Genomic DNA, 69888 nt, shown 5'->3' with positions numbered 1-69888 from the left:
CCTTGGGGGACTGGGAGGGGCTTTTGTGTCTCTTGAGGGCATTGGTGGTGCTTGGAGGGGCCTTTTGGGGTGGTCTCTGAGAGAGTTTTGGTGATCTTGGCTGGGCTGTGTGGCTTGGAGAGAATTTTGTGGTTCTTGGGGTCATTTATGATGCAGGGAGTGGTTGGGGGAGTTCCTGGCCAGGAGCTGTGGGGTGGTTTGAGGGGTCTGGGAGTGGCTGTGGGGCTGGGAGGGGGTTTTAGGGCAGTTGTGCTCTCTCCCCCAGACCCCCAAAGCTGCCACCAGACCCCACCCCCAAGATGCTGCTGGGGGTCGGGGGCTTCATGTTGGGGTTCATCTTCCTGGTGCTGCGGGAGAAGGTGGGGGAGCGTCCCCAGGGGCCGTGTGTGTCCCCCCAGAGCAGGTGTGACCCCCCCATCCCGGTGTCATCCCCGTTTCCCTGCCCACAGGGCTCCTGAGCCAGCCCCTGCTGCCCCGGGAGGGAATTTGGGGAGGGAGCAGAGGAGGTGCGCAGCCCCCGCCGGGGGATGACCCCGGCCCAGCGCCCTTCGTTCAGCACCGAGCTGGGCTTGGGGCCGCAGGAGGAAGAGGCCGATGGGAAGCAGATCCTGCAGGGGGGACAGGGCTTGGGCTCAGGGCAAGGTCCTGCCCTGCACACCTGGCTCAGGTGTGAGCCTGCCCCGGGAAGGGAGCGGGACATTGCCATCCCCAGGGATCAGGGCTGGGAGCAGCGCTGGGAGCACGGACATGGAAATCCTGGGAGCCACTGGGACCGCCCTGGGGGGTGAATGATCCCCCCCAGCACCTTTCCAGGCCGCCCTGCGAGCTGAGAAATGCTCGCTGGGCCTCGGCCTTGGCCAAGAGCCCCCGGGCTCAGCTGCTCTGAGCTCAGGCGCTGCCGGCTCCCGCAGCCCGCCCAGGGCCGCCCTGCCCGTGCCGGGGCTGTGCTGGAATTCTCTGCTGCTGCTGGGCCACTCGGGGGCTCTGGCCCAGCAGGAAAGGTGACCCTGAGCCAGGAGCTTTCCTTGGCCGCAGCAAAGCCTCGGCACGGAAAGACCTTCCCAGCGCTGGGCCCTGGGCCGGGAGGGATTGTGCCACCAGAGCTGTCCCTCCATTTCTTCTGCCAGGCAGCTTTAGCACAGGAAAAGTGGAGAAGCCAGAGCTGCCTCTCAGCTTTCCGCAGTCCTGCAGAGGAATCCTGTGTGGGAAGCAGCCTGGGAACAGGGTTGAGGTGCCAGGGCAGGGGAATTGAGAGCCCTTTCCTCCGCCGTGGGCCCAGGCTCTGGCCCTTGCCCTTTGCAATGGCCCTGCAGCTGCCAGAGGGGCCTTTTTGGCTCAGCTGAGAGCAGTCCTGCTGCAAGGCTGTCCTCGAGCTGCTTGGGCTGCACATGTGCCCAGGGAATGCTCATTGCTTGCAGTCTCAGGCGCTGTGGGTGTGCAGGTGTAACTACTGCAGGAGGGAACAGCTCTGCTGGGGGCAGTTCTCTTTTTCTTGGTGGTTTTTCTGTTGAAGGAACGTTCCCTGCCAGCTGTGGGCAGAGCTGTGTAGCTGTATGTGCCACTTGTGTGTGGCACTGTGGCTCAGGAGGTGGCCAAGGGGAGCTTGGCCGAGGTGTGGGCAGAGGAATGGCCATCAGGCCAGGCTGGGGGGTCAGCGGCCGGTCAGTTGCGTTGCGTGGCCGCGGCTCTGGAGGCTTGTGTGGGAGCGTGTGCAGGGCTGGAAGGCTGGGGCTGCCGCCGCTGTGTCCCAGAGCCGGGAAGGCCGGGGCTGGCCCGGCCCTGGCCCGGCCCCGCCAGCTCTGGCAGCTGCCGGCGGGGACACAAAGGGCAGCTCCGAGCTGCGGCCGCTGCGCTGCGGCCGCACAAAGGCAGCGCCCGCAGAGCTCCAGGGCAAGGTCCTGGCCCTGGCTCGGGGCTGGGCCGGGGCCAGCGGCAGAAAATCAACTTGCAGCTCGGGCCCCGCAGCAGGGAGGAGCAGCAATTGCTGGCTGAGAGAGACTCTTGCCAAGGGCCTGCGGGGCCGGGCCCCAGGGAACGGCTTCCCGCTGCCCGAGGGCAGGCTGAGATGGGATGTGGGGCAGCAATGGTTCCCTGGCAGGGCGCTCAGGGCCTGGCCCAGGCTGGCCCCAGAAGCTGCGGCTGCCCCCGCATCCCTGCAAGTGTCCCAGGCCGGCTCGGCCATTGGGGCTTCCTGCCCAGGAGGGCTGGGCTGGGCTGGGCTGGGGCTGCTGAGGGCGGGATGGGCTCTGCCTGAGACAGCTGAAGGCTGCGCATGATGAGGCCGGGGGGACCCCGTTCCTCAGTGGGTTCTGGGGTATCCCACATTCCTGAAGGGATGTCAGGGTATGTCCCGTTCCTGAGGCAGTTTTGGGGTCCCCCCAATGCTTCGGGAGAGGTTCTGAGAGGGGGGCTCTGGTGCTTGGAAGGGGGACCTATTGTCAGGGATGTGGGGAGCCCATTTTGGGAAGGATGCTGCTGTTTCTGGCAATGTTGAGAGGTTCTGAATGGGCTGTGGGGCCCTGGCTCTCATTTTGGGACTTGAGGTGAGCCCATGGACACAGCAAGGCCTGAGGAGAGGTTCCAAGCTCCCATTTGGGATGGAGGGATTGAGCAGGAGCCTCCAATCAACTCAATGCCAGCCCCAGTGTGTCGATGGCAGCCCCAAATGGCTCGATCCGTCAGCCCCAAGGCCCGGCTGTGGGGAGTCAGGAAGCACAGAAGGGGAATTGGTGTCCAGGAGGGGTGGGATGGGATGGGATGGGATGGGATGGGATGGGATGGGATGGGATGGGATGGGATGGGATGGGATGGGGTGGGATGGGGATGGGATGGGATGGGATGGGATGGGATGGGATGGGATGGGATGGGATGGGATGGGATGGGATGGGATGGGGTGGGATGGGGATGGGATGGGATGGGATGGGGTGGGATGGGGATGGGATGGGGATGGGATGGGATGGGATGGGATGGGATGGGATGGGGTGGGATGGGGATGGGATTGGATGGGATGGGATGGGATGGGATGGGATGGGATGGGATGGGATGGGATGGGATGGGATGGGGTGGGATGGGGATGGGATGGGGTGGGATGGGGTGGGATGGGGATGGGATGGGGATGGGATGGGATGGGATGGGATGGGATGGGATGGGATGGGATGGGGTGGGATGGGGATGGGATGGGATGGGATGGGATGGGATGGGATGGGATGGGATGGGATGGGATGGGATGGGATGGGATGGGATGGGATGGGGGTGGCATTGTGGGGGTGGGATGAAGTTTGGGATTGATGGGGTGGTTTGGGCACTTGGAGTGGGGCATTTCAGGAAGGGAAAGAAGGAGCTGCTTTTGGGGAGGCTCCTGCTGCTTTTTGACAATTTTGGGGCCTCTAGGTGGCTTCTGGGAGGTTGCAGTGAATTTGGGGAAGGTGCCAAAACCCCCTGCAATTTGGGGGGCTGAGGTGAAGTCCCCACATTTTGGGAGGGTGAGGGGATCCCAATTGGGAGGGGGTCCTGCTGCTTTGCACCCCTTAAGTGGGGTGAGAATTGGGCAAGGAAGGAAGGAAGGAAGGAACAAGGAAAGGAAGGAAGAAAAGAAAAATAGAAGAAAGAAAAAAAGAAAGAAGGAAAGAGAGCAACAAGAAATAATAAAAAAGAAAAAAAAAGAAAAAAATTAAAAATGAAGGAAGGAAGCAAGAAAGATATAATAAAAATGAAAAAAAAGAAAAGAAGAAAGGAAGAAGATCAAAAGACATATAAAAAAGGAAATGAAAGTGATTAAAAATGAAAAGAATTAGAAAGAAAGCAAGACTAAATAACATGAAACCAACAAGGAAAAATTATTTAAAAAGAAAAGAAAAATCATTAAAAAGATGAAGCAAGGAAGCAAAAAGATAATAAAAATGAAAGAAAGGAAGAAAAGAGGAAAGAAAGAAAGTGAAAGAAAAGAAAAATTAACAAGAAAATGAAAAAAAGTGAAGAAATTAGAAAAGAAGAAAGAAACAAAGAAATAAACAAAGAAAGCAAGAGTACATAACATGAAACCAACAGAAAAATAAAAGGAAAAGAAAAAAAAAGAAGAAAGAAAGAAGCAAGGAAGAAAGAAAAAAAGAACAGAAAGACACAAGAAAAAAACAAAAGAAGAACAGAAAGAAAGCCAAAAGAGAATGAAGGAAAACACAAAGCAACAAAAAAAATTTAAAAGAAAGAAAAAAAGATAAAAGAGTGAAGTATGAAGAAAGCAAGCTAAAAGAAATCAACACGAAAATTTAAAAAGCAAAGGAAAGTAAAAGATAAAGGAAAGACTCAATAATGTGAGACCAAGAAGAAAAATGAAAAAATAAAATGAAGAAAGCAGCAAGAAACAATTAAAGAACCAAGAGAAATATTGAAAAATGAAGAAATAAAGAAAAAAGCAAGAAGGTAATAAAAATGAAAGAAGGAAAGGAAGAAAAAAAGAAAGACTGAAAACATGAAACCAACAAGAAAATAAATGTTAAGAAAAGTCAAAAAAAGAAGAAAGAAACAAGGAAGAAAGAAAATGACAGAAAGAAAGACATGAGAAAAAATAAAAGAACAAGAGAACCAAAGAAAGCAGAAAAAGAAAGAAAGATGAAAAACAGAAAGCAACAAAGACAAGAAAAAGAAAAAAGGTAAAAAAATGAAGGAAAGAAAAAAGAAGGAAAGAAAACGAAAAGAAATCCACAAGAAAATTTAAAAAGTGAAGAAAAAGAGAAGAAGAAAGAAAGACTAAGTAATGTGAAACAAAAAAACTTTAAAAAAAAAAGAGGAAAGAACCAAAAAAGAAGGAGAAAAGAAAAAAAAGAAAGACACAAGAAAAAATAAAAGAAAGAAGAAAGAAAGAAAGAAGAAAGCAACGAAAAAATAGGAAAAAGAAAGAAAAAAGAGGAAAGAATGAAGAAAGAAAGCAAGCTAAAAGAAATCCAGGAGAAAATGAAACCCTTGTGCCACTGCGGGACCTTGTGCAGCCAAGGAGAGCATTGTGAGAGTGCGGGGCCACGGAACCAAGGGACCATTGGGACCTTGTGGGGCCTCCTGGACTCAAGGGACCATTGCCACACTGTGGGGCCTCATGGAATGAAGGGTCCATTGTGCCACTGCAGAGCCAAGGACACCATGGTTACACTGCGGGGCCATGGAACCAAGGCACCATTGGGACACCCCGTGGCCTCATCCTCTGGAATTCCAACACATCTGAGGGATGGCAGCACCTGCAGGCAGCACGGAAGGATTCTGGGGAGAGCCTTTGATCCCTGCTCCAAAGGACATCAGAGAAAGAGCCCTGCTCAGATCAAGGCACCTTTTCCTTTTCCTTTTCCTTTTCCTTTTCCTTTTCCTTTTCCTTTTCCTTTTCCTTTTCCTTTTCCTTTTCCTTTTCCTTTTCCTTTCCCTTTCCCTTTCCCTTTCCCTTTCCCTTTCCCTTTTCCTTTTCCTTTCAAGGTGTAAACTGTTGACCTGCCTGTAAGGTGCAGCAAAAGCTTTGCAGGGTTTGGTTCAAGGTCCCCAAGGCTGGAACAGGGAAGTGTTGGAGTCCCTTCTAAGAGAAGGCTTGGAGTCTTTGTGCCATGACTGCCTGGGATGCATGGAACAAGTGTGTTCTGGCAGACTCTGGGACCTCGAGAGCAATCCCATGCAGGAGCCAGCACTGGCCCTGCACCCTGGTGGGAGCAGCGTGGTGCGGATGGGAAACGGGCAGCTGGGTGTGCAGTGGCAACCTCGAGCCAGGTCCTAGAAGGCCAGGCTTTAGCTTTGAACAGAGCAGCACAAAAAGAATGAATGACCTTGCCTAGAAATCCCTGAAGGACAAAGGGTGACCATATGGACTGATTTGAACTCTGGGTTTGCAATAATACACGCCCAGGGAGCCACATGGAAGGAAAGGGCACAGAGGTCTCCAGTGAGCACAAAAAGAAATCAGTCCCCTACTGCAGAGTGTGCCAAAGCCAAAAGAAGTGGCCCTGCTGCCCTTGTAAAGCCCATGGGTTTGGAGACTCCCCAGGTAATCCAGGGAATCCATTGGCTGACCAAACAGCTCAAGAGGGTGCTGCAAAAGCTCTCCTTGCACTAATACCTAGCAAAAACTGGAATGTTCTGCAACAACAACCAGATTCCAGTGATCAGGACAGGCAGTCAGCCCCAGCAGCAGCAGCAGCTACGGAAAATCCCAGCAGGTGATTGGTAACCCCGTGTGGGCAGGTAATTGTAGCTCCACAATTAATGTAGAACGGAACTAAAACATCAGGAACCACATGAGGAAATGGAGAATCTGGTGGCCAGTTTACAAAGGCATCTAGTAAGCACCAAAATGGCAAAAAATGATAGATCAGTTGTTGAGAAAGATGGGATTGGTTTTGAAGGAAGAAGGCTGCCTCCAGGGCTGGTTAAATGGGAATCACCAGGTGATTTTGGCCAACTGATTTTGCAGAAGTGCCCAGGCAGAAGGGGACTGACACATTTTGGCATTGATGGATCCTTTTTCTGGATGGCCAGAAGCTTTCCCATGTGGCACCAACAAGCCAAGGGAAGGCTCAGAAGTTTTGCTGAAATGAATATTTAATAGCACTGGGACTAACTCTTGTAAGCCTTAAAAGGTGCATGGTTCTCAACAGATCATTGGGGCTGGACTCGCCTGTGCATCCTTTCCAACCAGGAGATGCGGTGTGCACCAGAACCTGGAATTCTGGAACAATCCAGCCAAAGTGGAAGGGACCATCTCAAGTCCTCCTGGTAACCTACCCTGCACTCAAGGTAGAAGGAATCCAACTCGGGCTTCATCACATGTGGGTAAAACCAGCGAGCACACATTAAACACAGCAGAAACAAGACTGACTGACACCGTGGGGTTTGGGGTTTTACATAAATCCTATTGTTTTAGGTATTGAATATGATTTTCTAAGGGGATACTATTTATTGGATCTGGATAAAGATATCAATAATTGTGTATTTATAATAATAATAGAAACAATGTTCCTGACTTCTGGGAAGGGAAATGCGGTTTTCAAAGTCAGTTCAAGGTGTTGGCAGATGACAGAATGTAACCCCTGTAACAGCTTGTTTGCCAACACCAGCCTCTGCAGAAAATCCAGTGCCATGGGGAGCTTCAGTCAACAATTTGACAAAAATCTGGGAACACGTGTGGGAAGGAAATAGCACCCAGGGCACCTGGACAGGGATGGAAGGAGAATATTCCTTACCATGGACACATCAGACCAATAGTGCTGAAAATTGTAACATCTCCAAAGCGGATCTGGAAATTACATCAGGAAATATTGATCAGCTGACAGATTGCACTGATACCCCCTGGGGCTGTCAAATTCCAGCAGTCTGGAATGGCCCTCAGACAGGACACTGGGAATGTTTGCAGCCAGTTCAGGGGTGTCTGGGCTGGGCAGGGAGCCCAGGCCTCCCACAGGACCCCTTAGAGGTGGGTATAAAATATCCAGATTTAACAAGGTCAAGGCCAAAGGATCCCAGGACCAAGGAAAAGTGGGATTGCCCTGGGACAGACACTTGAGCTGTTTGGAATGCTGAGGTCCAGCGGCTCCTGGCTGTGGCCCAGGCTCTGAGGCTGGGCTGTGTTTGTAGAAATGATTCTGCCTTTCTCAGGGACACGTGGGCTGAGCCAACAAACAAGGAGCCTTGGAGAGGCACAGAGTGTCAGCAGGACACGGTCAGATCCTTAGGAGCCCCAGGATGGGTGGGAAGGGATGGAATTTGGAGCACACGTTTGCCCCTGGGAGAATCAGGAGCACCACGGACACTGGGGGTATGAACGTTCCGTCCCTCGTGCAAGGAGTCACCACTGGGAACCCGACTGTGGGGAAAGGTTGAAGGGGATGGAACTGGGAAACATCCCAGTGCGGGAACTCCAGCGGGATGGATTTTAGAATCCATCTCTGCTCCGCAAAGATCTGCCTTTAGGAACAGACCAGCCCCACACCATTGGGCTCTGCAAATGGGAACTTCAGTGAATGCAGCTCCTTTGGGGTTTGCTGAAATAAAGGAACAATTGCCAGCCCCAGCTAAAATGACCTTCCAGAGCAGATTGGCTTTAGCCCTATTGCTGCTACATGGACAGGGAGTGTGTGGATTCTTGAACTGAAACAGCAACACTTGTTGTGTGCACATTCCAAATGTGATGCTGGATTGGATGATTGGGTAGAGAGGATAAAATTGGTTGCTGCATCCAGCAGGGAATTAAGGGGAGGGTTAGACAGTAACTGTTTGGATAAAATATTTAGAGGACTTGGATTTTCCCTGACTGATGGTTGGCCTCACTTTTGCAAAGTCTAACTGGGATCACAGCACTACTTGTGCTTATGACACTTGCTTTGAGCTGTGTAAAGAACATGGCTGTGAAAGCAGCTGAGAAACTCGTGGGGTGTGAGTAAAGGAGCAGAGTGAGTCTTCTGAAGGCTTGAAGGGAAGAGAAGCTTCACAGCCCTCCAAGGGGGGGAAATTTGCCAGATGAAAAACCGTTTGCACCTGGTGGGTTCATACAATGCCTCTTCTCCAAAAGCCACTGGCCATGGACCCGCCCAAGGCTGATTCTGTAGGCAGCAACCAGCCCAGGTGTGCCAACTTTCACCAGTTCACCGGGCAGTCAGGGCTGGCTTTGGGGTCAGCGACCACCAGGGACCCCCAAGGAGACCCCCAGGGCAGAAGAAGGGATGTGCAAAGGGGTGGGGGAAATCTGCAATGATTTTGGGGCAATGATGATCGTGTGTGTGTTTCTGGTGGGACAATCTGGGAATGTGTCTGTGAAGCACAGTCTGCAAACAGGAACATTCCTGAACTCGGCACCCACGGCTTTGGGAGGGGCTCTCCCCTCGTGCATCCGGCCCAATAAAGAATGCTGCTGCTTCGTGCTGCGCTGGTGCTGAGGAGGTTTTGTTTCACTGAAGTTTTGGGAACACCTCTGTGCCTGTGTCACAGACCCACAGAGCAGCTGTGATGTCAGGAAGGGGCTGTGTGACATCACAGAGTGGGCTGTGACATCACAGGGTATTGGTGTGACGTCACAGAGAGGGCTGGGCCATCCCAGAACAGGCTGTGACATCACAGAGTGGCTGTATGACATCATGGAGTCAGCTGTGTGATGTCACAGAAAGGCCTGTGACATCACAGGTGGTGTGTGACATCACAGAGTGGCAATGACATCGCATAGTGAGCTATGTGACCTCACAGAGTGAGCTGTGACAGCACAGACATGGCTGTGATATCACAGAGCAGAAGTCTGACATCATAGAGTGGACTATGACATCACTGAGTGGTTGTGACATCACAGAATGGGTTGTGACATCCCAGGGTGGCTGTGTGACATCCCAGGGGGTTGGATGCCATGGCAACCCTCAGCAGTTCCAGTTCCCTTGGAAACCCCCCCAGGCCCCATTGCTGCAGTCAGGCTCCGTGGCCACTTGCCCGCAGAGCTGTGGCTGCCCTCGGCTGCCATGGCAGCCCTCAGGACAGAGCGGTGCCGGGCTGGTGCCAGCTACAATTGCAGTGACACTCGCTGATGCCCTCAGGTGCCACGGCAGCGGCCACAGGGACCCGTTCCTCACTTTGGTGCCACGGACACCAACGCTTGGCCCCGCTGCCATGGGCATTGGCACGGTCACCTGCACTCAGGGCCCGTGGCCGGGCACTGCTGCCATGGACACGGGCACGTAGCCCTGGGCCACAGGCGGCTGCCGTGGCCACCAGCCCAAGGTCCCGTGGCCAGGGCCGGGGCCATGGAAAGGAACCCGTGGAGCCGTGGTGATGCTGGGTGGCCATGGGGTGCTGCTGTGGGCTGGGCCAGAGGGAATTTCCTTGCCAGCCCTTTCTCTGGGGCTGTGTTGGGCTCTGTGCTGAGCACAGCGTTGCTCACACTGAGATGGTTTTGTTCTTGCTCAGCTTGCACAGAGCCAAGGCCTTTCCTGCCCCTCGTCCGGCCACGCTGGCGAGGGGCTGGGGGTGCGGGGCAGCTTGGCAGGGGTCACAGCCAGGACAGCTGACCCCAACTGACCCCAGGCATATCCCAGGCCACAGGACATCATGGCCAGTGCATAAAGTGGGGGGAACAAGGAGGAAGGGGGGACATTTGGAGTGAGGGTTTTTGTCTTCCCAGGTAACACTCAGGCAGGATGGGGCCCTGTTTTGCTGGTGGGCAGGGTCAGCACCAAAGACACAGACACCAACTGAAGGGGTTGTGCCATTTATAAAATGCAAATCTGCAAAAAGTCACAAAAGCATAAGCTCAGCAAAGCACATAATCATTAGCAAAGAATCACAGCAGGAGCAGCTCAGCAATGCCCCCAATCATCCCTGCCAAAGATTGCCTGCAGTGATTAACCAAGATGCAGCCCCAGTTCCCCTCAGACTTTAGCATCACCCAGAGCCACCCATCAGCTGGGGGAAGCTGTCCCAGCCAAGGACTGGAGAGCCACTCGCGGACACTGGGAATTCCTGCAGCTGCCTCCAGCCACAGCTGAGGCTCCAACCCCGCTGGGAGAGGGCCCAGCTTTGACAGTGCTGGAGAAACAAACTGACAGCACTTCTAGTGCAGGAACATCTGCTTTCATCCTCCTCTTGCCTTCCTCCTAAGCCTGGCCAGGGCTCAAGGAGGAGCCAAGGCAGCTGCCTTTGACCATACAGCCCCAGACAAGGCCAGATGTGGCCTTGTCCGGTTTCTAAATACAGAAAGGTAAATCTGTGTTTCACCAATGCCTGGTTACATAGAACATATTGTTAAAAGTACTTTGTTAATGAGTTAATGAGTGGGATACAAATATAACATTTGGTTCGAATGTTCATCAGGAGGTCAGCTGTGGCCCAGGGCCTGTTGTTCAGGCCTCACTCAGGGCCTGGTGTTCAGGCCTTGGAATTTCAATCAGTGCTTTGACCTAGACATGAACTGCAACCTTCATAACAATTCTTCTAATAATGGAGTCTTAGATTTAGGTATCAGGCATAAAGGCATCACCTCTTGTTCTCCAATTAAGTGCTGCTCAAGGTCATCACTCAGAGCTATAATTCACATTCCTTTTAAAACATGCCTCATTAGTTGCTATTCTCTGTTCTTTATCAAATCCCCCTTTTTCGTGAGACTGTGTCTCTTTTTAGACAAGTCTCAGTGCTCCATTTCCCAGCACAAAGTGTCACAACAGCTCTAACATGGAATCATAACACACCAAGTGCTCACACTGCAGTGATTACAGTGACTGCCACAAATGCATTTCGCAGCAGCCTCCAGTTTGGCAGCCCCAAAGCCAATCCCAGCAAGGAGAATTTTCTTCTTTCTGCCACTCTTCCACTGCTCTTCCCATCAAGGTGATTCCTGACTGTTGGACTTCAAACCCATCACTGATACCAGTGCAGCATTCCTGTCCTAGAATAGCCCAGGCTCCTCCTTGGCCAGCAGGCAGATAATCCAAGGCCATGCGGGTCTGCAGAGCCCCCGTTCGTGTTTGTGGGAGCTCACAGGATGTGCTGTTGGATATTTTAACAGTATCATTTGCTGCTTCTTCTAATAATCGATTCAGCTCGTTAATGTGAACTCCACAGGACGAGGCAGCGCATGTGGGGCACAGGGTGAACCAGAATCTTTGGCTTTCTGAAATCCAAGGCACTCTTTGGGTGGAAAATGTTCTCTTAACATATAACTCTTCCTTGCAGTTGTTGCTGAAGCACCCTAAAGGGAGGCATCACTCTTTTTCCTCAGTCTCACTGGGGTTAGGAACAATAATTCCATTGTCCATGGAGCTGGCACCTTTTTAATTCCAGAATAATGCCCCCAAGGTCCTTTGCTGTTCAGCTTTACCGCCGTGTCGGGGGTAACAAGGCTTGGTGGGGTCCTTTCCCCTTCGGCTGGAGAGGTGCCGGGTCCCAGTCCCTGAGGGGCACCCAGGCTCCTGGCTGGAATCCGTGTGGAAGTCACTCAGAGTCACATCAGCCTTCACATGGAGCCCCGTGGATCAGAGCATTTTCCAGAGGGGCCGTGGGGGCAAACAGGGAGATTGGGTCTGGCAGGATCTGTGAAACAATATCCTGTAACATCTCCTTGTTCTCACACAGAACACTTGGCTGCAGGGACACATTCCCATCGTTCCTGCCCGGGTTCCAGGGTTCAAACAGTGCTGTCTTTCCCCGGAGCTGTTCCTTCAGCTGCCTCGGGAGGGCCATTGGGCCTCTGGACCCACACTCGGGCTCCATTATTAGGACTGCTGGATCCAAACCCTTTCTCTCCACCGACAGTGGTCATTTGAGGTGGATCTCCTTTTTTCACAATTGTTTATAAACCTGCAGTATCAGTAATTGTGCCGGCCTGTCATGGAGTTAAATAATCCAATCTTGTTCACTATTGTTTACCAGAATTCCTTTGATTTCTCCTTGATAATCTGCATCAATTCCTCCTCCCATGACATGAACACTTTGCAAGGCCAAGCTCCAGCAAGCAGTTATCAAACCAAAGTGTCCCGGAGGAATCTGAATTCCTATTCCTGCATTGATAACTCTCCCTTGCTCCTGATTTATCCCAATTAATCCTAATGCAGGAAGGCCCAGCCCTGCAGCCTCTGGGGTGGCCCTGTCAGGGCCCATCGCACCCAGAACGATTTCCCAGGAAGTCCAAGTCTCCCTGTCCATGGGTGGATTTGCAGACTGGGTGCAGCCGGGCACACCCAGGGGTTTCCATTTCCCCAGCGGGCCCATTGTTAAGGCTATGGAGCACATCTGGGAGATGGGTTCTCCATCAGGACGGGTTCCCATCTCCGCATTTTTTCAGCTGCTCTTTTAACAACCCCTTCATCTGCTCAACCAATCCTGCAGCTTGTGCATAGCCTGGGATATGAAAAACCCAGCAGTCTTCATCACTCTCTTTTTCACAGGAACAGACAAAGCATTCCAGATCACAGTATCAGCAAACCCTATAAAAACAGCCAATTCCATCCCTTCCTCCTTTATTCATTGTATGCAATCTCACAGAGTTTACCAGTAACCTTTGGGTCCTGGCCAACCATTTTCTGGAGGGTATTTAGTGTTACATCTAATTATATAGTAGTATTATATAATAATAATAGTGTTACATCTAAAGAATTCGTATTGTCAGCACTATTTCACATTATTATTTATATACAATATAAATATTCTTTTATATATATATCAACTAGGATATTATTATTAGTTCACTTGCACAAAGACATTTGAGCTCAAGATTAAAAACTTCTTCTATTGCTCCATGTGGGAGCATTCCAACAACAATTGTTCCTTCTGTTGGTGCTGCTTCCAATACGCTGTTAACAAAATCCATCCTCCTCTTCCCAAACCCACAAGCTCTTTTCCTTTTTCCATATCCAATTTTGGGATGCATTTTAAGACATCCAGCGCTTCAGCTCCTTTTAACCAACTGCCCCACTGCTCGCACGGTGCTCCGACCGCAGCCCACTCCAGAGCCAGCGAACTCCAGGGAAGCTCTTCCCATCTGGGATTTCGGACAGGACTGATTCCTTACATTTACATTTAAAAAGTGACATTTTGGTGCAATCCGGCCAGACTACGCCAGTTTTGTTGTACCAGTGGGCAGGGCCAGCACCAAAGACACAGACACCAACTGAAGGAACTGTGTCATTTGCTACAGCTCAAAGCAGCAAAGAATCAGAGCAGGAGCAGCTCAGCAATGCCCCCAGTCATCCCTGCCAAAGATTGCCTGCAGTGATTAACCAAGATGCAGCCCCAGTTCCCCTCAGACTTTAGCATCACCCAGAGCCACCCATCAGCTGGGGGAAGCTGTCCCAGCCAAGGACTGGAGAGCCACTCGCGGACACTGGGAATTCCTGCAGCTGCCTCCAGCCACAGCTGAGGCTCCAACCCCGCTGGGAGAGGGCCCAGCTTTGACAGTGCTGGAGAAACAAACTGACAGCACTTCTAGTGCGGGAACATCTGCTTTCATCCTCCTCTTGGCTTCCTCCTAAGCCTGGCCAGGGCTCAAGGAGGAGCCAAGGCAGCTGCCTTTGACCATACAGCCCCAAACAAGGCCAGATGTGGGATTTCATGGCCTTGTCTGGTGTCTAAACACAGAAAGGTCAATACATGTTTCACTAATGAGAGGATACATCAATCACAACGCTAATGATCATGCATATTTCGGTAATGAGCAGATACAAAGATAACCTTTGGTTGGAAGGTTCATCCAGAGGTCACCTTTGGCTCAGGGCCTCTTGTCCAGGCCTCAGTCAGGCCTCTTGTCCAGGCCTTGGCACTTCAGGGATGTGGTTTAGTGCTGGGCTTGACAGTGCTGGGTTAATGGTTGGACTCGATGAGCTCAGAGGTCTTTTCCAACAGGAAGGATTCTGTCATTCCAGGATTCTGTCTGCTGCATTCAGCCAGGTCCATGGCACCAGCATTACTTTGGTCAAAAGTCTCCTCTTGCTCAGCTCTTGTGGCCTAAGGCTTCAGCTCCTTCAGCTCCTGGTGCTGAGCTGCTCATGCTGAACGAGATGACTCGGAGAGAAGAATACAGTTCATCCAATTCCTTCTGGCACACGGAGAGGGGAGGCTGTGAAAACAGGAGCATTGTTTGCTGTGGCCTCCTCTGTGCCCTTCACGCCTTTCAGCGCTTTGAAACAGCCAAGAGCTTTCTCCAAGAGTGCAATGAAGCAGCTGTTCCTGCTCCCAGCTCTCGCCCTTCCCAGTCTCTGCCCTTGGCTGCTTTTGTCCCTCTTGCTGTGCCCTCTGTGCCCCCGGGGCTCGGTGGCTGCTGCCCAGGGCTGTGGCACTGGCACAGATCCAGTGCTCGAGACCCTCCTTTCTCTGCCCTCGGAGCTGCCTGCTCACAGCAGCCTTTTCCATCTGCAAGCTCCACATGGACAGGGAGTGCCCACCTCTGCTCCTTGCACACCCTCCAGGAGCCCAGGGCTGCCATCTGCAGTCCCTGCTGGCACTGAGGGCTCCCAGGTGCCCCAGGCTGCTGTGACACCGCTGCCAACGGGAGGGAACAGTGGCAGGGGCTGTGCTGAAAGTCAGCTCCATTTGCTGCTGCTGCTGCTGCTGTGGGGGTCATTTGTCCAGCCCTGCCCCAGAGCCAGGGATCAGATCCAGGCCCTGCTGCTGCTCCCTCGGGATCAGGCACAGTTTGGGTGTTGCTGTCAGTGCCAGCAGGAGCGGGCGCTGGAGCAGCGGGTGCTGACAGTGCCCCGAGCCCCGGGGCCCGAGGGGTGCCTGGGCTGCGGGGCTGGCAGGGAGCTGCCCCTTGTTCTCCCTGTGCCTCACGCAGAGCTGGGCCGCTCACAAGTGGGGCAGCACAGCAAACAGGGAGCCTGCGAGTCTCTGCCAGCCCTGTCTGCTCAGAGATTGGGCCTTGGAGCTGCAGGGGGACAAAGGCAGCTGCTTCTGCTCCCTCTGCATGTCCCCATGTTCAGCAGTGCTGCTCCATCATTTAGGATATGTTTTCTGTTTAAATAATTAGAAAAACAAAAAAGAAAAAACCCAGAAAATATTATGAAACATAAAACCAAAACCCAAATGTGGAGTGAAAAGTCTTTTGTAACTCTAGATTAAGAGGTAACTGATCTTTTCAAAAAGACAACTCAGGTATTTGTAAATATGCTGAGGGCATTGATCCATCTTACTGACCTCAGCAGTCCTTTGTTAAAGATTTTGGGCTTTGTTTCCAACATTGTTATTTTAAATTGTGGTTGAAGCAATAGGAAATTGCTTGTGCCCTGCCAGCTCTGAGCAGGACTGGCAATCTAAACTCTGTCCCACCCCAACTCATGGAGAAGATGCCCTTCCTTCTCACCCTGCAATGAGCTGCACATTCCCTTGGAAATTGTCAGGGGGTTCTTAAAGACACCAAGTCCCACTCAGGGCTTTTTGCTCTGCTTTGGCACTGGAGAAGGGCGATTCTTCATCCATCAGCTCCAGACTGCACTGCCTCAGGAACACGGCCCACTCGCCAGGTTGGGCCCACTCGTGGCACTTCCAGAGGAGGAAGAAAGTGCAATGGCACAATTCCAGCCCAAAAGGAAGGAAGAGTGGGACAGACAGAACACCCTGTGCAGATCCAGGCGTTCAGCTGGGACTGTGCAGAGTTTGGGTTCTTGCCAGTGGGATGTGTGTCCCTGACTGCAATCTCTTGGCCTGCACCAGAGTCTCACTCACCTGCAAAAGCAGAAAGCTCCGTCGCTGTGCTCGCAAGGGGCCCGTCTGATGCAAAGCTGTCAGAGCCCTGTGAGGGGAGAGCGGGCCCAGCCGTGCCCGGGGCTGAGCCCCAGCAGAGCCCTGGCAGAGCCCGGAGCAGCCTCAGCATCGGCAGAGCCCGGCTGTGAGGAGAGAAAGCAGAACCCACCCGTCAGCTGAAGCCTCCTGTCCCCTTGTCCCAGCCGCCCGCAGTGCCCAGGCCGTGCTGGCCGTGCTCAGAGCTGGGCCCAAAGCTGCCCAGCATTGCTGCCTTTGGGAGCAGAGCAGCAGGGCAGGACATGTGCCCAGCCTGCAGCCAGCCATGGCACAGCCACCTCCTCAGCAGCTGCCCAGAGCCCAAAAGCAGCTTGGCAGCCACTGAAGAATTCCCTGCAGCCGCCCCAGCAAAGGGGGAACCTTTGGTGCCCGGCCAGGCCGTGCCATGCCCAGCTCTGGCAGCATCCCCCTGGCTCTGGACTCACCTGCACACTGGCCGTGGAGCGTGTCTTTGGAGAAGGTGCCACAATCAAAGGCCATCATCTTCAGCTGCCGCTGGCCAGCTCCAGGAAGAGGTTGTCGGCCTTGAGCTCGGCCTTGGTGGCTCCAGCAGCAGCAGCCCCACCTGCTACAGCTTCTCCAGGGGCTCCTTCTCCTTCCCCGGGGCCACACCAGGCTCTCAGCGTTCTGCCCAGGGCCCCAGCCATCAGTGAACCAGACAAGCAAAACCAGGGGGGATGGTGGCCACCAGGGCTTGCCAGAGCAGGCCTCCAGCTCAGCTGCAGCCCAAGAGCTGCGTGTTCCCTTCTGATGCTCCCTGCTCAGAGCTATAGGCAGGACAAAAGAGTCTGCTTTGCTTTGCCACTGATTGCCAAGAGATGGGTGGGGCTGTTCCCTGCCAGGCCCCTGGATCACACTGTGCCCGTGGCTCTCTGCCATCCTCTAGGGCACATGAACACCCTGCAGCCAAGGGTCACTGAAGAGCTCTTCCAAGGACGGCCTGGCCAAGGGCTGCATGGACAAGCACCTCTTCAGAACATCCTGGCACTCTGGGCACAGAAAGCAGAAACCACCAGTCAGCTGCAGAAGGATCCCGCCCGCTTTGCCCCCCGTTCCCATGCCCAGGCCATGCTGGCTGTGCCCAGAGCTGTGCCTAAACTTGCCCATGCATTCTGTGCTTTGGAGGCAGCAGGAGAGCAGGACATGTGCCACCTGCTCAGAGCTGCCAGAGCGGGATGCTCCTGAGCCCGCTGCTGCCTCCCAGCACTGCTATTCCCCCCGTGCCGCAGAGATGAGGTAGCCACCTGGAGAGAGCCGTCGTGGGAACAGGATCCGCCCCCAGATGATCTCCTGGCCCCTCCTGAACGGGTGCTTCCCCACCACCAGGTGGTACAGCAGGAGGCCCAGGGACCAGATCGTCGCTGCCTCGCCGTGGTAGCGTTGGTGGTGGATCCACTCGGGTGGGCTGTACAACAGGGTTCCTGTGGAACACAGACCGAGTCCATCAGGGGATGCTGCTGCTCCCAGAGCCTCGCCCCAGCATCCCTGGGCACGCAGGGGCTGCACCAGTGGCACATGGGGTGACCCGCTGCCCTCCTGCCAGCACCTGTGACTTGTGTACAAACTTGGGGTTGGAAAAGAGGCCACTGGTGTTGGAAAAGGGCAGTGGAAGCCCTGGGGAGGCCCAACCATGACATGCAAATGAAAAACCCACCCAGTGGTGGCGAAACCCCACTCTCCTCCCTGCCTCCAGCGCCCCAAGAAACATCAAGAAGCCAAGGCAAACCAGGGCAGCAGAACAGTCCAGGCCCTTCCTCACCTGCACACCAAACCGGCCGGTGCACGGGGTCTGACCCCCCTCTCTGCTACCCCCACGGGAGATTTTGTTGGGCTGGCTGCCCCCGTTCCAGCCCCAGCCCAGGGCAGAGTGGGTGCTGAAGGCTGGCAGCAGGGCTGGGAACTGCCCCCTCCCAGCCCCACCCCAAAGCAACTTGGCTTAAGAATTAATCCCATCCCGGCAACAATGAGGGGAAGCCCCGGTGCCACACCCAGGCTGGGCCATGAGATGCCCAGGAGCATCCCCTGGGAGGGCTCACCTGCAAACTGAGTGTAGGCTGTGTCCTGGAGGAAGGCGCCGCAGCCAAAGTCGATCAGTTTCAGCTGCCCGGTGGCCAGGTCGAGCACGATGTTCTCGGGCTTGATGTCCCGGTGCAGGACCCCGCAGCTGGTGCAGTGCCGCACGGCCTCCAGCACCTGGCCGAACAGCCCCCGCGCCTCCTCCTCGGGCAGGAACCTCCGCTCCGCCAGCAAACCCGACAGGTCCTGACACCGCTCCGGACGCTCCAGCACCAGCAAGAAGCTGCTGGGCAGCTCAACCCACTCCAGGAGCCGGATGACACCACGGAACCCAGTGGACACCTTGTCCAGCAGCACGATCTCCAGGGGCGCACGGGCGCCGTCGGGCTGCGGGAGGAGCACGGTGCCGTCAGCGGGGCTGAGGCCGTGCCAGGGCTCTGGGACCCCTCACCCAGCCCGGGACGCTCTGCGCCCCCCGCTCAGCCCCCGCCCGCTCTCCCTCCGGGGCTCCCGGCGGCTCCCACCCCGCCGGGCCCCGGCTCCTCGCCGCCCGGCACGCCCCGGCTCTGCCGCTGGCCCCGCTCACTCACCAGCTCGCCCCAGTGCCGGACGCGGTCCCGCGGCACGCATTTGATGGCCACCTGCGAGCAAGGGGCAGCAGCGGGCTGAGCTCACCGCCCGCCCCGCTGCGCCCCGGCCTTCTCCTCCTCCGCCCTCCTCCTGCACCCTCCTTCTCCTCCTCCTCCGCCCTTCTCCTCCTGCACCCTCCTCCTCCTCCGCCGGCCCCGCCACTCACCGGGGCGCCGTCCGCGAGCCGCGTGCCCGAGAAGACGCTGCCGAAGCCGCCGCTGCCCAGCAGCGAACCCACCCGGTACCGCTCCTGCAGGGCCTCCTGCGCCTTCCCTGCGGGCGACACGCGGCCGTCAGCGCTCGGCCCGGGGCCAGACATGGCTCCCGACCGCCCTCCGACCGCCCCGGCCCGGGCATCCCCATCCGAACGGAACACCGGCGGCTCGGGGCCGGCGGCCGCGCTGCCGAGCGGCGGAGCTCGGGCCGGGGAAGCCGCAGCGGAGGCGGCGGGAGCGGCCGCGCCCCGTGTGTCCTCCGCGGGCCCCGGGAGGAGCCGGGGCCGGCGCCGAGGGCGGAGCCGAGGGCGGAGCCGGACTCCGCGTCGGGGCCGGGGCCGGGGCCGGAGCCGGGACAGGCGGAGCCAAAGGGTGGCGATGCCGCCCCAGCCCCGGGCACCGATGCCCGCCCGGCAGCGCCACAGCCACAGCGAGAGCCGGGCGGAGGCGAGACCGCGGCGGGACGCCCGGGGCCGGGGAGGGGGCGGCCCCGCCCGGGGCCTGGGGCGGGCCTGGGCCATGGCCCGGCCCGGCAGGGGGAGGGGGAGAGACCGGGAGAGGAGGGGGACACCGGGAAAGGGACACCGAGAGAGGAGGGGGACACCGGGAACGGGAGGCGCGGGGAAGGTGCGGAACAGAGGGAGAGGAGGAGCAAGAGCAAGAAACGGAGAGAGTCTGTAGAGTCCCTTGTGATCGCTGCTGCCGCTGCTGCCGCTGCTGCCGCTGCTGCCGCTGCTGCCGCTGCTGCCGCTGCTGCCGCTGCAACTGAAGCGCCGGGGCCGTTTGTCCGAGTGTCCGCGTGTCCGAGTGTCCGCGTGTCCGAGTGTCCGCGTGTCCGTTCCCCGCTCGCCCCACGCTCCCCACGGCCGAGCCCCGCTCGCCCCGGGGGCAGCCCCTGAGTCTGTGCAAACACGGGAACTTTGCCGTGTCCAGCCCGGATCCAGAGTCCTGGCTCCTGCACGGTGGCAGAGGAATCCCCTCGGCTGCTGCTGTGCCTTGTCCCTGCTGAGGGTCAGACACTGCCGGGCCACATTCCCTGCCTGTAGAATTCGTGCCCCACCCAAGCTCTGCACTTTTGTCTCCAGCATTGCTTTCCAATAAAAACAGGGGAAGGCAAACTGTGTGCAGCTCACGGTACTTCAGAGTGTCTAAAACTTGCTAAGGCACAGATCTTAGAGGTGAGATCCATTTGGAATGCATGGGATGGAGAAGCAGTGCAACATGAAAAAGGGGAGCACAGAAATAGAGAGGAAAACACCTCGGATTGTTTCTTTCCATTTTCATTTCACTTCTGGAAAGCTGTTTCAGTTTTCTGGGAATCTTCTCTGCAGTCCTGTCTGCTCTTTTCAAGAATCTTTCTGGGAGAATGAGGTGCAGCCCCTGTCACAAGATGTGCCACCAACTGCAGCTTCTCTTGGCTTCCCACACTGTGAGTGCAGCACGAGTGCTGCAGCAAAGCAGGACAAATGTTGGGAGAAGTTTACAAATTGTCCTTTCTTTTCCCTGTGGGCTGGGCAGTTGTGCCATTGGTGAGGTTTTCATTGTGGCTGTTCTAACCTAAGAAATCAGGAGGTGGAACCAGGAATTGTTAGGCACTGCAACCCTGGCTGAACTCAGAGAAAGAATCCCCAGAGCCTGCAGCCAGAAATGGAGAGCTGTGTGATAATCATTCCCACATCTCCGTGGACATCTGGAAAGTGATCTAGAACATGAAAATGGGCTGACAGAGGTACTTTGTTTCTGTGTTCAGTTTAGATCAGTCTACATCTCTTGCACTGCTATAAATCAAGAGCACAATCAGTTCATGCAAGCTGGACCTCTCAGACACTGAAATAATCTGAAAAGGAGAAATGCAGGGAATGATTTTGTGAACTTTGTCTGGAAGAAGGGTGATTTTTTCTAATAATTTCTAATCCATTTCCTCTGCTTTTATCCTTCCTAACAAGGCCATTTGCATCCCAGATCAAATGAGAACCCTGAGCTTGTGGAAGTGCCTGAAAGATGCCCTGTTCTTCTGCAGGGACACTCAGGCTGTAACAGGAGCCGAGCCCTTTCTTGGGAAGCCTCCTCCCAGCTGGAATTTGTGCCGTGCTGGGAGAGCAGGAGGGGGAGAGCGATGGGATGGGCGCTGTGTGGGAGGAGCAGGAGGTTTGGGCCGCAGGACGTTCCCTCTGCGCCGCTGCCCCGCAATTGGCGGCCGTGCCCAGGGCTCCAGGCTTCTGAGCATTTCAATCTCTGCTAATCATGATGCCTGTGACAAAAATACTGAGTTCACTGTCACGAAAGCACCGTGGGTAGTGCTGATCGAAAGAGGCAATTGCGGTTTTCTGATAAAGTTCAGGTGGCAACCAGAAGAGGGGCAAGAGCAGCCGCGATCTCCAGTTCCCATGGCAAAGGCAACAACAGCCCCGTGCTGTCAGCTCAGGGGGAGTAAAACCGTGCTGAGAGCAGCGCTGGAAGCCGATCCTTCCTTTTTTCTCTGAAGGCTGGCTCAGGGCAGCACAGCCGGGCCCTGAGGAATCGGGGCTGTTTGGGGGTGATGGTTGCTCTGCTCCAGAACTCCCCTGGAAAAAGCCCTTGGGAAGCCGAGGCGGGAGCGGGCGGGAAGGGCCGGCGCTGCTGCTGCTCGTGCCCGGCAGCCCCGGCCGGGCCGGGCCGGCGCCCGCTGCGCTGCGGCTCCTGCTGCTGCCAGAGCCGGGCGGGACTCGGGGACAGGGAACGGGCCCGGGGGACAGCAAAGGCTCGGGGGCTGCAGGGATGTTCGCGCTCGGGCCAGCGCCGGCACAGAGCTTCGGCCTCGGCATTAACCCCGAGGGAAACGCTGGGGAAAGGCTCCGGTTCAGCCTTTCTGTGCTCGTTGCTGTGAAGTGCCCGAAATAAAAGGAGAACAAGCAGGGCCTGACCCCTTCTCCTTGGGAGGAGCCCCGTGCCTGGGGCTGTGAGGGGCTGTGAGGGGCCATGAGGGGCTGTGAGGGGCCGTGAGGGGCTGAGAGGGGCTGAGAGGGGCTGTGAGGGGCCGAGAGGGGCCGAGAGGGGCTGAGAGGAGCGTCAGCCCTGGCAGGAGGATGTCCTGCCATGTCCCTCCCTCCTTCCTTTTCTCTTGTTGCCTTTTTTTTTTTCTTTTCTCTTTCTCTCTCTTTTTCTCTTGTTGGAGAGGATCAAAGTTTGGTAAGAAAGTTTCACAGGTATGTAGGCTTGGCAGAAGGATCTCCAAATGTAGAAATGAAAGCAAGTTTTGATATAGAGTAAAAGATGTTTTGCTGAACCAGTGATCACTGAATAGCTGAGAAGGCAAAGGTTGGAGATGAGTTGGAAGGAGATTTTTAGAAATAGGACAAAGGCATGTGACTACGAACAAAGATGTGTTTTTCACCAAGTAAATGAGTCTCAAGAAGAGCATAAGTAAATAGAAAACAGGTTTTTACCAAAAAGAAAGATATGGCAGGCAAACAAGAAATGTTGATGTAGCAAGAAGAAGAGAGGTCTGAGAATTTTCCACTGTAAGCTTAAATTGTAACTTACTTACTCTTGTGATTGGATAATAATGACTATAATATGGTGTCGTGGGTTCGGTTTGTAACCGGGCAGAAACACCAATTTAGTGTAGTGGTTTGGTCCAAAATACTCATTACTGTTTATCTGCTGTGAGATAAGAATTAGGAGAAATGCAAAGCAGGCACCAAACTTGGAAGAATATAAAGAAGTTTATTAACAAATCTAAAAGAGGGAAGAAGGAAAAAAAAAAATTATACCACTTTCAGAACTCTCCTCCTCCTCCCACCTTCCTCCCTTCTCCCACTGACAATGTGAAAAGACAACCCTTGAGATGTTCAGTCTGTTACCACTTCCATAATAACCTTGTTCAGTCCATTTAGAAAGAGAAGTCTCTTCTTGCTCATGCTATGAATGAAAACATTATCACAACGAGCCAGCCGCCCACTTCCAAATATTGTTCAGTCCATTTAGGAAGAGGAGTCTCTCTGCTCGCATGTGAGTCCCTTCCCCCGACTTGCAGCTTTTCCTGCAACTGCTTTCGGGGGTCCACTCTTGAAGTTTTTTGGGGTACAATTTTAAGGTTGAGCCGTTCAGAAACAAAAACAGAGGCCCTTCTCCTTCCCTGGGAGCAAAGGGTCTTCCTCATCTTCATCGTTAAGACTATCTCTGGGAGCATCTCTAGGTACTGAGGTTTTCTCCTTTCCCGTTTGGAGCAAAAGTCCTCATCTGGTTCATCTCTAGGAACTGAGGTTTTCTCCTTTCCCGTTTGGAGCAAAAGTCCTCATCTGGTTCATCTCTCCCTGTCCAAACTTCTCATGAAATTACAGCTGCGTCAGCATCTGCCTATCTCGGCGCAGGTGCTTTTGCTTACGAGTTGAACACTCCACCCCCCATATCTTCATGAAATTACAACAGGATACACTGATATATCATAGCTTCACAACAGAATTTCAGCTTTAAGCATCTCCTCTCTCTCTTCCCTCAGGTTTCCAGCTCTTCACAGCAATAAAAAGGGTTAATCTCACCTCGGCCTTGCAGCTTTGCAGCTGGAATGTTGAATTTTTTCTTATCGCAGTGGAGAGGGGGGAGAGCCGAGCCGCTCAGGCTGCCCACGGCAAGGCAGTGGGGGGGGTTCCACGGCTGGAACAGGTCCATGGCTCCAGGATGGCCGTGGCCCGGCCCAGCCTGGCCCAAGCAGGGCCTGGCCGGGCCTGCTGGCCCCCACACGGGGCCCGCAGCCACCTGTCCCAGCGCCGGAAACAAGAGAGAGCTTGGAGGGGGAGTTTGCCTATTCTTAAATGTGGATCACAGAGGTGTTCACAACTTTAAGTGGTTTAGAGAATTGTCCATATTCAAACTGGCCGCTGATAGGTTCTGTCAGTTCCCAGAGGAAACTGTAAGCACCCCTTAGCAAGGACGTCCCTTCCGGGACTATGCTTGCTAACCTATGACATATGGTGATGGTAGTAGCTATGATAGGCTATAGGCAAATGTAAAGGTACTGTGTGTGGTGCTTATGGGTTGTTATGTATTAAGATACTCAGCAAAGAAAAGTATCTGATGCTTTGTAACTTGAACAGCAAGCGGCTTCAGGTATGCCTACAGCTGGAGCTGGCAGCTGTAGGGCTGGCTCTGGATACCCACTCCCTGAGCTGCTGTAACTTCGCCTATGCAATAAACAGCTTTCAAGAGAGCCGCCTGAAGTCCAGACATCCTTTGTGAACCCTTCTCCTATAGGACAGATTTATTGTAGCACTGTGATTAAGCCTGCAAGCTGTAGCTAAAATTAGCCTTTAGGTTTAGAGGTATATACACTGAGTGCTTCCGAATAAAATCCTAGATTAACCCGCATTTTTGTTGGTGGTGTCCCTGATCTCTTCATGTGTCACAACGAGCAGCCAGCCTGAACAGGTCAGCTGGAGGACAGAATGACAAAGATGAAGATAATGAAGAAGTGAAGAGACTCCCTACACAGAATTACCTGAAAAGGACAGCCCTGCTCCATGAAAGAGTAGCGCTGTGAAGCAAGATATCGACTTCAGAGACGTGACATGTAGGACAGGCTGTTGGGGGGATATGAGAAATTTCTGGATGTTGAAGTGTATATAAACTGTTCCGGTTTGGCCAAATTTAGAAATATATCCTCTGAGAGAATGCACAACCACTCCTCCCCCACCAGGTTCAGGAAAAAATAAATTTTCCTCAAAGAAAAGTGAAGAACATAAAACTATTTATTTAACAAACACATGGGAAAGGAAAATAATGTTAACTGGTAAAATCTTTCGCTGTAGAGGAAAAACCTGGGAAAGTGTTCGAGTCCTCCCTTTGGTCTCCTCGGAGCTGGGGCTTGGGCCGGGGCCAGGCCCTCTGTGCTCGGTGGAAAGTCCTCCTGATGTGCTCTGATGTTAAAGCAATCAAGCAGTCCAGTAGAAAAGGGAGAAAATCCAAAATTCCAGGGTGTTGAGAGTCTTTCTGAAGAATGGCTAAAAAGCAAAGGTCATGATAACACAGGAGGCTTAGAAAAGATGCAGACACTGAGTCCTTGAGCAAGAAGTTGCATAGATAACAGAATGTGCATTCAGATAAGAAAGAAGACAGAAACCATATGGAAGAGAAGGATAAGACCACCGTGTTTGCAGATCCCACGGAATAGCTCCCACCAATGAGGAGCTCAACTTTTGCAATATGTATGAGCTAATTAAAGGTACTATAAGTAAGTGTAGTTTTGAAAAATAAATCGAGACTTGCTGAACATCATGCCTTGAGTGCTTGTCTCCCGCGACTCCACCCAACATCTGGCACCCGAACAGGAGAAGTTGCCCTTGCCTTATGCGATGGGGGAGTTGCGTTGGGGTCGGGTCCCGCAGCTAGACGGACGGCGAAAGAGGTCTCGTATACTGCAACGATTTCCTCCGCGCCCGAGCGACCGCACAGGCGGGCTCGCCGATACGTGCTGCCGAAGCCTGGAGGGGCTAGCAACGGTACCGACGTAAGTATGGAAAGGCAAGCAGCACAGGAACTTTTCAAGGCTTTTTTGCTTAAGCGTAATTTTAAAGGGATTGATCTTGATAAAGACCTCCCCGCTCTTTTAACGCATGCGCGCTCTTACGGTTTTTTCGCTGACCCCCACTCCATTCATGAATTAAGTCAGTGGCGCGCGTATAGTGACAAACTCTGGGATCTTGTCTTAGATGACGATAAGCCAGCTAAAAAGATAGCTAAACTATGGAGAGTTGTTTATAATGAACTTTTAATGGTACAGGCAGAAAAGAAAGCCGCAGAAAAGATTAAAGTTGCACAGGACCGTAATCGTCTTTACGGGGAACATGGTCCCTCTCCCTTCTCTGGTCCGCCTAATCCCCCCACCTTTGCTACGGTTCACGTACCCCCTGAGGCTCTTGCCTCTGAGTTGCCTTCCGCGCCTCCCCCCCCCCCCCCTCCTGCTCCTCCCACGCCTTCCTTGCCGCAGCCTGCTCCTCCGCCCTTGCCTCACCCGTCTCCGCCGGACTGTTCTCGCTCGCGAAACCCCTTTGTTAGCCCTGAGCCTGTCCCTGGGGCAGAGTCTGACCTCGCGGAGGCCATGGCTAGGGGCCATCGAGAACTTTGGGCTGCGGTTGCTCGTGAGGGCTTACAAAAGGGTGATTCTGACATGCTGGCGGCTGCTCAGGACAGCATAGCGTTCCCTGTCTTATTTGTCCCTAATCCGCAAGGGGGCGGCAATATCGCGCAGGTGACTAATCTGGATTGGAAGCTGTTAGCTCAGCTACGAGCAACGGTGGGGAATTACGGTGTCACCAGTGAACCAGTTAAACAGATGCTTGATTATATTTTTAACGCTTTTACCCTTCTTCCTGCTGACATTAAAGGCATTACTAAGCTCATGTATACCCCGCATCAGCGACTGCTTTTTGAGGCTCGCTGGAGGGAGGAGGCAGCTGTTAGTGCAGATCTCGCTAGACCCCAGGGAGATCCGTTAGCAGATATCACTGTAGATGAACTTCTAGGACAAGGTCAACATATGAGGGTTGAGGCTCAGGCTGCACTAGGCCCTGCTAAATTGCGGGAAGCTATGGCAGTTGCTAAGAAAGCTATGGATAAAGTCCGAGCCCCGGGTGGGATCCCTATGTATATGAACATTAAGCAAGGCAGAGAGGAATCTTTAGGCTCTTTTGTTGACAAAGTTATGGAAGCCATCTCAAAAGCTGGGGTTCAAGAGCATATGCATGACCCGTTACTTAAGCAATGCCTTTTACAAAATGGCAACCAAGCCACCCGTGCTCTTATTACTTCCACCCCAGGGGATTGGACTGTCCAGCAACTTTTAGAGAAAGCTGCGACCATGCCCACTGGCTCGCAACTATTCTTAGCACAAGCCTTAGCAAAATTAGATGAAGGGTTTAAAGAACAGGCTATTAGCTCTCAAAATCAGGTTATGGCAGCCCTTGCTCCTCTCCAAGCGGCAGCAGCACGTCCCCGCCCAGCTCCAGGTGGCCGCATGAAGTGTTACCGCTGTGGGACACCCAGTCATATTCGTCAGGAATGTACAGCCGCAAGAATTTAGCGACCCAGCGCGAACAGCGGCCGCGCGACGACACAAGTAACCGCTCCAGCACCTCTACCTGTCCCCGCCCAGCGACAAGCGGAAGTCTCGGCCTGGACCTGGCAGCCTCAGTAGATACTGAGTTGCTAACATCAGAAATCCATCGCATTCCCACTGGTGTCATCGGACCTGTGTACATTAATGGCCAAGCTATGGGAGAACTTATTGTAAGTCGTTCATCTGCAATTACAATGGGACTCCTAGTAGAGACTGGTCTTGTTGATGCTGACTCCGCTGGAGAAATTTTTATTTTAGCACATACCGATTATCCTCCTGTTAAGATCCCGGCAGGACAAAAGTTAGCACAACTAGTACCATTACCACATCTGGCTTCAAGCATTCCGCCTGTTTGTGATGCACCTAGGTGTCAGCCAAGTCCTGGCTCTACTGGATCTCTGACCTTACTCACTATTGATCTCACCTCCCGCCCACGGAAGCGTTGTCTCCTGCTGCATCAGGCAGAGTCCATCACCTTGGAACCTATCCTCAACCCCCGACGCCCATGCCTTGGGTGCGCTACAAAGACCCCAAGACGGGACTTTGGCAGGATCCTGTAAAAACCTTGTACTGGGGAAGAGGTTACTTATGTGTGTCCACTCCGACAGGTCCCCTATGGGTTCCGGCCAAATGGACTAAGCCTGTTGTCACTGATGAGCAACCCACAACAGAGGAAGAAAAGAAGGGTACAGAGGAAAATATCACAGATCCTGCAGGAAGTTGAGCAGCGGTTTTGCATTACCTTCCTTGTGGACTCTGAACAGGAGATAGAGGGTTATCTCCTCCCACATTTGCAGAGACACTTTTTGCGCTTTTGCCAGTCTAGTTGCTTTGCATGTAATTGTAATAATCATAAGGCGTGGGTAAAATTGCTTTGCGGAGGCTGTAATTTACAGTGGTGGGTCCACCAGCAACATCTATCAGAAGGGTTTTAGTGTCAGTCTTGCAGTTTTCACTGGCACCGTGAGACAGCTCAAGGAGCATTAGTACAACTCACAGGCAAAAATATCATTGACAGTTTGCAATTAGTTGAAAATCTTGAAGATCTGCGGCTAAGAGAATTAGCGTGGTCAGTACAGCATTTAGCAAAAAAGATCTTAGCCGATAGCTACTCTGTAGTTTTGCAATCCTCGTGCCAACCAAATATCGGGGTTCCCATTCAGTGGCAAGTTGACCCAAGAAAGTGGGATCATGTTTGCCGGCGGTTTAAGCATCGTGCTGCTAATCGCAGGCTCAGTAATGGGTCACCCCCTTTCCTATCCTCCTAAAGTGTTTGACCCTAGAGATAATATCTGGGTCTCCTTGGCACGTGAATTGAACACCACAACATTCTGTGCCTCCTTAGCCACACCCAGGACCCCATTTTTGACATGCTTAGTTGGAGTACCACTAACAGATAATACATGGCGTAACTTCGTAATCGAGACCCAGAACCAGTTCAAAATTATTAGACCATTAAAATCCACAATGAATATTACCACTGGCCTACAAGAGTATGATAGCTGGGATGATAAACTCCCGGTGGGCCCTGAGCCACAAGAGATAGAACTAGTTGATTCTCTTAACGCTACAGCCTGTATTTATATTAATAGTTCACGTGATTTATGCCAAGAGGGCAGCCTTAATGGCTGTCGACTGAATGAATCCAACCCCACCTTGATTTATCCTATTGGCAATGCTTCACAGTGGGATTTAGAATGGTGCAACGTTACCGTGAGAAATCGATCTCTTGCAGCCCCTGGAACGTTTTTCCCTCGAAAGTTACCCAGAGGGTTTTTCCTAATTTGTGGGAATCGTGCCTGGTCAGGTATTCCATCCAGGCCTGTAGGTGGGCCCTGTACCTTTGGCCAACTGAGTCTTGCACTTCCACAGCACCATCCTAATGCTACACACCGAACACGATGGCGGAGGTCTTTAACAGAAACTATAACACCTGAATGTCAGGATGACCTCACGCTATGGAGCAAATCAGAAGTGCTTTTTACCTCCCTTTTTGTTCCTGGTGCAGCTGCGGCACGAGCCCATCGTCACTTAGAAAAACTGGCATGTTGGGTAGTTAAACAGGCAAACGGTACCAGCCGAGTGTTGTCTGAACTTGCAGAAGATCTGAGTTCAGTCCAACACGCCCTGCTTCAGAATAGAGCAGCTATAGATTTTCTACTCTTAGCCCACGGCCATGGCTGTGAAGACTTTGAAGGAATGTGCTGTATGGATCTTGAGGATCATTCTAAGTCCATCCACGCCGAAATTAAGAATTTGATTGAACACTCCCAAAAAATAAAAAAGGACTCCGGATTTTTCGGATTAGAAGGACTTACAGAGTGGATGGGCTTAGAAGGATGGATGAAAAGTGTGATTAAATCCTTAATGCTGTTGCTAATAATTGTTTTGCTTGGTTTACTTATGCTTAGCTGTATAATGTCATGTGTAAAAAATTTAATTTCGAAGTCAGTCAATATGACTATGATCATGCAAAAAGAAAACAGGGGAAGTGTTGAGAGTCTTTCTGAAGAATGGCTAAAAAGCAAAGGTCATGATAACACAGGAGGCTTAGAAAAGATGCAGACACTGAGTCCTTGAGCAAGAAGTTGCATAGATAACAGAATGTGCATTCAGATAAGAAAGAAGACAGAAACCATATGGAAGAGAAAGATAAGACCACCGTGTTTGCAGATCCCACGGAATAGCTCCCACCAATGAGGAGCTCGACTTTTGCAATATGTATGAGCTAATTAAAGGTACTATAAGTAAGTGTAGTTTTGAAAAATAAATCGAGACTTGCTGAACATCATGCCTTGAGTGCTTGTCTCCCGCGACTCCACCCGACATCCCGAATATTCCCCTGAACCCCAAATTCACCCCCAAATTCTGGTAAAATGGCACCGCTTTAGACCTCTTTGTTTAATTTATTTTTATGCCAATTTTTACTGTTTCAATGGGATTAACACAGAAATTACTTAGGCTGCAGAAGATCTCCAAGATCATCCAGGGTTGCTTGATACCACCAGAAGAAACAATTGTACAGAGTAGATGAAAAATTTAGGGTGTAAAGGTAAAAAATCAGCTCTTCCCATTGAATCTCCAATGTTGATCTGAGTCCCGATGGATGTTCCTGCCCCTGCGTTCACCCAGGTGCCTACGGGGATCCAGGAGAACGTGGAGAGCACCAGCCAGGGCTCTTCCCAACCTGGATCACAGGGAATGTGGGTCACCAGGGCTCTGCCAAACGTGGCTCCTCTGATGGGAGATGGAGTTGGAGCAGAGGACAAAGCTCTTGCCACAGTCGGGGCACTCGCAGGGCTTCCCTTAGCGGTGCCTCCGTTGGTGTTTGGCCAAGGTAGAGCTCTGTGAGAAGCTCTTCCCGCACTGGGGACACTCGTAGGGCCTCTCCCCGGTGTGGATGCGCTGGTGCCTGATGAGGTGGGAGTTTCGTTTGAAGCCCTCCCTGCAGTCGGGGCAGCGGAAGGGCCTCTCATCCGTGTGAATCCGCTGGTGCTGGAGGAGAGTGGAGCTGGTCTGAAACCCCTTCTCACACTGGAGACACTCGTAGGGCCTCTCCCCGGTGTGGATGCGCCGGTGGGTGATGAGGTGGGAGTTTCGTTTGAAGCCCTCCCTGCATTCGGGGCAGCGGAAGGGCCTCTCATCCGTGTGAATCCGCTGGTGCCGGAGGAGATGGGAGCTGGTGTGAAACCTCTTCCCACATTCCCCACACTCGTAGGGCCTCTCCCCTGTGTGGATCATCTGGTGGCGGATCAGGTGGGAGCTCTGGCTGAAGCTCTTCCCACATTCCCCACACGTGTGGAGCTTCTCCCCATTGTGAAGCTGCTCATGAACCACCAGCTCTGACCTCTGGCTGCATCTCTGGCCGCCTTCCCGGCACAGGGTGGGTCTTTCCTCCTCAGAGCACCCTGGGCTGCGTTTGCAGCCCCTCCTCCTGCAGAATCTCCGGGGCTTTTCCTCCCCATTGGATTCCAGCGCCGTGGAGCCGCTCAAAACGGCCTCTTCCACCAGGTTCTGCCGCGGGGATTTGTCCTCCCTGGGCTCCGTGCTCAGCTCCTTGTCTGGGGAGGAAGGACAAGGAGAGGATGGGATTTGCCTCCGTGCCACAGGGAAGGGCAAGGAGATCCCCCCAGTCCGTCCCCGGCAGGACGGCGTCGGCAGCGGGGTTGTCCTGCAGCCGGGGGCGATGCTGGGCTGGGAGATGGAGCAGGAGAGAGGGGAAAGGGGCACTGACTTCCTCCTCACCTGCCTGGGGCTCCCGGGGCATTTTCCTCTTCCTCACAGCCTCCTCCTTCATCTGGCCAAGGGCTGGGAATGGGAAATCCTGGTTTGGGGAAAACAAGGGATGAGCACATTGAGTTTAAGGTCCCTCTGCCCAAGTCCATCTCTAGAAGTCACTGGGCACAGTGTGTCCATAAAAATCTGCTCTGAAAAAGCCTCTCAGGAGTTCCCTCTCTCTGGTCTCTCCCCTTTGTCTTTGGGGGTCCCCTCTGTCCCAGCTGCTGGGGTCCCTCTTTCATTGGGAGTCCTCCTCTCTCCTTGGTCTCCCCCCTCCCCAGGCTGCTGGGAGTCCAGGAATCCAAAAGCTCCCCCCTTTGGTCTCCCCACTTAGGGACGCTGGGGGTTATGGGGTCCCCAGGTCCCTTCTCCCCTTATTCTCTGCTTCGGGGTGCAGGGGGTCCAAGGAGTCCCCCCTGCCCCTCTCCAGGCTGTTGAGGGTCCCGCGAATGGCGGCGCTCCCCCCTCTCTGGGCTCCCCACTTTGGGGCCCTGGGGGTCACAGGGGTTCGCTCCTCCAGACTGCCGGGGCTCCCCTGCTCCCGGTACTGCCCCTCTCTGCTCGTCCCACTCTGGGGCTCCCGAGGTTCCCCCTCCGGCTCTCCCAAGGGGTCCCGCAGCCCCCTGGCTCCGGGCTGGAGGTGGCCGTGCCTGACCCGGGCAGACCCAACCCCCACCACGGGGCGTACCCCACATCCCCCTGCCCGCTGCCAGGGCTCTGCTGGCACCGCCACCGGGACCCCCAGAAACACCTCCTGGGGACCCCCAATGTCCTCACAAGGGGCATTTTCTGCTCAGCTTTGGAGTTCTTCATTCTCCAAACATCCCCCCAAAAAACCCAACCCAGGGAACCCCCCAGGATATCTGGGCCGAGCTCCCCCTCCCCGGGCACCTGCGGGATGGGGGGCGATGATCCCATGGGTGGGGGGCTGTGAATTCAGGGAGCGCTCAACCTCATGTGGGGAGTGACTGGGTCTGAACTGGGGGCAACTGGGTTCAACTGGAACCACACTGGAAGATAATGGGAGCAGCTGTGCCCATGCTGGGGTCATACTGGGATCCTACTGGAACTGACTGGGATGATACTGGGAGTATCTGAGAGGGACTGTGATCATACTGGAATCAGACTGCAAGGGACTGGAAAGGTGCTGGACATGACTGGAACCATACTGGAGGTGACTGGGAGCAACAGAGACCATGCTGGGAGCAAATGGGATCGTATTTGGAGGAACTTGGAGTGACTGGATTCATACTGGGAGCAACTGGGCCCACACTGGGAGTGACAGGGAGGCACTCTGGGCATGACTGGAATAATACTGGGAGTACCTGGAGTGACTGGGATCATACTGGGGGTGATTGGGTGCAACTGGGATCATACTGGCATTGAGAGGGAGCAGCTGGGATCACATTTGGGGACACTGGGACCATACTGGAAGTGACTGGAACCATACTGGCAGTGACTACGGGTCCTACTGGGATCATGCTGGGAGCCACTGGGATTACAGTGGGTGTGAATGGAACCTGACTGGGGGTTACTGGGAGCTGCTGGGCCCATGCTGGGAGGAAAATGTGGACACATTGGGAGTAACTGGGATCAACTGGAAGGTACTGGAACCACGCTGAGGGGACTGAGACCACAACTGGCATCATACTGGGAGCAACTGGGACCACACTTTGGGCAACTGCAAGAAACTGGGATCATGCTGGAAGACCCTGGAAGTAACTGGGAAAGACTGGGATCATTCTGCGGTAACTGGAACCTTACTGGAGCAACTGGGAGTGCCTGGGTATGACTACAAGCATGCTGAGGGCAACTGGGATATACTGGGAGTGTCTGTAACCATACTGGGGGTGACTGGAACCACACTGGGAACAGCTGGGATCATGCTGGGGGGAAATGAGACCACGCTGGATGCACCTGGGAGCAACTGGATCTATGCTGGGGGCAACTGGGCATATCTGGGACTATTCAAGGGGCAACTGGGATCATACTGGGAGGAACTGGGAACAACTGGAACTATGCTGGGGGCAACTGGGATCATACCGGTATCACAGTGGGTCCATGCTGGGTGAGACTGGCATCATACTGAGGGTGACTGGAATCATACTGGGATTGACTGGGAGTGGCTGTGAGCAACTGGAATCGTGCTGAAAGCAGCTGGGAAGAATTGGGAAGGAGTGGGAGCATGCTGGGGGTGACTGGGATATACTGGGAGAGACAGGGAGTCACGAGGATCATAATGGAGGCTACTGGGCTCATGCTGGCATTGACAGGGAGCAACTGGGATCACAGTGGGGGCCACTGGCATCATACTGGGGGTGACTGGGATCATCCTGGGATTATAGTGGGTGTCAATGGGGGTTACTGGGAGCGACCAGGCCCATGCTGAGAGCCTACTGGGGATGCACTGGGAGGAACTGGGAATGATAGGATGCATGCTGGTGACAACTGGGATGTACTGGCAGTGACTGGGATAAATCTGGGGGCAACTGATCCATGCTGAGGTAACTGGGAGTGCCTGGGAATGACCACAAGAATATTCAGGGCAACTGGGATATACTGGGAGTGCCTGAGACCATGCGGGTGGTGACTGGGACCACACTGGGTGTGACTGGGAATGTGCTGGGGAAAACTGGGACCATGCTGGGGGCAACTGGGAGCAATTGTGAGTGACTGGGGCCCTGCTGGGAGAGACTGGCATCATACTGGGAGTGACTGGGACTATCCTGGGGCAACTGCGAGAACTGGGAACACACTGGACAAAAGTGGGAAGAACTGGGAGCAACTGAGACTGTGCTGGGGGCAAATTGCATCATAATGGGGAGTGACTGGGAGTGACTGGGTTCATACTGGGAGTAACAGGGATTCTGCAGGGAGTGAGGGGAAGTGACCAGGATCATACTGGGCCTGACTGGGCTCATACTGGGACTGATGAGGAAACTGAAACCACTCGGGGAGGGAACTGCGCTCATACTGGGAGCAGCCATTTCCCAGCCCCGGGACCCCCGAGCCCCTTTCCAGCCCCGGCACCCCCGAGCCCCTTTCCCAGCCCCGGGACCCCCGAGCCCCTTTCCCAGCCCCGGGACCCCTGAGCCCCTTTCCAGCCCCGGGACCCCCGAGCCCCTTTCCCAGCCCCGGCACCCCCGAGCCCCTTTCCAGCCCCGGCACCCCCGAGCCCCTTTCCAGCCCCGGCACCCCCGAGCCCCTTTCCCGGCCCCGGGACCCCCGAGCCCCTTTCCAGCCCCGGCACCCCCGAGCCCCTTTCCCAGCCCCGGCACCCCCGAGCCCCTTTCCCGGCCGTGCCGCCCCTGCAGCCCCCAGACCCCCCCGCCGGGGTCCCGCCAATCCCAGGGGTCCCCCCTCTCGGGCTCCCCGCTTTGGCCTTCTGGGGCTCTCCTCTCTCCGGGGTCCCGCTTAGGGAAGCCGCGGCTCTCCCGGGGCTCCCCAAAACCGGTGTCCCCCCGCCCCCGCCGGCCCCGCGCCGTCCCCACGGGGCCCCGGCAGAGCTCGGAGGGCCCGGCCCGGGAAGCCCAACCCCCACCGCGGGGGGACCCGCATCCCCCCGCCCCCGCCGGGCCTCTGCCGCCACCGCCACCCCCAAAAACACCTCCCGGGACCCCCCGATATCCGCCCCCGCCGGGGCATCTGCGGCTCGCCTTTGGAGCCCCGCAAGCTCCAAACATCGCGCCGCCCGCCCCGACAGACAGCATGAAACAGCGAGCCCCAAATCGATTCCCTGCGAGCTCCAAATATCCCTCCCCCCTCCAAAAACACCGCCCGGCATGTTTGGGCCGAGCTCCCCCTCCCCGGGCACCTGCGGGATGCGGGGCGGGCGATGCTCCCGGCCCGAGCGGCTGCGGATCCAGAGAGCGCTGCCCGCACCTGGAGCCTCCTCCGCCTGCTCCGGCTCCTCCTTCTTCCCCCCGTGCCTCCTCTTCCTCCTCCTCTGGCCCGCCTCCTCCTCCTCCTGCCCTTCCTCCGTGCCTGCGGCCGCGGCCCGGGAGCTCTCGGGGCAGCGGGGCCGGGCCGGGCCACGATGGGAAAGGGCTGGGTCACCCCAGAGCGAGCTGGGGCAGCGGAGCTTTGGGGCAACAGCGGCAAAGGGGTGCGAGAGGGGGGATCCGGGCAGGTGGGACAGCGGCAAAGGGCTTCCAGTGGGGTCCCCCAGTTAAGCCCAGCACCCCAAAGCCCGTCCCAGCCCTCCCCGTTCCCTCCCCAGCCCCGGCTGAGTGCGGGGCTCAGCCCAGGAGCCGTCGCCGTTCGGGGCTCCCCCGAGTGCAGCAAACGGGAGAGTGCCCCCCGGGTGAAATTTTGGGGTTCGCTCTACCATCGGCGCTTTAAGATGCCCCGGTAAAGTCGGTGCCCACTGTAACTCCCGTTAAAAGGGCAACACCACTCCCGTTGATTCCGGCAGCGGAGCCCCGGGGGGAGTTGGGGGTCCCGGCAGGGTTTGGGGGTACCTGGGTGGTGCCGATGATGGCGATGGGGACCCCGTGCTGGGTCTGAACATTCGCGAGGGGCTCCTGGGGGGGTTTTGTGGGTCCCGGGGGTTTTTTGGCGTCCCGGTGTTTTTTGGGGTTCCCGAGGGGAGTTTTCAGGGGTCTCAAAGTGGGGGTTTGGGCGATCACAAGGGGAATATTTGGGTGTCCCAAGGCTGTTTTGGGGTCCCTGCCGGTGATGGAGATGGGGACCCCGTGCCAGGTATAAACTTTCTCAAGAGGGTCCGGGGGGTGTTGGGAGGTCCTGTGGGAATTTTGGTGTCCTGAGAGGGTTTTGGGGGGTCTGTATGGGGCTTTGCGGTCCTGGGGAGTTTTTGGAGGGTCCCGGGGATATTTTCGGGGTCCCAGGAGAGGTTGGGGTTCCCCGGGGGGGTGTTGGGGATTCCCGGGAGGTTTTGGGGTACCTGGGCGATGCCGGTGACAGAGCTGGGGACCCCGTGCCGGGTATGAACCTTCTCGCTGCGCACGGGCAGCGTCAGCGTGTTCAGGGAGATCCTGGGGGGCCCGGGGGGTTCACCCCAAATCCCAGGGGACCCCAAATGCTGAGGGACCCCTGAACTCCCCTCACCGCTGGATCTGCTGCAGGCAGGGGGGCACCAGCACTCGGCCCCCACCCCCCACTCTGACGGGGGGGCTGCAGAAGAAATCTGGGGGGCACAGACGGGTGAATGGGAACACCTGGGACCATGGTGGGATCATAGTGGGATCATCCTGGGAGTGACTGGGATCATACTGAGTGTAACTGAAAGTGACTGGGATCATACTGGGGGTGACTGGGAGCCCCAGGGCCCATGCTGGGAGTGACCTGGGCCCCACCCCGGGTGGAACTGGGGGAACTGGCCCAGCCGGGGCTCAGGGTTGTTCTCCCCCAGGGCTGCTGCCACCCCCGGCCCCAGAGAGCCGAGGGACAGGGGACAGCCGAGGGACAGGGGACAGCCAGGGAACACGGCCTGGCGCAGGGACACTGTGCTCCAGCACTCTGGGCTGTTGTGCCCGGGGCGTTGCCCTTGGGCTCCCAGGACAGGCAGAGGGGGCAGAATCCCCTCCAGGAGCTGCTGTTGGCTCGAAGCTTTGGTGTTGGACATTCTCAACCACTCAGTGATTTCATAGTCTCCTCTATGATGTCAGACCTCTGCCCAGTGATATCACCGCCTTATCTGCGATGTCACCGCTCACTCTATGATGTCACATAGCAACCCTGTGATGTCATAGCCACTCTGTGATGTCACACCACCTGTGATGTCACAGTCCTCTCTGTGATATCACACAGCTGCTCTGTGATGTCACAGCTGACTCTATGATGTCATACAGCCACCCTGTGATGTCACAGCCTGTTCTGGGATGTCACACGACCACTCTGTGATGTCACACCAGCACCCTGTGATGTCACAACCTGCTTTCTGATGTCACAAGTGCTCTGTGATGTCAGTCTGCTAGATGATATCTGACCTCTGCCCTGTGATGTCATAGCCCAATCTGTGATGCCACAGAACCACTCTGTGATGTCACAAAGGTGCTCCATGATGTCACAGTAGACTCTATGATGTCATACAGCCACCCTGTGATGTCGCAGCCAACTCTGTGATGTCACACAGCCCCTTCCTGACATCACAGCTGCTCTGGGGGTCTGTGACACAGGCACAGAGGTGTTCCCAAAACTTCAGTGAAACAAAACCTCCTCAGCACCAGCGCAGCACGAAGCAGCAGCATTCTTTATTGGGCCGGATGCACGAGGGGAGAGCCCCTCCCAAAGCCGTGTGTGCCGAGTTCAGGAATGTTCCTGTTTGCAGACTGTGCTTCACAGACACATTCCCAGATTGTCCCACCAGAAACACACACACGATCATCATTGCCCCAAAATCATTGCAGATTTCCCCCACCCCTTTGCACATCCCTTCTTCTGCCCTGGGGGTCTCTTTGGGGGTCCCTGGTGGTCGCTGACCCCAAAGCCAGCCCTGACTGCCCGGTGAACTGGTGAAAGTTGGCACACCTGGGCTGGTTGCTGCCCACAGAATCAGCCTTGGGCGGGTCCATGGCCAGTGGCTTTTGGAGAAGAAGCATTGTATGAACCCACCAGGTGCAAACGGTTTTTCATCTGGCAAATCTCCCCCCCTTGGAGGGCTGTGAAGCTTCTCTTCCCTTCAAGCCTTCAGAAGCCTCACTCTGCTCCTTTACTCACATCCCACGAGTTCCTCAGCTGCTTTCACAACCATGTTCTTTACACAGCTCAAAGCAAGTGTCATAAGCACAAGTAGTGCTGTGATCCCAGTTAGACTTTGCAAAAGTGAGGCCAACCATCAGTCAGGGAAAATCCAAGTCCTCTAAATATTTTATCCAAACAGTTACAGTCTAACCCTCCCCTTAATTCCCTGCTGGATGCAGCAGCCGATTTTATCCTCTCTACCTGATCATCCAATCCAGCATCACATTTGGAATGTGCACACAACAAGTGTTGCTGTTTCAGTTCAAGAATCCACACACTCCCTGTCCATGTAGCAGCAATGGGGCTAAAGCCAATCTGCTCTGGAAGGTCATTTTAGCTGGGGCTGGCAATTGTTCCTTTATTTCAGCAAACCCCAAAGGAGCTGCATTCACTGAAGTTTCCATTGGCAGAGCCCAATGGTGTGGGGCTGGTCTGTTCCTAAAGGCAGATCTTTGCGGAGCAGAGATGGATTCTAAAATCCATCCCGCTGGAGTTCCCGCACTGGGATGTTTCCCAGTTCCATCCCCTTTAACCTTTCCCCACAGTCGGGTTCCCGGTGGTGACTCCTTGCACGAGGGACGGAACGTTCATACCCCCAGTGTCCGTGGTGCTCCTGATTCTCCCAGGGGCAAACGTGTGCTCCAAATTCCATCCCTTCCCACCCATCCTGGGGCTCCTAAGGATCTGACCGTGTCCTGCTGACACTCTGTGCCTCTCCAAGGCTCCTTGTTTGTTGGCTCAGCCCAGGTGTCCCTGAGAAAGGCAGAATCATTTCTACAAACACAGCCCAGCCTCAGAGCCTGGGCCACAGCCAGGAGCCGCTGGACCTCAGCATTCCAAACAGCTCAAGTGTCTGTCCCAGGGCAATCCCACTTTTCCTTGGTCCTGGCATCCTTTGGCCTTGACCTTGTTAAATCTGGATATTTTATACCCACCTCTAAGGGGTCCTGTGGGAGGCCTGGGCTCCCTGCCCAGCCCAGACACCCCTGAACTGGCTGAAAACATTCCCAGTGTCCTGTCTGAGGGCCATTCCATACTGCTGGAATTTGACAGCCCCAGGGGGTATCAGTGCAATCTGTCAGCTGATCAATATTTCCTGAGGTAATTTCCAGATCCGCTTTGGAGATGTTACAATTCTCAGCAGTATTGTTCTGATGTGTCCATGGTAAGGAATATTCTCCTTCCATCCCTGTCCAGGTGCCCTGGGTGCTATTTCCTTCCCACACGTGTTCCCAGATTTTTGTCAAATTGTTGACTGAAGCTCCCCATGGCACTGGATTTTCTGCAGAGGTTGGTGTTGGCAAACAAGCTGTTACAGGGGTTACATTCTGTCATCTGCCGCTGCCGGGGCTGACAGCGAGGCCAGGGACACACAGGGAATTTCTGGGCATTGCCTGCGCTGGGCAGGGCTGAGTGTGGGGAAGGCAGAGCTCAGCTGGCCTCGGTGGCTGCAGGAAAAGCCGAGAGCCCGAAGAGCCCCCGTGGCTGTGCTGGAGAGCAAGGCTGGAGGAGGGAAATGCGGGGCTGCTGCGGGATGGGGAGGGGGATTGAATTCCAGCAGGCACCGACGGGGGGCTGAGAGACTCAAGGGCTCCTTGGCCTGAGCCTGTCCTGGAAAGGTCTCTCAGCCCTCTGTGCCCATGAAGGGCTCCAAGGAGGAGCAGAGCTCATCTTGGCAGGACCCTCATGGAATCCCTGAGGGACAAATGCCAGTGCCTGCCCAGCCTTCCCAACGTCCCTGACACCAGAGGCCTTTTCCACATCCCTCGGTTCCAGGTCAGTGCCCAGAACACAGCACAGGCCTGTCCAGGTCCTGGGGGCGATTCCCAAGGGAGGCAGCTGTGATTTCTCCCCACAGACCCACCACTCCGGTGTCTCTCTGTGCAGCCCTTGGCTGTACTGAGCACTTTCCCTGGAGCCTCCCTGCCCTGGACATTTCTCTCCATGCAGTTCTCAGCACAGCAAAGAATTCAGGTGCTTTCCCAGAGGACATTACTCTGGCAGTGAAGTGGCCTCAGGGCACAGTTTGTGCCCCTGGAATTGTGCCAGCCCCGAGTGCTGCTGATGGTGTTTGTGCTCACTCGGGTTCATCTCCCCACACCCACTGGATGCACTGCTGAAGGCTCCTCAGGACACAGCAAACACGGACTGCTGGCCTGGTCACTTGGTGTCCCTCCGTGCAGGGACAAACAACCTCCTGCAGGGGAGGGCAGAGGCCAGTGCTGGGATTGCTGGTGGCAGGGGCTGGTGTGGGACACTTGCCCTGGGCACCTTCCCAGGCTGTGCCCGGAACAAAGGCACAGCCCAGGTCCTGCTCTGCTGCTCCCTCAGGTCCATCCCAGGAGCTCTGGCAGTGCCAGGACACTGCTGCCTGCCCCCCCTGCACACTCCCCCCTGCCCCTGGGCACTGGGGTTTGCTTTGCCAGGGCATTCCTGGGGCACATTCCTGACAGCAGCTCTGGAGGAGAGCGAAGCCTTCCTGCCCTGCCCCCAGGAGATGCCCTTTGCTGATGGAGCTGCTGTGCTGGAGCCCGGCTGTGTCCCAGCAGTGCCCGTGGCCTGTCCCTGCCTGTGCTCACAGCACGGACACGCAGCAGGACAGTGACCGAGCTGCCCGAGCACTCCGGCCTTGCACCCTCAGAAGGGCTGGGAAAGGGAGTGTGGAGCTGGGAAGAGCAGAGGTGGGAAGAGGCTGGGCCATTGTCCCTGGCCGTGCTGCTGTGCTGGGAGTCTCTTCCCTCCAGCTCTGCCCACAGGCACTGCCCCTGCAGAGCCAGAGAAGGGCTGAGGAACAAACCTTGGACACAAAGGTCAGGACAGCCCCTTGTTTTGATTCAAATGCACAGGGAAGAAGCCTCCTGAAAGTCTTTGTGTTTCAAAAGAAAGGTAGATGTTCATGCAGAAATGCAAGGAGTAGTACTACAGTACTTTATAAAAAGCAGAATAACACCAGAAAAAGAATAAGAAAAAGCACCAATGAAAATATGGACAAAGAGGAAAAAGAGGCCAAGATTGTAAAGAGTTAAATTCTGAAGGTTCTGGAGCAGAAAAGAGAGAGTTTATTGCTTCTGAGAAGCATCCTAGTCATAATTTTCCTCGCATGGCAGAAGGAAATAGAAAGATTTTAACTTGTGAAAAGTATCCAGTCCTCACTTTCCTCAGGGCATCCCTGAGCTCCTGGTTCCTCAGGCTGTAGATGAGGGGGTTCAGGGCTGGAGGCACCACCGAGTACAGAACTGACAGTGCCACATCCAGGGATGGGAGGAGATGGAGGGGGGCTTCAGGTGGGCAAACATAACAGTGCTGAGGAACAGAGAGAGCACGGCCAGGTGAGGGAGGCACGTGGAAAAGGCTTTGTGCCGGCCCTGCTCAGAGGGGATCCTCAGCACAGCCCTGAAGATCTGCACATAGGAGAAAACAATGAACACAAAACAGCCAAAGAGCAAACAGCCACTGACAGCGATGAGCCCAAGTTCCCTGAGGTGGGATTTGGAGCAGGAGAGCTTGAGGATGTGTGGGATTTCACAGAAGAACTGGTCCAGGGCATTGCCCTGGCCCAGGGGCAGGGAAAATGTATTGGCCGTGTGCAGGAGAGCGTAGAGAAAGGCACTGGCCCAGGCAGCTGCTGCCATGTGGGCACAAGCTCTGCTGCCCAGGAGGGTCCTGTAGTGCAGGGCTTTGCAGATGGACACGTAGCGCTCGTAGCACATGATGGTGAGGAGGAAATCCTCTGCTGAGAGGAAGAAGAGAAAGAAAAACACGTGAGCAGCACATGCTGAGTAGGAGATGTGGCTGGTGCCCCAGAGGGAATTGTGCATGGCCTTGGGGACAGTGGTGCAGATGGAGCCCAGGTCGGTGAGGGCCAGGCTGAGCAGGAAGAAGAACATGGGGCTGTGCAGGTGCTGGCCGCAGGCTCCGGCGCTGATGATGAGGCCGCTGCCCAGGAGGGCAGCCAGGGAGATGCCCAGGAAGAGGCAGAAGTGCAGGAGCTGCAGCTGCCGCGTGTCTGCCAATGCCAGCAGGAGGAAGGGGCTGATGGAGCTGCTGTTGCACATTTTGAGCCTCTGGCCATGGAGTGCTGTTGAAGGACGAGACAGTGAGGAGTCAGGGGAGACTTTGCTGAGCAATGTCCAAGCCCTTTCTCCTGGCCCTGCCCCCCAGTTTTCCTTTTCTCAGAGCCCTTCCCTCAGCCCCGTGCCTGGAGCTCTGCTGGGATCTGGCCCCGTTGCTGTGACGAGCAGGGGCTGTGCCCATGGACAGCGAGGAGTCAGCTCTGCTCTGCTTCAGCGGGGACATGGGAATGGGGACAGGGGCCGGTCCTGGGGCTGGACTCCATCAGCCCAAAGTGCTCCTGAGGCAGAGGAGCTGGGCAGCATCTCCTGTGCCAGGGCTAAGGAACGGTGACGGCCAAAGGCACTTTGAGAGGGTTTCCTGCTGTGCCCAGGGAGAGCAGAGAGAGCTGTGCAAGGCAAGAGCATTGGCTGTAACTCAGAGAAGGGTGAGGGGAGCTGCTCTGTCGCTCCATCTGTCCCCAGCTGCCCCTCCTGAGATCGAGGGCAGTCACTGTGTTCCCCTGAAAATCAGCCTGGCACAGCTGAGAGCAGAGGGACCCACAGCAGAGCAAAGTGGCTCAGCCTTTCTCAGAGTCTCAGCCCCACTGCTGGCCAAGGACACTCCCGGCCCCAGTGTCCCCTGGAAGGCAGCTCACAGCTGGGATGGCATCCCGAGGGCACAGCGAGGGTCCTGTCCATGGCCCTGCTGGAGGAGAGCCGGCTCATTGCCAGCCTCCCAGCCCGGCGTGCCCAGAGCTCCCGGGGCACAGGGAGCTGGGACACCCCATTGCTGTGCTCAGCCTGCACAGGAGGAGCCCCAGGGCTGGGCCTGAGCCTGCAGCTGGAGCTGCCATTCCCAGAGAGCCCCTGAGCAGCGCCAGGAGCAGCTGAGCAGGGCAAGGAGAGAGAGCCGGGCCCTGAGGAAAAGCCTTTCCCTGCGCAGCGCTGCCCAGCCCCTCCCGGGCAGCACCAGGGCAGGACAGTCGCCCTCAGGCCCCGGGCAGCAGGAACGGGCCCGCGGCCGCAGAGATGCCCTTCATCTCTGGTGCTGCTCTGCCGGCCCAGGAGGGCACCGAGGGCCCCGAGCCCCCGGGCTGAGGGCCCCGAGCCCCCGGGCTGAGGGCTGTGCTGGCTGCGAGGGGACACCGGGGCTGCGCTGCTCAGGGCGGTGTCTGCACTGCAGGGCAGGCCCGGCAGCTGCCACAGCTCCCCTCAGCAGGGCTGCCCTCAGCGCTGCCTCCCTCCCTCCCTGCCCACGGCTCTGCTGCTGGAGCTGTCCCAGCCGGGAGCTGCTCCTGCGGCCCGGGCTCCGTCCCTGCCGCTGCTGCCGGAGCCCAGCCCAGCCCCTGGGCCAGCCCTGCCCGGCAGCCGCTCGGGGCTGCGGGGATTAAAGAGCAGCTCCCCCGGGCCTGGGCACCATGGAAAGGTGATGCTGGCTGGATCTGGAGGCCGCGGAGGTGCAGGCACTTGCTGAGGCTCCCAGGAATCCTCAGTGGGATGGTTTAAGAGCCTCAGCCCCTGCTCCACCTGCACAGCTGAGTTTCCATTCCCACCAAGCTGAGCCTGGGAAAAGTGGGAGCACAAACTGAGGAAAGCAGAGACTCAAGCAGGAATCTCCTGCCCTGAATGTGCTCATGAAAATCCCCTCAGGAATGAGCTGGAGCTCTGAGCAGCCCTGGCCCCCACAGCAGCCTCTCCACAGCAGCAGGACCTGCCCTGCAGGAGTCACTCCTTGCAGCCACAGCTCCCCTGCACCGCCCATGGGGAGCTGCCAGGCAGGCTGAGAGCTGCCCCTGGCAGGTGGCAGATGCCCTGGCCTGGCAAAGAGCCCTCAGGGCTGCAGGAGCTGCTCTGCAGGACAGCCCTGGGCACCCCTGGCTGCTGCCCACCTTCACAGCCTGCAGCCGGCCCTGGCAGCAGGAGCCATCCTGCCCTGTCCCTCTGACGGTGCCCAGGGCAGCCCCGCTCTGCAGCACATCCTCCCCCAAGGCAGGAACGGCAGCAGAGCCATCCTCACAGCCATGGCAGCCGTGCCATGGGCCAGCTCTAGAGGATCCCTGCAGCCAGAGACTCACTGTGTCCCACGCTGGGAAGGTTTCTCCAGGAATGAGTTCAGAGCTGCCCTCCCAGCTGCTTTAGCCAGCTCTCTGCTCACTCCTCCCAGGTACCTGCAGGCAGTGCCCTCAGCCCTGCTGGGCTGGCAGAGGAGCTGCTCCTCAGCAGAGCTGCCTCTTTGAAGCTCTCCTTGGTTGCCAGGAGCTTGAGAGTTCCCTCTGTGCCAGGAGCCCAGCCCAGCTCAGCAGCACAGCAGCAGCACAAGGATTTTAATGACCCTCTCGGGGCTTTGGTGTTGTTCACATCAGACTCAGTCCCTCAGAGTGTCTTCAAAAAACTTCCCAAGAACTCAAAGTCAGATTCGAAGTCCAAAGTTTCTTTAACTTTTAATGGGTCCCAGTGAGGGACACGACTCACGTGAAAGTGTCCCCAGGTTCCAGTGAGAGCAGAACTCTGGAGGCAGCGATGGCAGGGGGGGACAAGCAAGGGAAAGGTGTCTCTGGTGCTGAGCAAAGCTGGCTGTGTTCCATGAGTGCAAAGGGCCAAGGCCTGAGCCCCAGCCCCTGGCAAGGCAGATCCTGTCCCTCCCTCAGTGCTCAGGGCTCTTGCCGGGGCACTGGGATGTGGGGATGGGCAGTGCCCAGGGCAGCACCATGGGGCGGCCCCTGCCAGGCTGCTGGGCAGGGACAAGGAGGCCCTGAGGCCCCAGGGCTGCAGGGGTCACTTGTCCCCTCCTGGCCTCAGGGCCAGGGCCAGCAGCCGTGGCCAAATGGCTGCACAAGTTGGCTCTGTCAGGGCCTTGCAGCTGCTGCCCATCCCTCTGCCCTCTGCAGCCCAGGCTGTCCCACGGTGTCCCTGCCCTGCGCCTCTGTCCCTGCAGGCTGTCCTCATCCCCCCGGCTGCCCCACCTGGCTGGCCCCTTCCTTTGCTGGCAGCTCTGCGTCCTGCCTGCCTCTGCCTGGGCACACAAAGCCTTGGGCTGCTCCAGACTCCTTCTGGGGGACGTGTTGCAGCCCAGCCCTGCCTGGGAGGGAAATTCCTTTCTCCTGGTGTCCACTCTGGGCCTCCCCAGCTGCCCTGTCACAAAGGCCCCTCGGTTCCTTGGGGCCAGCAGTGCCACAGTGGCCCCTTGGTTCCATGGAACGCCACAGGGTCACAATGGTCCCCTTGGTGCCACCAGCCCTGCAGGGTCACAACGGCCCCTGGGTTCCACGAGGCCACGCAGGGTCACAGTGGTCTCCAGAGGAAGGGCAGCACCGAGCCCCAGGGTTTCAGGGGCAGATGAGACACAGCCACCAGAGGCCAAGGCCAGCCACATCTGTCTGTCCTGGCAGGTTTGTCTGGGAGCAGCCCTTGGATATCGGGAATTTGGGAGGTGGAATCCCAATTTTGGCCATGGGCACCTTGTTGAGAAGGATGGGTTTATTCCACATGAAAGAAAAGCACAAAGTCCAAGAGTTTTGGAAGAAGATGAGAGGTGGCCACCATGGGCGAGGGCAGCCAGACCTGTCTCTCATGGCAGCTTTTGTCTGGGAGCAATCCTTGGATAGACAGAATTTGGGAGGTAGAATCTCAGTTTTGGCCATGGGAGCCTGGATGGGAAGGATGGTTCTTTTCCTTAGGAAGGAAAGCATGGAGCCCCAGGAGCCCCAGGGCTCCTGAGGCAGCCCCTGCTGCCCCGGGAGGGAATTTGGGGAGGGGGCAGAGGGGGTGCGCAGCCCCCGCCGGGGGATGACCCCGGCCCAGCGCCCTTCGTTCAGCACCGAGCTGGGCTTGGGGCCGCAGGAGGAAGAGGCCGATGGGAAGCAGATCCTGCAGGGGGGACAGGGCTTGGGCTCAGGGCAAGGTCCTGCCCTGCACACCTGGCTCAGGTGTGAGCCTGCCCCGGGAAGGGAGCGGGACATTGCCATCCCCACGGATCAGGGCTGGGAGCAGCGCTGGGAGCACGGACATGGAAATCCTGGGAGCCACTGGGACCGCCCTGGGGGGTGAATGATCCCCCCCAGCACCTTTCCAGGCCGCCCTGCGAGCTGAGAAATGCTCGCTGGGCCTCGGCCTTGGCCAAGAGCCCCCGGGCTCAGCTGCTCTGAGCTCAGGCGCTGCCGGCTCCCGCAGCCCGCCCAGGGCCGCCCTGCCCGTGCCGGGGCTGTGCTGGAATTCTCTGCTGCTGCTGGGCCACTTGGGGGCTCTGGCCCAGCAGGAAAGGTGACCCTGAGCCAGGAGCTTTCCTTGGCCGCAGCAAAGCCTCGGCACGGAAAGACCTTCCCAGCGCTGGGCCCTGGGCCGGGAGGGATTGTGCCACCACAGCTGTCCCTCCATTTCTTCTGCCAGGCAGCTTTAGCACAGGAGAAGTGGAGAAGCCAGAGCTGCCTCTCAGCTTTCCGCAGTCCTGCAGAGCAATCCTGTGTGGGAAGCAGCCTGGGAACAGGGTTGAGGTGCCAGGGCAGGGGAATTGAGAGCCCTTTCCTCCGCCGTGGGCCCAGGCTCTGGCCCTTGCCCTTTGCAATGGCCCTGCAGCTGCCAGAGGGGCCTTTTTGGCTCAGCTGAGAGCAGTCCTGCTGCAAGGCTGTCCTCGAGCTGCTTGGGCTGCACATGTGCCCAGGGAATGCTCATTGCTTGCAGTCTCAGGCGCTGTGGGTGTGCAGGTGTAACTACTGCAGGAGGGAACAGCTCTGCTGGGGGCAGTTCTCTTTTTCTTGGTGGTTTTTCTGTTGAAGGAACGTTCCCTGCCAGCTCTGGGCAGAGCTGTGTAGCTGTATGTGCCACTTGTGTGTGGCACTGTGGCTCAGGAGGTGGCCAAGGGGAGCTTGGCCGAGGTGTGGGCAGAGGAATGGCCATCAGGCCAGGCTGGGGGGTCAGCGGCCGGTCAGTTGCGTTGCGTGGCCGCGGCTCTGGAGGCTTGTGTGGGAGCGTGTGCAGGGCTGGAAGGCTGGGGCTGCCGCCGCTGTGTCCCAGAGCCGGGAAGGCCGGGGCTGGCCCGGCCCTGGCCCAGCCCCGCCAGCTCTGGCAGCTGCCGGCGGGGACACAAAGGGCAGCTCCGAGCTGCGGCCGCTGCGCTGCGGCCGCACAAAGGCAGCGCCCGCAGAGCTCCAGGGCAAGGTCCTGGCCCTGGCTCGGGGCTGGGCCGGGGCCAGCGGCAGAAAATCAACTTGCAGCTTGGGCCCCGCAGCAGGGAGGAGCAGCAATTGCTGGCTGAGAGAGACTCTTGCCAAGGGCCTGCGGGGCCGGGCCCCAGGGAACGGCTTCCCGCTGCCCGAGGGCAGGCTGAGATGGGATGTGGGGCAGCAATGGTTCCCTGGCAGGGCGCTCAGGGCCTGGCCCAGGCTGGCCCCAGAAGCTGCGGCTGCCCCCGCATCCCTGCAAGTGTCCCAGGCCGGCTCGGCCATTGGGGCTTCCTGCCCAGGAGGGCTGGGCTGGGCTGGGGCTGCTGAGGGCGGGATGGGCTCTGCCTGAGACAGCTGAAGGCTGCGCATGATGAGGCCGGGGGGACCCCGTTCCTCAGTGGGTTCTGGGGTATCCCACATTCCTGAAGGGATCTCAGGGTATGTCCCGTTCCTGAGGCAGTTTTGGGGTGCCCCCAATGCTTTGGGAGGGGTTGTGAGAGGGGGTCTCTGGTGCTTGGAAGGGGGACCTATTGTCAGGGATGTGGGGAGCCCATTTTGGGAAGGATGCTGCTGTTTCTGGCAATGTTGAGAGGTTCTGAATGGGCTGTGGGGCCCTGGCTCTCATTTTGGGACTTGAGGTGAGCCCATGGGCACAGCAAGGCCTGAGGAGAGGTTCCAAGCTCCCATTTGGGATGGAGGGATTGAGCGGGTGCCTGCAATCAACTCAAAGCCAGCCCCAGTGTGTCGATGGCAGCCCCAAATGGCTCGATCCGTCAGCCCCAAGGCCCGGCTGTGGGGAGTCAGGAAGCACAGAAGGGGAATTGGTGTCCAGGAGGGGTGGGATGGGATGGGATGGGATGGGATGGGATGGGGTGGGATGGGATGGGATGGGATGGGATGGGATGGGATGGGATGGGATGGGATGGGATGGGATGGGATGGGGTGGGATGGGGTGGGATGGGGTGGGGATGGGATGGGATGGGATGGGATGGGATGGGATGGGATGGGATGGGATGGGGTGGGGATGGGGTGGGGATGGGATGGGATGGGATGGGATGGGATGGGGGTGGCATTGTGGGGGTGGGATGAAGTTTGGGATTGATGGGGTGGTTTGGGCACTTGGAGTGGGGCATTTCAGGAAGGGAAAGAAGGAGCTGCTTTTGGGGAGGCTCCTGCTGCTTTTTGACAATTTTGGGGCCTCTAGGTGGCTTCTGGGAGGTTGCAGTGAATTTGGGGAAGGTGCCGAAACCCCCTGCAATTTGGGGGGCTGAGGTGAAGTCCCCACATTTTGGGAGGGTGAGGGGATCCCAATTGGGAGGGGGTCCTGCTGCTTTGCACCCCTTAAGTGGGGTGAGAATTGGGCAAGGAAGGAAGGAAGGAAGGAACAAGGAAAGGAAGGAAGAAAAGAAAAATAGAAGAAAGAAAAAAAAGAAAGAAGGAAAGAGAGCAAGAAGAAATAATAAAAAAGAAAAAAAAAAGAAAAAAATTAAAAATGAAGGAAGGAAGCAAGAAAGATATAATAAAAATGAAAAAAAAGAAAAGAAGAAAGGAAGAAGATCAAAAGACATATAAAAAAGGAAATGAAAGTGATTAAAAATGAAAAGAATTAGAAAGAAAGCAAGACTAAATAACATGAAACCAACAAGGAAAAATTATTTAAAAAGAAAAGAAAAATCATTAAAAAAATGAAGCAAGGAAGCAAAAAGATAATAAAAATGAAAGAAAGGAAGAAAAGAGGAAAGAAAGAAAGTGAAAGAAAAGAAAAATTAACAAGAAAATGAAAAAAGTGAAGAAATTAGAAAAGAAGAAAGAAACAAAGAAATGAACAAAGAAAGCAAGAGTACATAACATGAAACCAACAGAAAAATAAAAGGAAAAGAAAAAAAAAGAAGAAAGAAAGAAGCAAGGAAGAAAGAAAAAAAGAACAGAAAGACACAAGAAAAAACCAAAAGAAGAACAGAAAGAAAGCCAAAAGAGAATGAAGGAAAACACAAAGCAACAAAAAAAATTTAAAAGAAAGAAAAAAAGATAAAAGAGTGAAGTATGAAGAAAGCAAGCTAAAAGAAATGAACACGAAAATTTAAAAAGCAAAGGAAAGTAAAAGATAAAGGAAAGACTCAATAATGTGAGACCAAGAAGAAAAATGAAAAAATAAAATGAAGAAAGCAGCAAGAAACAATTAAAGAACCAAGAGAAATATTGAAAAATGAAGAAATAAAGAAAAAAGCAAGAAGGTAATAAAAATGAATGAAGGAAAGGAAGAAAAAAAGAAAGACTGAAAACATGAAACCAACAAGAAAATAAATGTTAAGAAAAGTCAAAAAAAGAAGAAAGAAACAAGGAAGAAAGAAAATGACAGAAAGAAAGACATGAGAAAAAATAAAAGAACAAGAGAACCAAAGAAAGCAGAAAAAGAAAGAAAGATGAAAAACAGAAAGCAACAAAGACAAGAAAAAGAAAAAAGGTAAAAAAATGAAGGAAAGAAAAAAGAAGGAAAGAAAACGAAAAGAAATCCACAAGAAAATTTAAAAAGTGAAGAAAAAGAGAAGAAGAAAGAAAGACTAAGTAATGTGAAACAAAAAAACTTTAAAAAAAAAAGAGGAAAGAACCAAAAAAGAAGGAGAAAAGAAAAGAAAGAAAGACACAAGAAAAAATAAAAGAAAGAAGAAAGAAAGAAAGAAGAAAGCAACGAAAAAATAGGAAAAAGAAAGAAAAAAGATGAAAGAATGAAGAAAGAAAGCAAGCTAAAAGAAATCCAGGAGAAAATGAAACCCTTGTGCCACTGCGGGACCTTGTGCAGCCAAGGAGAGCATTGTGAGAGTGCGGGGCCACGGAACCAAGGGACCATTGGGACCTTGTGGGGCCTCCTGGACTCAAGGGACCATTGCCACACTGTGGGGCCTCATGGAATGAAGGGTCCATGGTGCCACTGCAGAGCCAAGGACACCATGGTTACACTGCGGGGCCATGGAACCAAGGCACCATTGGGACACCCCGTGGCCTCATCCTCTGGAATTCCAACACATCTGAGGGATGGCAGCACCTGCAGGCAGCACGGAAGGATTCTGGGGAGAGCCTTTGATCCCTGCTCCAAAGGAAATCAGAGAAAGAGCCCTGCTCAGATCAAGGCACCTTTTCCTTTTCCTTTTCCTTTTCCTTTTCCTTTTCCTTTTCCTTTTCCTTTTCCTTTTCCTTTTCCTTTTCCCTTTCCCTTTCCCTTTCACTTTTCCTTTTCCATTTCCTTTTCCTTTTCCTTTTCCTTTTCCTTTTCCTTTTCCTTTTCCTTTTCCTTTTCCTTTTCCTTTTCCTTTTCCTTTTCCTTTTCCTTTTCCTTTCCTGGTGTAAACTGTTGACCTGCCTGTAAGGTGCAGCAAAAGCTTTGCAGGGTTTGGTTCAAGGTCCCCAAGGTGGGAAGAGGGAAGTGTTGGAGTCCCTTCTAAGAGAAGGCTTGGAGTCTTTGTGCCATGACTGCCTGGGATGCATGGAACAAGTGTGTTCTGGCAGACTCTGGGACCTCGAGAGCAATCCCATGCAGGAGCCAGCACTGGCCCTGCACCCTGGTGGGAGCAGCGTGGTGCGGATGGGAAACGGGCAGCTGGGTGTGCAGTGGCAACCTCGAGCCAGGTCCTAGAAGGCCAGGCTTTAGCTTTGAACAGAGCAGCACAAAAAGCAGAATGAATGACCTTGCCTAGAAATCCCTGAAGGACAAAGGGTGACCATATGGACTGATTTGAACTCTGGGTTTGCAATAATACACGCCCAGGGAGCCACATGGAAGGAAAGGGCACAGAGGTCTCCAGTGAGCACAAAAAGAAATCAGTCCCCTACTGCAGAGTGTGCCAAAGCCAAAAGAAGTGGCCCTGCTGCCCTTGTAAAGCCCATGGGTTTGGAGACTCCCCAGGTAATCCAGGGAATCCATTGGCTGACCAAACAGCTCAAGAGGGTGCTGCAAAAGCTCTCCTTGCACTAATATCTAGCAAAAACTGGAATGTTCTGCAACAACAACCAGATTCCAGTGATCAGGACAGGCAGTCAGCCCCAGCAGCAGCAGCAGCTACGGAAAATCCCAGCAGGTGATTGGTAACCCCGTGTGGGCAGGTAATTGTAGCTCCACAATTAATGTAGAACGGAACTAAAACATCAGCAAACACAGGAGGAAATGGAGAATCTGGTGGCCAGTTTACAAAGGCATCTAGTAAGCACCAAAATGGCAAAAAATGATAGATCAGTTGTTGAGAAAGATGGGATTGGTTTTGAAGGAAGAAGGCTGCCTCCAGGGCTGGTTAAATGGGAATCACCAGGTGATTTTGGCCAACTGATTTTGCAGAAGTGCCCAGGCAGAAGGGCACTGGCACATTTTGGCATTGGTGGATCCTTTTTCTGGATGGCCAGAAGCTTTCCCATGTGGCACCAACAAGCCAAGGGAAGGCTCAGAAGTTTTGCAGAAATGAATATTTAATAGCACTGGGACTAACTCTTGTAAGCCTTAAAAGGTGCATGGTTCTCAACAGATCATTGGGGCTGGACTCGCCTGTGCATCCTTTCCAACCAGGAGATGCGGTGTGCATCAGAACCTGGAATTTTGGAACAATCCAGCCAAAGTGGAAGGGACCATCTCAAGTCCTCCTGGTAACCTACCCTGCACTCAAGGTAGAAGGAATCCAACTTGGGGTTCATCACATGTGGGTAAAACCAGCGAGCACACATTAAACACAGCAGAAACAAGACTGACTGACACCGTGGGGTTTGGGGTTTTACATAAATCCTATTGTTTTAGGTATTGAATCTGATTTTCTAAGGGGATACTATTTATTGGATCTAGATGGAGATGATCAATAATTGTGTATCTATAATAATAATAGAAACGATGTTCCTGACTTCTGGGAAGGGAAATGCGGTTTTCAAAGTCACTGCAAGATGTTGGCAGATGACAGAATGTAACCCCTTAACAGCTTGTGTGCCAACACCAACCTCTGCAGAAAATCCAGTGCCATGGGGAGCTTCAGTCAGCAATTTGACAAAAATCTGGGAACACGTGTGGGAAGGAAATAGCACCCAGGGCACCTGGACAGGGATGGAAGGAGAATATTCCTTACCATGGACACATCAGACCAATAGTGCTGAAAATTGTAACATCTCCAAAGCGGATCTGGAAATTACCTCAGGAAATATTGATCAGCTGACAGATTGCACTGATACCCCCTGGGGCTGTCAAATTCCAGCAGTATGGAATGGCCCTCAGACAGGACACTGGGAATGTTTGCAGCCAGTTCAGGGGTGTCTGGGCTGGGCAGGGAGCCCAGGCCTCCCACAGGACCCCTTAGAGGTGGGTATAAAATATCCAGATTTAACAAGGTCAAGGCCAAAGGATGCCAGGACCAAGGAAAAGTGGGATTGCCCTGGGACAGACACTTGAGCTGTTTGGAATGCTGAGGTCCAGCGGCTCCTGGCTGTGGCCCAGGCTCTGAGGCTGGGCTGTGTTTGTAGAAATGATTCTGCCTTTCTCAGGGACACCTGGGCTGAGCCAACAAACAAGGAGCCTTGGAGAGGCACAGAGTGTCAGCAGGACACGGTCAGATCCTTAGGAGCCCCAGGATGGGTGGGAAGGGATGGAATTTGGAGCACACGTTTGCCCCTGGGAGAATCAGGAGCACCACGGACACTGGGGGTATGAACGTTCCATCCCTCGTGCAAGGAGTCACCACTGGGAACCCGACTGTGGGGAAAGGTTAAAGGGGATGGAACTGGGAAACATCCCAGTGCGGGAACTCCAGCGGGATGGATTTTAGAATCCATCTCTGCTCCGCAAAGATCTGCCTTTAGGAACAGACCAGCCCCACACCATTGGGCTCTGCCAATGGGAACTTCAGTGAATGCAGCTCCTTTGGGGTTTGCTGAAATAAAGGAACAATTGCCAGCCCCAGCTAAAATGACCTTCCAGAGCAGATTGGCTTTAGCCCCATTGCTGCTACATGGACAGGGAGTGTGTGGATTCTTGAACTGAAACAGCAACACTTGTTGTGTGCACATTCCAAATGTGATGCTGGGTTGGATGATCAGGTAGAGAGGATAAAATCGGCTGCTGCATCCAGCAGGGAATTAAGGGGAGGGTTAGACTGTAACTGTTTGGATAAAATATTTAGAGGACTTGGATTTTCCCTGACTGATGGTTGGCCTCACTTTTGCAAAGTCTAACTGGGATCATGGCACTACTTGTGCTTATGACACTTGCTTTGAGCTGTGTAAAGAACATGGTTGTGAAAGCAGCTGAGGAACTCGTGGGATGTGAGTAAAGGAGCAGAGTGAGGCTTCTGAAGGCTTGAAGGGAAGAGAAGCTTCACAGCCCTCCAAGGGGGGGAAATTTGCCAGATGAAAAACCGTTTGCACCTGGTGGGTTCATACAATGCTTCTTCTCCAAAAGCCACTGGCCATGGACCCGCCCAAGGCTGATTCTGTAGGCAGCAACCAGCCCAGGTGTGCCAACTTTCACCAGTTCACCGGGCAGTCAGGGCTGGCTTTGGGGTCAGCGACCACCAGGGACCCCCAAGGAGACCCCCAGGGCAGAAGAAGGGATGTGCAAAGGGGTGGGGGAAATCTGCAATGATTTTGGGGCAATGATGATTGTGTGTGTGTTTCTGGTGGGACAATCTGGGAATGTGTCTGTGAAGCACAGTCTGCAAACAGGAACATTCCTGAACTCGGCACCCACGGCTTTGGGAGGGGCTCTCCCCTCGTGCATCCGGCCCAATAAAGAATGCTGCTGCTTTGTGCTGCGCTGGTGCTGAGGAGGTTTTGTTTCACTGAAGTTTTGGGAACACCTCTGTGCCTGTGTCACAGACCCCCAGAGCAGCTGTGATGTCAGGAAGGGGCTGTGTGACATCACAGAGTGGGATGTGACATCACAGGGTGGCTGTTTGACATCATAGAGTCTACTGTGACATCATGGAGCACCTTTGTGACATCACAGAGTGGTTCTGTGGCATCACAGATTGGGCTATGACATCACAGGGCAGAGGTCAGATATCATCTAGCAGACTGACATCACAGAGCACTTGTGACATCACAAAGCAGGTTGTGACATCACAGGGTGCAGGTGTGACATCACAGAGTGGTCGTGTGACATCCCAGAACAGGCTGTGACATCACAGGGTGGCTGTATGACATCATAGAGTCAGCTGTGACATCACAGAGCAGCTGTGTGATATCACAGAGAGGACTGTGACATCACAGGTGGTGTGACATCACAGAGTGGCTATGACATCACAGGGTTGCTATGTGACATCATAGAGTGAGCTGTGACATCGCAGATAAGGCTGTGATATCACTGGGCAGAGGTCTGACATCATAGAGGAGACTATGAAATCACTGAGTGGTTGAGAATGTCCAACACCAAAGCTTCGAGCCAACAGCAGCTCCTGGAGGGGATTCTGCCCCCTCTGCCTGTCCTGGGAGCCCAAGGGCAACGCCCCGGGCACAACAGCCCAGAGTGCTGGAGCACAGTGTCCCTGCGCCAGGCCGTGTTCCCTGGCTGTCCCCTGTCCCTCGGCTCTCTGGGGCCGGGGGTGGCAGCAGCCCTGGGGGAGAACAACCCTGAGCCCCGGCTGGGCCAGTTCCCCCAGTTCCACCCGGGGTGGGGCCCAGGTCACTCCCAGCATGGGCCCTGGGGCTCCCAGTCACCCCCAGTATGATCCCAGTCACTTTCAGTTACACTCAGTATGATCACAGTCACTCCCAGGATGATCCCACTATGATCCCACCATGGTCCCAGGTGTTCCCATTCACCCGTCTGTGCCCCCCAGATTTCTTCTGCAGCCCCCCCGTCAGAGTGGGGGGTGGGGGCCGAGTGCTGGTGCCCCCCTGCCTGCAGCAGATCCAGCGGTGAGGGGAGTTCAGGGGTCCCTCAGCATTTGGGGTCCCCTGGGATTTGGGGTGAACCCCCCGGGCCCCCCAGGATCTCCCTGAACACGCTGACGCTGCCCGTGCGCAGCGAGAAGGTTCATACCCGGCACGGGGTCCCCAGCTCTGTCACCGGCATCGCCCAGGTACCCCAAAACCTCCCGGGAATCCCCAACACCCCCCGGGGAACCCCAACCTCTCCTGGGACCCCGAAAATATCCCCGGGACCCTCCAAAAACTCCCCAGGACCGCAAAGCCCCATACAGATCCCCCAAAACCCTCTCAGGACACCAAAATTCCCACGGGACCTCCCAACACCCCCCGGACCCTCTTGAGAAGGTTTATACCTGGCACGGGGTCCCCATCTCCATCACCGGCAGGGACCCCAAAACAGCCTTGGGACACCCAAATATTCCCCTTGTGATCGCCCAAACCCCCACTTTGAGACCCCTGAAAACTCCCCTCGGGAACCCCAAAAGACCCCGGGACGCCAAAAACCCCCGGGACCCACAAAACCCCCCCAGGAGCCCCTCGCGAATGTTCAGACCCAGCACGGGGTCCCCATCGCCATCATCGGCACCACCCAGGTACCCCCAAACCCTGCCGGGACCCCCAAACCCTGCCGGGACCCCCAAACCCTGCCGGGACCCCCAAACCCTCCCGGGACCCCCAAACCCTCCCAGGAGCCTCAAACCCTCCCGGCATCCCCAAACCCTGCCGGGACCCCCAAACCCCCCCGGGGCTCCGCTGCCGGAATCAACGGGAGTGGTGTTGCCCTTTTAACGGGAGTTACAGTGGGCACCGACTTTACCGGGGCATCTTAAAGCGCCGATGGTAGAGCGAACCCCAACATTTCACCCGGGGGGCACTCTCCCGTTTGCTGCACTCGGGGGAGCCCCGAACGGCGACGGCTCCTGGGCTGAGCCCCGCACTCAGCCGGGGCTGGGGAGGGAACGGGGAGGGCTGGGACGGGCTTTGGGGTGCTGGGCTTAACTGGGGGACCCCACTGGAAGCCCTTTGCCGCTGTCCCACCTGCCCGGATCCCCCCTCTCGCACCCCTTTGCCGCTGTTGCCCCAAAGCTCCGCTGCCCCAGCTCGCTCTGGGGTGACCCAGCCCTTTCCCATCGTGGCCCGGCCCGGCCCCGCTGCCCCGAGAGCTCCCGGGCCGCGGCCGCAGGCACGGAGGAAGGGCAGGAGGAGGAGGAGGCGGGCCAGAGGAGGAGGAAGAGGAGGCACGGGGGGAAGAAGGAGGAGCCGGAGCAGGCGGAGGAGGCTCCACGTGCGGGCAGCGCTCTCTGGATCCGCAGCCGCTCGGGCCGGGAGCATCGCCCGCCCCGCATCCCGCAGGTGCCCGGGGAGGGGGAGCTCGGCCCAAACATGCCGGGCGGTGTTTTTGGAGGGGGGAGGGATATTTGGAGCTCGCAGGGAATCGATTTGGGGCTCGCTGTTTCATGCTGTCTGTCGGGGCGGGCGGCGCGATGTTTGGAGCTTGCGGGGCTCCAAAGGCGAGCCGCAGATGCCCCGGCGGGGGCGGATATCGGGGGGTCCCGGGAGGTGTTTTTGGGGGTGGCGGTGGCGGCAGAGCCCCGGCGGGGGCGGGGGGATGCGGGTCCCCCCGCGGTGGGGGTTGGGCTTCCCGGGCCGGGCCCTCCGAGCTCTGCCGGGGCCCCGTGGGGACGGCGCGGGGCCGGCGGGGGCGGGGGGACACCGGTTTTGGGGAGCCCCGGGAGAGCCGCGGCTTCCCTAAGCGGGACCCCGGAGAGAGGAGAGCCCCAGAAGGCCAAAGCGGGGAGCCCGAGAGGGGGGACCCCTGGGATTGGCGGGACCCCGGCGGGGGGGTCTGGGGGCTGCAGGGGCGGCACGGCCGGGAAAGGGGCTCGGGGGTGCCGGGGCCGGGAAAGGGGCTCGGGGGTGCCGGGGCCGGGAAAGGGGCTCGGGGGTCCCGGGGCTGGAAAGGGGCTCGGGGGTGCCGGGGCTGGAAAGGGGCTCGGGGGTCCCGGGGCTGGGAAATGGCTGCTCCCAGTATGAGCCCAGTTCCCTCCCCGAGTGGTTCCAGTTTCCTCCTCAGTCCCAGTATGAGCCCAGTCAGTCCCAGTATGATCCTGGTCACTTCCCCTCAGTCCCTGCAGAATCCCTGTTACTCCCAGTATGAACCCAGTCACTCCCAGTCACTCCCCATTATGATGCAATTTGCCCCCAGCACAGTCTCAGTTGCTCCCAGTTCCTCCCACTTTTGCATATTGTATTCCCAGTTCTCCCAGTTGCCCCAGCATAGTCCCAGTCACTCCCAGTATGATACCAGTCTTGCCCAGCAGAGCCCCAGTCACTCATGATTGCCCCCAGTTGCCCCCAGCATGGTCCCAGTTTTCCCCAGCACATTCCCAGTCACTCCCAGTGTGGTCCCAGTCACCACCCGCATGGTCTCAGACACTCCCAGTATATCCCAGTTGCCCTGACCATTCTCGTGGTCATTCCCAGGCACTCCCAGTTAGCTCAGCATGGATCAGTTGCCCCCAGATTTATCCCAGTCACTGCCAGTACATCCCAGTTGTCACCAGCATGCATCCTATCATTCCCAGTTCCTCCCAGTTCCTCCCAGTGCATCCCCAGTAGGATCTCAGCATGGGCCTGGTCGCTCCCAGTAACCCCCACTGACACCCACGCTAATCCCAGGATGATCCCAGTCACTCCCAGTATGATGCCAGTGGTCCCCAGGGTGTTCCCAGTTGCTCTCTGTCAATGCCAGCATGAGCCCAGTAGCCTCCAGTATGATCCCCGTGACTCCCAGTATATCCCAGTATATCCCAGTCACCCCTAGCATGCTCCCAGTCACTCCCACTTCTACCCAGTTGCTTTCAGCATGATTCCAGTTGCTCACAGCCACTCCCAGTCAATCCCAGTATGATTCCAGTTACCCCCAGTATGCCCCCAGTCAGTTTCAGGTACTCCCAGTATTATTCCAGTCATGCCCAGAGTGCCTCCTTGTCACTCCCAGTGTGGGCCCAGTTGCTCCCAGTATGAATCCAGTCACTCCAAGTTCCTCCAAATACGATCCCATTTGCTCCCAGCATGGTCTCTGTTGCTCCCAGTCACCTCCAGTATGGTTCCAGTCATGTCCAGCATCTTTCCAATCCCTCCCAGTCTGATTCCAGTATGATCACAGTCCCTCTCAGATACTCCCAGTATCATCCCAGTCAGTTCCAGTAGGATCCCAGTATGACCCCAGCATGGGCACAGCTGCTCCCATTATCTTCCAGTGTGGTTCCAGTTGAACCCAGTTGCCCCCAGTTCAGACCCAGTCACTCCCCACATGAGGTTGAGCGCTCCCTGAATTCACAGCCCCCACCCGTGGGATCATCGCCCCCCATCCCGCAGGTGCCCGGGGAGGGGGAGCTCGGCCCAGATATCCCGGGGGGTTCCCTGGGTTGGGTTTTTTGGGGGGATGTTTGGAGAATGAAGAACTCCAAAGCTGAGCAGAAAATGCCCCTTGTGAGGACATTGGGGGTCCCCAGGAGGTGTTTCTGGGGGTCCCGGTGGCGGTGCCAGCAGAGCCCTGGCAGCGGGCAGGGGGATGTGGGGTACGCCCCGTGGTGGGGGTTGGGTCTGCCCGGGTCAGGCACGGCCACCTCCAGCCCGGAGCCAGGGGGCTGCGGGACCCCTTGGGAGAGCCGGAGGGGGAACCTCGGGAGCCCCAGAGTGGGACGAGCAGAGAGGGGCAGTACCGGGAGCAGGGGAGCCCCGGCAGTCTGGAGGAGCGAACCCCTGTGACCCCCAGGGCCCCAAAGTGGGGAGCCCAGAGAGGGGGGAGCGCCGCCATTCGCGGGACCCTCAACAGCCTGGAGAGGGGCAGGGGGGACTCCTTGGACCCCCTGCACCCCGAAGCAGAGAATAAGGGGAGAAGGGACCTGGGGACCCCATAACCCCCAGCGTCCCTAAGTGGGGAGACCAAAGGGGGGAGCTTTTGGATTCCTGGACTCCCAGCAGCCTGGGGAGGGTGGAGACCAAGTAGAGAGGGGGACTCCCAATGAAAGAGGGACCCCAGCAGCTGGGACAGAGGGGACCCCCGGACACCAAAGGGGAGAGACCAGAGAGAGGGAACTCCTGAGAGGCTTTTTCAGAGCAGATTTTTATGGACACACAGTGCCCAGTGACTTCTAGAGATGGACTTGGGCAGAGGGACCTTAAACTCAATGTGCTCATCCCTTGTTTTCCTCAAACCAGGATTTCCCATTCCCAGCCCTTGGCCAGATGAAGGAGGAGGCTGTGAGGAAGAGGAAAATGCCCCGGGAGCCCCAGGCAGGTGAGGAGGAAGTCAGTGCCCCTTTCCCCTCTCTCCTGCTCCATCTCCCAGCCCAGCATCGCCCCCGGCTGCAGGACAACCCCGCTGCCGACGCCGTCCTGCCGGGGACGGACTGGGGGGATCTCCTTGCCCTTCCCTGTGGCACGGAGGCAAATCCCATCCTCTCCTTGTCCTTCCTCCCCAGACAAGGAGCTGAGCACGGAGCCCAGGGAGGACAAATCCCCGCGGCAGAACCTGGTGGAAGAGGCCGTTTTGAGCGGCTCCACGGCGCAGGAATCCAACGGGGAGGAAAAGCCCCGGAGATCCCGCAGGAGGAGGGGCTGCAAACGCAGCCCAGGGTGCTCTGAGGAGGAAAGACCCACCCTGTGCTGGGAAGGCGGCCGGAGATGCAGCCAGAGGTCAGAGCTGGTGGTTCATGAGCAGCTTCACAATGGGGAGAAGCCCCACAAGTGTGGGGAATGTGGGAAGAGCTTCAGGTGGAGCTCCCACCTGATCCGCCACCAGATGATCCACACCGGGGAGAGGCCCTACGAGTGTCCCCAGTGTGGGAAGAGGTTTCACACCAGCTCCAATCTCCTCCAGCACCAGCGGATTCACACGGATGAGAGGCCCTTCCGCTGCCCCGACTGCAGGGAGGGCTTCAAACAAAACTCCCACCTCATCACCCACCAGCGCATCCACACTGGGGAGAGGCCCTACGAGTGTCCCCAGTGCGGGATGAGCTTCTCCAGGAGCTCTCACTTGACCCAACACCAACGGAGGCACCGCTAAGGGAAGCCCTGCGAGTGCCCCGACTGTGGCAAGAGCTTTGTCCTCTGCTCCAACTCCATCTCCCATCAGAGGAGCCACATTTGGCAGAGCCCTGGTGACCCACATTCCCTGTGATCCAGGTTGGGAAGAGCCCTGGCTGGTGCTCTCCACGTTCTCCTGGATCCCCGTAGGCACCTGGGTGAACGCAGGGGCAGGAACATCCATCGGGACTCAGATCAACATTGGAAATTCACTGGGAACAGCTGATTTTTTACCTTTACACCCTAAAATTTTCGTCTGCTCTGTCCAATTGTTTCTTCTGGTGGCTGCGGAGACAAACAATGGACTCTACACGATTCGGTGTGAATCAGGCAGAAGCCATTTTATTGATGACCTACTGTCCCTCATATACAGTTCTTGCTTTCCCTACATGCGATCGTGCATAATTATTATGGGTTCAGGGCTATTTTCACACGCTGCTTTATGCTTTGTGATTGGCTCTTGTCTGTGTGTCACATTGTCTGTCGTGTATGTCACAACTGTCCTTCAGTTTGCCTTTTCTTATCCTTTTCTTCCTTTGCTTGTTCCTCATTCACATCCTCCCCAGTGCTGCTTGTTCCTTTCTCACAACCTCCCCATGGACTCTTCCCCTGTGTAGGTGCTCAAGTCCTTCTGTCTTACGTGCTCTGGTTCCTCTGTTTTATGGCTGGTTCACATTATGTCGATTTTCTAGTAAAAACATGATTTCCACAGTCGAGGCATCAATGGGTCCCACTGAGCTCCATGCCCACCACAGGCTCCTCATGGACTCCTTGGAGGAGAGAATTGGGGGCCAGGATTGCACAAAGCTCTCAGAGACTCCCAGGCAAAAGCCAAAGCCAAAGTCCTTTGAAAACCCTGCAGTCCCTGGGAGCATTGAGGAGCCCCCAGGGCCATTCCTGACCAAGGCTCCCCAGGGACTCCTTCCAGCAGATCCCTGAGGCCACTGGGATGTGGGGGGATGCTGAGGGCAGGACAAGGGGCTGACGGTGCCCAGCCTTGCTGGGGCTGTGCCAGGAGGCCCCAGGGCCTCAGGACAAGGTGTCTCCTCCCAGCCCTTGGTGGCACAGATGCTGCTGTGCCCCAGGGCACCAAGAATTGGCTTCTCTTTGTCCCCCTGTCATCCCTGCCTCCAGTTCTCTGCTCTGACTGCAGCCTGGGGACACTTTCTCAGTCGTGTCCCTCACTGGGACCCATGAAAACTTCCAGAAACTTTGAAGTTCAATTCTGGCTGGAATTCTTGAGAGGTTTGTGCCAGTCCCTGTCAGGGACTGATGTTCAGGGCCTCAGCAGCAAGGCCCAAGAGGGTCATTGCAGTCCTTGTGCTGTGTGTGTGCTGCTGAGCTGGGCCGGGCTCCTGGCACAGAGGCAGCTCCTGGCAAGCGGCAGCGCTGCAGAGAGACAGCTCTGGCCAGGAGCAGCTCCTGGGCACAGCCCAGCAGGGCTGGGGCACTGCCTGCAGCCAGCCCGGGCACAGCACAGAGGGACACAGGGCTGAAACTCAGCCGGGGCTGGGAAGGGGCTGGGAAGTGACTGCAGGAGAATCACTCCCAGCCCCTGGCACAGGAAGCCTCAGGCTGCAGGACACGGCAGCTGCAGCTCCTGGAGGGATCTCCTAAAGCTGCAGCATCCCCCTGCCTACGGATTCTGTGAGTACAACTCGGAGCATCTCGAGTGCAGGGGAGGTGAAATGCTCATGAGCCTCTGACGGGCTGAGGGTTTCTGATCACTCCCAGAATATTTCCAATACAAGGATTTTGATAGAAATGAGGAAATTTCCTGAGACTTTGTTTTCAGTTTCCTGCCATTGGAGAATGGTGGGGAGGGTGGATAAATATTAAAGGTGTGATGAATTTTGTCAGGTCCCTGGGACATCCAAACTGTTCCTTTCAGTGATCAGCAGGTGCACAGGAGATGCCTCCTGTGCTTTCAGCCACTCCCGTGCCCATGGACAGCACCAGCATCACCTTGGCTGGACCCCTCAGGCTCAGTCTGAGCTGTCCTTTCTCCAAGCTGCAAACAGAACCTGCCCCAGCCAGTGCCCTGCACACAGGCAGGTTTCTGTAGGGCCAAGGAGAGTGCACAGAGATTTGGGGTCTGTGAGTGCTGGCAGGGAGAGATCAGGCACAGGGAAACAGCTCCAGGAGGAAAATCCCCAGGAAGCAGAGAGGAGATCAGGGAAGGAGAGAAAACAAAGCCAACAATGTGTCAGGGAGAGTTTAGAGATCCCCACAGGATCCCCTCCAGTGCAGCCCCTCCCTCTGAAGAAGCCCCCTCCCTCCTGTGCCCCCCAGCCAAGGCTCTGGCCTCAGGGCCGGGGGTCCAAGGCGTGAAGCCCCTCCTGGGCAGGCAGAGCTGCAGCAGAGCCGTGGGGCAGCTCTGCAGCCCCGGGCCCAGTTCCCTCTGCAGAGCACAGGGCTGGGAGCAGCTCCCCGGCCCTGGGGGCTCTGGGAGGGGGCACAGCTGGCTCAGGGTGACGCTGGCCCCAGAGCCCGGCTGTGGGCAGGGCTGTCAGTGCAGCCAGGGCAGCAGCTCAATCTCCCTTCATCCAGTGCCCGCTCTGGGACTCTTGGCTCTCTCCCCGAGGTTTCCTTCCAAGCTGGGAGTTTCCTCCAGGATGCAAACGTGTCCTGGAGCATCTTTGTGTTATCTGAAAGGCCCAGAGAGAGGAGAAAAGCAGAGATGCTACAAGTGTGCAAATGCTGTCGGGTTGGTGAAATGAGCCAGGGGTGTCCTCGACTACGAATGTGGTGCTGAGACCTTGAGAGAGGGACGGACATTTGGGGGTCTGTGGTGGATCCATCTGCTCCCAGCAGCACCTGGTGATCTTTAAGGGAAACATGGGAGGGTGAACATTCTACATTTGAGAGAAGTGAAACTGAGAAAATCTGAGCAGGTCAGAATGACAGAGCACCTCCCCTGAGTCTCCACTCATCATCTTGCCTTGCAAAAGTTGCTCTTTTCTCCCTGAAGGCAGCAGAAATGCTGAGGATTTCTGATACCCAAGAATACCAAGAGAGATATGGGGGGAGTTAGAAAAAAAAACCTCAGAACTCTTAAACACAAAAGGGTGTCTGTGTGTGTTCCAGGGGAGGGTGGATGGGAAATGGCTTTGGTTGTGGTTACAGATCTCCTCTAACTCTTCACTGTGTTTTTCTCCATGGTAGAACCCAATGCCCGGACACAGCCAATGTCCAACAGCAGCTCCATCAGCCCCTTCCTCCTGCTGGCATTGGCAGACACGCGGCAGCTGCAGCTCCTGCACTTCTGCCTCTTCCTGGGCATCTCCCTGGCTGCCCTCCTGGGCAGCGGCCTCATCATCAGCGCCGGAGCCTGCGGCCAGCACCTGCACAGCCCCATGTTCTTCTTCCTGCTCAGCCTGGCCCTCACCGACCTGGGCTCCATCTGCACCACTGTCCCCAAGGCCATGCACAATTCCCTCTGGGGCACCAGCCACATCTCCTACTCAGCATGTGCTGCTCACGTGTTTTTCTTTCTCTTCTTCCTCTCAGCAGAGGATTTCCTCCTCACCATCATGTGCTACGAGCGCTACGTGTCCATCTGCAGAGCCCTGCACTACGGGACCCTCCTGGGCAGCAGAGCTTGTGCCCACATGGCAGCAGCTGCCTGGGCCAGTGCCTTTCTCTACGCTCTCCTGCACACGGCCAATACATTTTCCCTGCCCCTGGGCCAGGGCAATGCCCTGGGCCAGTTCTTCTGTGAAATCCCACACATCCTCAAGCTCTCCTGCTCCAAATCCCACCTCAGGGAACTTGGGCTCATCACTGTCAGTGGCTGTTTGCTCTTTGGCTGTTTTGTGTTCATTGTTTTCTCCTATGTGCAGATCTTCAGGGCTGTGCTGAGGATCCCCTCTGAGCAGGGCCGGCACAAAGCCTTTTCCACGTGCCTCCCTCACCTGGCCGTGCTCTCTCTGTTCCTCAGCACTGTTATGTTTTCCTACCTGAAGCCCCCCTCCATCTCCTCCCATCCCTGGATGTGGCACTGTCAGTTCTGTACTCGGTGGTGCCTCCAGCCCTGAACCCCCTCATCTACAGCCTGAGGAACCAGGAGCTCAGGGATGCCCTGAGGAAAGTGAGGACTGGATACTTTTCACAAGTTAAAATCTTTCTATTTCCTTCTGCCATGCGAGGAAAATTATGACTAGGATGCTTCTCAGAAGTAATAATCTCTCTCTTTCCTGCTCCAGAACCTTCAGAATGTAACTTTACAATCCGGGCCTTTTTTTTCCTCTTTGTCCATATTTTCATTGGTGCTTTTTCTTATTCTTTTTCTGGTGTTATTCTGCTTTTTATAAAGTACTGTAGTACTACTCCTTGCATTTCTACATGAACATCTACCTTTCTTTTGAAACACAAAGACTTTCAGGAGGCCTCTTCCCTGTGCATTTGAATATAAACAAGGGGCTGCCCTGACCTTTGTGTCCAAGGTTTGTTCCTCAGCCCTTCTCTGGCTCTGCAGGGGCAGTGCCTGTGGGCAGAGCTGGAGGGAAGAGACTCCCAGCACAGCAGCACGGCCAGGGACAATGGCCCAGCCTCTTCCCACCTCTGCTCTTCCCAGCTCCACACTCCCTTTCCCAGCCCTTCTGAGGGTGCAAGGCCGGAGTGCTCGGGCAGCTCGGTCACTGTCCTGCTGCGTGTCCGTGCTGTGAGCACAGGCAGGGACAGGCCACGGGCACTGCTGGGACACAGCCGGGCTCCAGCACAGCAGCTCCATCAGCAAAGGGCATCTCCTGGGGGCAGGGCAGGAAGGCTTTGCTCTCCTCCAGAGCTGCTGTCAGGAATGTGCCCCAGGAATGCCCTGGCAAAGCAAACCCCAGTGCCCAGGGGCAGGGGGGAGTGTGCAGGGGGGGCAGGCAGCAGTGTCCTGGCACTGCCAGAGCTCCTGGGATGGACCTGAGGGAGCAGCAGAGCAGGGCCTGGGCTGTGCCTTTGTTCCGGGCACAGCCTGGGAAGGTGCCCAGGGCAAGTGTCCCACACCAGCCCCTGCCACCAGCAATCCCAGCACTGGCCTCTGCCCTCCCCTGCAGGAGGTTGTTTGTCCCTGCACGGAGGGACACCAAGTGACCAGGCCAGCAGTCCGTGTTTGCTGTGTCCTGAGGAGCCTTCAGCAGTGCATTGAGTGGGTGTGGGGAGATGAACCCGAGTGAGCACAAACACCATCAGCAGCACTCGGGGCTGGCACAATTCCAGGGGCACAAACTGTGCCCTGAGGCCACTTCACTGCCAGAGTAATGTCCTCTGGGAAAGCACCTGTTATAAACATATAGTATTGGCTTCTCGCAAAGTATTAAAGTAGATATTATATAATGTTAGAAATGCTTTTTGCTGTGTGGATGTAGTTTTCTCTCGTTTTAGCAAGAATGTTAGCAAGTGTGAGCAAGTAAGAGAACCTCCAAGGGAGCAGAGGATGAGGCCCAAGGAGCTGCTAATCAACACTTTGTCCAGAGAACAAAAGGGCCCAAAGGCTGCTCCGCCCGGAGAACGGGCAGCCAGGAGGGTCCGAGAGCTGCTATCACCGCTCTGCCCGGGGGGCAAAGAGGCCCAAAGCTGCAATCAGCCCTGACTGTCTGGAGAATTAAGAGATCCACCCCACCATCGACTCTTACCTAGCGGGCCCAACCCCAAGAATCAAAAGAAATAAAACCACAAGGCAGAAGACTATGCATGCTCTAAAAAGGCGGACCCAAGGAGTGGCCATGCAGATCAATTCCTGGAAAAGTTTTAATATGAATAGAGAACAGACAGTAAAAATGGTATAAAAGAGACTCACCTCGGGCATCAGGTGTGCTCTTGGCAGAGCGCCAAGGCACCCGGCCGTTATCCCTTTGCTTTATTTTACGTGTCTCTTATTGTCTTTATATTAAACTCTTTAAATTCTAACAGGAGAGTGAACCTCGCTTTTCACAGCACCTGAATTCTTTGCTGGGCTGTGCTGAGAACTGCATGGAGACAAACGTCCAGGGCAGGGAGGCTCCAGGGAAAGTGCTCAGGACAGCCAAGGGCTGCACAGAGAGACACCGGAGTGGTGGGTCTGTGGGGAGAAATCACAGCTGCCTCCCTTGGGAATCGCCCCCAGGACCTGGACAGGCCTGTGCTGTGTTCTGGGCACTGACCTGGAACCGAGGGATGTGGAAAAGGCCTTTGGTGTCAGGGATGTTGGGAAGGCTGGGCAGGCACTGGCATTTGTCCCTCAGGGATTCCATGAGGGTCCTGCCAAGATGAGCTCTGCTCCTCCTTGGAGCCCTTCATGGGCACAGAGGGCTGAGAGACCTTTCCAGGACAGGCTCAGGCCAAGGAGCCCTTGAGTCTCTCAGCCCCCCGTCGGTGCCTGCTGGAATTCAATCCCCCTCCCCATCCCGCAGCAGCCCCGCATTTCCCTCCTCCAGCCTTGCTCTCCAGCACAGCCACGGGGGCTCTTCGGGCTCTCGGCTTTTCCTGCAGCCACCGAGGCCAGCTGAGCTCTGCCTTCCCCACACTCAGCCCTGCCCAGCGCAGGCAATGCCCAGAAATTCCCTGTGTGTCCCTGGCCTCGCTGTCAGCCCCGGCAGCGGCAGATGACAGAATGTAACCCCTGTAACAGCTTGTTTGCCAACACCAACCTCTGCAGAAAATCCAGTGCCATGGGGAGCTTCAGTCAACAATTTGACAAAAATCTGGGAACCCACTGAGGAACGGGGTCCCCCCGGCCTCATCATGTGCAGCCTTCAGCTGTCTCAGGCAGAGCCCATCCCGCCCTCAGCAGCCCCAGCCCAGCCCAGCCCAGCCCTCCTGGGCAGGAAGCCCCAATGGCCGAGCCGGCCTGGGACACTTGCAGGGATGCGGGGGCAGCCGCAGCTTCTGGGGCCAGCCTGGGCCAGGCCCTGAGCGCCCTGCCAGGGAACCATTGCTGCCCCACATCCCATCTCAGCCTGCCCTCGGGCAGCGGGAAGCCGTTCCCTGGGGCCCGGCCCCGCAGGCCCTTGGCAAGAGTCTCTCTCAGCCAGCAATTGCTGCTCCTCCCTGCTGCGGGGCCCAAGCTGCAAGTTGATTTTCTGCCGCTGGCCCCGGCCCAGCCCCGAGCCAGGGCCAGGACCTTGCCCTGGAGCTCTGCGGGCGCTGCCTTTGTGCGGCCGCAGCGCAGCGGCCGCAGCTCGGAGCTGCCCTTTGTGTCCCCGCCGGCAGCTGCCAGAGCTGGCGGGGCTGGGCCAGGGCCGGGCCAGCCCCGGCCTTCCCGGCTCTGGGACACAGCGGCGGCAGCCCCAGCCTTCCAGCCCTGCACACGCTCCCACACAAGCCTCCAGAGCCGCGGCCACGCAACGCAACTGACCGGCCGCTGACCCCCCAGCCTGGCCTGATGGCCATTCCTCTGCCCACACCTCGGCCAAGCTCCCCTTGGCCACCTCCTGAGCCACAGTGCCACACACAAGTGGCACATACAGCTACACAGCTCTGCCCACAGCTGGCAGGGAACGTTCCTTCAACAGAAAAACCACCAAGAAAAAGAGAACTGCCCCCAGCAGAGCTGTTCCCTCCTGCAGTAGTTACACCTGCACACCCACAGCGCCTGAGACTGCAAGCAATGAGCATTCCCTGGGCACATGTGCAGCCCAAGCAGCTCGAGGACAGCCTTGCAGCAGGACTGCTCTCAGCTGAGCCAAAAAGGCCCCTCTGGCAGCTGCAGGGCCATTGCAAAGGGCAAGGGCCAGAGCCTGGGCCCACGGCGGAGGAAAGGGCTCTCAATTCTCCTGCCCTGCCACCTCAACCCTGTTCCCAGGCTGCTTCCCACACAGGATTGCTCTGCAGGACTGCGGAAAGCTGAGAGGCAGCTCTGGCTTCTCCACTTTTCATGAGCTAAAGCTGCCTGGCAGAAGAAATGGAGGGACAGCTCTGGTGGCACAATCCCTCCCGGCCCAGGGCCCAGCGCTGGGAAGGTCTTTCCGTGCCGAGGCTTTGCTGCGGCCAAGGAAAGCTCCTGGCTCAGGGTCACCTTTCCTGCTGGGCCAGAGCCCCCGAGTGGCCCAGCAGCAGCAGAGAATTCCAGCACAGCCCCGGCACGGGCAGGGCGGCCCTGGGCGGGCTGCGGGAGCCGGCAGCGCCTGAGCTCAGAGCAGCTGAGCCCGGGGGCTCTTGGCCAAGGCCGAGGCCCAGCGAGCATTTCTCAGCTCGCAGGGCGGCCTGGAAAGGTGCTGGGGGGGATCATTCACCCCCCAGGGCGGTCCCAGTGGCTCCCAGGATTTCCATGTCCGTGCTCCCAGCGCTGCTCCCAGCCCTGATCCGTGGGGATGGCAATGTCCCGCTCCCTTCCCGGGGCAGGCTCACACCTGAGCCAGGTGTGCAGGGCAGGACCTTGCCCTGAGCCCAAGCCCTGTCCCCCCTGCAGGATCTGCTTCCCATCGGCCTCTTCCTCCTGCGGCCCCAAGCCCAGCTCGGTGCTGAACGAAGGGCGCTGGGCCGGGGTCATCCCCCGGCGGGGGCTGCGCACCCCCTCTGCCCCCTCTCCAAATTCCCTCCCGGGGCAGCAGGGGCTGGCTCAGGAGCCCTGTGGGCAGGGAAAAGGGGGTGACACCGGGATGGGGGAGGTCACACATGCTCTGGGGGGACACACACGGCCCCTGGGGACCCCCCCTCACCTTCTCGTGCAGCGCCAGGAGGGTGAACCCCAACATGGAGCCCCCGACCCCCAGCAGCATCTTGGGGGGTGGGTTCTGGTGGCAGCTTTGGGGGTCTGGGGGGGAGGTCACAACTGCCCTAAAACCCCCTCCCAGCCCCACAGCCACTCCCAGACCCCTCAAACCACCCCACAGCTCCCAGCCAGGACTCCCCCAACCACTCCCTGCAATAGAAATGGCCCCAAAAGCCACAAAATCCCCTTTCCATCTCCCCAAACACACACCCAAATTGTCTCCCAGCCACACAGCCCTGCCAGCACCCAAAACTCCCTCAGAGACTGCCTCAAAATCCCCCTAAACCCCATCCCATCACTGTAAGTGGCTCCAAGGGCCACAAAAGCCCCTCCCAGTTCCCCAAGGAGCCCCCAAACCCCCTCCCACCCCCCATGGTACCGACCAGGACAGGCTGGGGGAAAGGAACATCCACAGCCCAGAGCAGCTCAGGCACTTGAGCAGCGATTTGGGCACTTGGGAGGTCACACCCCAAAGGGGGAGACCCAGGCCAGGGACTGGGACAGACAACCGGAATTCCTGGAGAACAGATGGGCTCAGGTGGACATGTTCTGCCCCCAGAACTACGAGATTGTGGCCCCTATCTGCCTGGCTTCATGGCTTCACAACACTCAGATCCTCCCGAATATTCCCCTGAACCCCAAATTCACCCCCAAATTCTGGTAAAATGGCGCCGCTTTAGACCTCTTTGTTTAATTTATTTTTACGCCAATTTTTACTGTTTCAATGGGATTAACACAGAAATTACTTAGGCTGCAGAAGATCTCCAAGATCATCCAGGGTTGCTTGATACCACCAGAAGAAACAATTGTACAGAGTAGATGAAAAATTTAGGGTGTAAAGGTCAAA

The 69888-nt window shown here is 56.0% G+C and overlaps 2 protein-coding genes across 2 annotated transcripts; one reads left to right on the top strand and one right to left on the bottom strand.

Annotated features, from left to right (window-relative positions):
- Nucleotides 1-41369: 41369 nt before the first annotated feature.
- LOC309583738 (olfactory receptor 14J1-like) lies at nucleotides 41370-42218 on the bottom strand (the record flags this gene model as incomplete). The annotated part of the gene is made up of 1 exon (XM_082299523.1): nucleotides 41370-42218. One exon carries the CDS (start codon nucleotides 42216-42218, stop codon nucleotides 41370-41372), a length of 849 nt encoding a protein of 282 aa, XP_082155649.1.
- Nucleotides 42219-63549: 21331 nt separating this feature from the next.
- Nucleotides 63550-64398, top strand: LOC309583736 (olfactory receptor 14J1-like; the record flags this gene model as incomplete). The annotated part of the gene is made up of 1 exon (XM_082299521.1): nucleotides 63550-64398. One exon carries the CDS (start codon nucleotides 63550-63552, stop codon nucleotides 64396-64398), a length of 849 nt encoding a protein of 282 aa, XP_082155647.1.
- Between the last annotated feature and the right edge of the window lie 5490 nt (nucleotides 64399-69888).

The sequence above is a fragment of the Coloeus monedula genome (assembly GCF_965178545.1).
Source record: "Coloeus monedula genome assembly, chromosome: 32".
Taxonomy (NCBI): Eukaryota; Metazoa; Chordata; class Aves; order Passeriformes; family Corvidae; genus Coloeus; species Coloeus monedula.
Note: the sequence above shows the minus strand (reverse complement) of the source record. Positions and strands in the feature narration are given on the sequence as shown.